This window comes from Phaseolus vulgaris, chromosome 11 (genome assembly GCF_000499845.2).
Source record: "Phaseolus vulgaris cultivar G19833 chromosome 11, P. vulgaris v2.0, whole genome shotgun sequence".
NCBI classification, from domain to species: domain Eukaryota; kingdom Viridiplantae; phylum Streptophyta; class Magnoliopsida; order Fabales; family Fabaceae; genus Phaseolus; species Phaseolus vulgaris.
The window spans coordinates 34,635,877-34,706,977 of record NC_023749.2 but is presented as its reverse complement, the minus strand read 5'-3'; the positions used below and the strand labels follow the sequence as shown (position 1 = coordinate 34,706,977).

The 71,101-nt window shown below is 47.8% G+C and overlaps 3 protein-coding genes across 3 annotated transcripts; 2 read left to right on the top strand and 1 right to left on the bottom strand.

Annotated features, from left to right (window-relative positions):
- Positions 1 to 24,223: 24,223 nt before the first annotated feature.
- LOC137806024 (uncharacterized) lies at positions 24,224 to 25,189 on the top strand. The gene has a single exon (XM_068605904.1). The coding sequence runs from the start codon at positions 24,224 to 24,226 to the stop codon at positions 25,187 to 25,189; it is 966 nt and encodes a 321-aa protein (XP_068462005.1).
- A 3,542-nt stretch (positions 25,190 to 28,731) lies between these two features.
- LOC137806006 (uncharacterized) lies at positions 28,732 to 29,472 on the top strand. The gene has a single exon (XM_068605882.1). The coding sequence runs from the start codon at positions 28,732 to 28,734 to the stop codon at positions 29,470 to 29,472; it is 741 nt and encodes a 246-aa protein (XP_068461983.1).
- Positions 29,473 to 59,331: 29,859 nt separating this feature from the next.
- On the bottom strand, positions 59,332 to 60,897 carry LOC137805994 (uncharacterized). Its single transcript, XM_068605871.1, has 2 exons — positions 60,788 to 60,897; positions 59,332 to 60,460 (listed from the first exon to the last, which is right to left on the bottom strand). The coding sequence occupies exons 1-2, from the start codon at positions 60,895 to 60,897 to the stop codon at positions 59,332 to 59,334; spliced, it is 1,239 nt and encodes a 412-aa protein (XP_068461972.1).
- Between the last annotated feature and the right edge of the window lie 10,204 nt (positions 60,898 to 71,101).

Below are 71,101 nucleotides of genomic sequence, written 5' to 3'. Positions count from 1 at the left end.
ATAAAACGAACAGATTTATTTTCAAAAAGGAGTTAGAGAATCTGTTAAGTGAGGAGACTTAGTCAACCATTCTGGTGCAGAGATAAAACTGAAAACGTTTAAGCTTGTCATGGCACCAGAGAGAAAAAGAATCTATTCATTTACAGATGAACAGATTTATTTTTCAAAACGAAAACAGAGAAGGTTTAACTATTTGAAACTCAGTCGTTTTGAAAAGAAGAAGACTTAGTCAAAATACCTGATGCACAAAATCAAATTTTTACAAGACTTTAGCCAAGGCATCAGTGAAGAAAATGAATCTGTTTATTTAGAAAAGAACAGATTTATTTTTATGCAGTAAACGTGTTTTTGTGTAAAACATGTGAAAACAGTTTAAGAAACCTTATGCTTGTTCTTATCACATGGCCAGTGGTTATGAGGTGAGTTACTCAGCAAAAAGCTACTCTTAGGCAACCTCTAAGCACTAACTAAGACATACTTAAAGCAAAGCACAAATACATGGAAAGTACATAAATGTCTTCATCAAACACAACATACAAGTCTTCATCAAACACAATCTTGAAGGGGCAGCAACCATCTTCAACAGGGGCCACGTACCAGAGGTTGATGGATCGGGTACTTGCACCAATGCTGGGAAGGACCGTGCAAGCCTACGTCGATGACATGGTCGTGACCTCGCAGGAGAAAAGCAAGCACGTTGCGGACTTGGAAGAATTGTTCACGACGATCGCCAAGTTCAAGTTAAAGCTCAACCCGGAGAAATGCATTTTCGGCGTGGAGGCTGGAAAGTTTTTGGGTTTTCTCTTGACTGAAAGGGGGATAGAAGCTAACCCGGACAAGTGTGCCGCCATCTTGGCGATGAGAAGCCCGGCTACGGTGAAAGAGGTCCAGCAGCTAACAGGTCGGATGGCAGCCCTATCTCGCTTCGTGTCAGCTAGCGGAGAAAAGGGGCATCCCTATTTTCAATGTCTGCGACGCAATAATAAGTTCGCTTGGACGAAAGAATGCGAGGAAGCTTTCGTTAAACTGAAGGAGTATCTGGCGAGCCTGCCGGTTCTGTGCAAACCGCTGGTGGGGATCCCTCTCAGGCTGTATTTTGCTGTGACTGAGAGGGCGGTGAGTGCGGTGCTCGCCCAGGATCAAGATCAGGCTCAGAAGCCTATTTATTTTGTGAGCAAGGTGTTGCAGGGCCCAGAAACGAGATATCAGGCCCTGGAGAAGGCTGCGCTGGTTGTGGTGTTTTCGGTGAGGAGGTTGCGCCACTACTTCCACAGTTTCACAATACTGGTGATCACTGACCTGCCCATCCAGAAGGTCTTGAAGAAACCCGACGTTGCGGGAAGGATGGTGAAGTGGGCGGTAGAGTTGTCAGAGTTTGATATTAAGTACGAGCCTCGAGGCCCGATCAAGGGGCAAATCTTTGCAGATTTTGTGGTTGAACTCTCATCAGAGGCGACGCGGCTTGAAGGAGACGATTTCCGTTGGGTACTCTCGGTGGATGGATCGTCGAACCAGCAGGGTAGCGGTGCTGGAGTCATATTGGAAGGACCCAACGGCGTGCTGATTGAACAATCTTTGAGGTTTGCTTTCAAAGCCAGCAACAATCAAGCAGAGTATGAGGCGCTGATCGCCGGGATTTTGCTGGCCAAGGAGATGGGAGCTAGGGTGCTGATGGCTAAGAGTGACTCGCTGCTAGTCACGGGGCAAGTAACAGGCGAGTTCCAGGCTAAAGATCCACAAATGGCGGCTTACTTGGCGTATGTGCAGGAATTGAAGAGTTCCTTTGCCTCCTTTGAAGTAGTACATGTGCCCAGAGAGCAGAATGCCCGAGCTGACTTGCTTGCTAAGCTCGCCAGCTCAGGCAAGGGGGGTAGGCAGAGGACGGTGATTCAAGAAACTCTAAAGACGCCGAGGGCATTTGTAGCAGATCACCTGGTCCTTCAGATAAGCAGGTCGACGGAGAGAGCAGCGAGAAGCCATAAGTCCTTGACGCAAGAAACTCTGAGATCGCCGAGAGTTAGAGCATGCTGAGGAGAGAAGGTGGACGTGATGCAGGTCTGCGCCGCCCATGAGCCAGACACTTGGATAACGCAATACAAACGGTGCCTGGCAGATGGCCTCCTCCCGTTGGATCCGACGGAAGCTAGGAAGGTAAAGAAAAATTCCAGCAAGTATACGTTGATTGATGGCGATCTGTACAGGTTTGGGTTCACTCACCCGCTCCTAGAATGTATACACGGCGAGAAGTGCACGAGAATTATGGCAGAGCTCCACGAAGGTATATGCGGAAGCCACGTCGGGGGTCGAGCTCTGGCCGCGAGGACTCTCCGTGCAGGCTACTACTGGCCATCCATGAGAGAAGATTGCAAGAAATATGCCCGATGCTGTAAACAATGCCAGCAGCACGCCGATTGGCATAAGGCACCTCCCGAGGAGTTGAAGTCGATCTATAGCCCTTGGCCGTTTCATACTTGGGGAATCGACATCCTGGGACCTTTCCCGCTGGCGATCAGGCAAATGAAGTACTTGGTGGTGGCGATTGAGTACTTCACCAAGTGGATTGAAGCAGAACCAGTGGCCCAGATCACCGCACACAAGATCGAGGGTTTTGTATGGAAGAACATCGTGTGCCGGTTTGGAGTGCCTAAGCGCCTGGTGTCAGATAATGGGACGCAGTTTGCAAGCCACCTGTTGAAGAAGCTTTGCGAAGGGGTGGGAATTCAACAAGTGTTTGCATCCGTCGAGCACCCTCAAACAAATGGCCAGGTGGAATCAGCTAATCGGGTGTTGTTGAGAGGTTTGAAGAGAAGGCTCGAGAAAGCCAAGGGAAGTTGGGCTGAGGAGGTGCCCCGTATAATCTGGGCGTACCACACCACCGAGCAGTCAGGAACCCACGAGACCCCGTTCAGCTTGGTCTATGGGTGTGATGCCATGATTCTAGTGGAGATCCAGGAGAGCTCGCCGAGATTCCAGAACTTCGTAGAGGAAGATTCGAATGAAGAGAGAAGGCTGAACCTGGATCTGCTGGATGAGGTCAGGGAAGAGGCGAGGTTGAAGGCTGAGGCCGTGAGAAGGGTTGAACGAAGATACAACTCGAAGGTGATGCCAAGGCAGTTTAGAGAGGGCGACTTGGTGATGAGGAAGGCCCACCAGTACGAGATGGAGAATAAATTGTCACCCAAGTGGACTGGACCGTTTAGAATAACCGAGGCGCTCGGGAACGGGGCCTACCGCTTAGAGACGCTGGAAGGAGGGGCGATCCCTCGCACCTGGAACGCCACACACCTGAAGTTGTACTATAGTTAAGAGCTTTGTAAGTAAAGACAAACACAATGTTATATTACAATGTCTCTGTTAAAACAGTTTGAAGGGGGCACTCTTTTTTCCCTAAGGAGGGTTTTTAATGAGGCCACCCAATAAAAGAAGAGTTTTCGAAGTATAAGGTGTTTTCAGATTGCATGTGTGCTATTTTCAAAAGTTTTGAAGAAAGACCTTGTCATTTGTACATGATTTAAGGCAAGAAAAGATATATCGCGTGCTTTCTAAAAGGTTTTAAGTCCTCATCGTTTTTCGGCGATTGGAGGCACCAGTTAAGTTTTAAGTCCTCATCGTTTTTCGGCGATTGGAGGCACCAGTTAAGTTTTAAAGTCCTCATCGTCTTTCGGCGATCGGAGGCACCAGATGAAAGACCTCAACGCTCTCGCGCGTCCTGAGGCAAGTAAAAGACCTCCTCGCCGTCGAGCGAGTGCAGGCGAGAAAGAGTAAAAAGTCCTCCATGTTTCTGGGGGCGAGAAGATAGAACCCCTGGGGCAATGTAGAGGCAAGTTAAAGACCTCCTCGCCGTCGAGCGAGTGCAGGCGAGAGAAAGAAAAGGTCCTCAGTGCATCCAGGGGGGAGGAGATGTACACCCTGGGCAAGTTGAGGCACCAGATAAAGTCCTTATCGCCGTTGTGCGAGCTAAGGCCAGTTAAAGACCTCCTCGCCGTCGAGCGAGCGCAGGCGAGAGAAAGAAAAGGTCCTCAGTGCATCCAGGGGGGAGGAGATGTACACCCTGGGCAAGTTGAGGCACCAGATAAAGTCCTTCTCGCCGTTGAGCGAGTTCAGGCGAGTTAAAAGACCTTCTCGCTTACGTGCGAGCATAGGCAAGATAAAATCCTTCTCGTCTCGAACGAGTTCAGGTATGGCGAAGAGGGTGGAAGAAGCTTGAAAGGTGGCTAAGGTAGGTTCGAAGAGAACGCCTAGTCAGCCGGTCTTGTGCTCTGAAGTTCAGGGGGGCAAAGGAAGATCCCAAAGGGCGCTTCTACCCCAGATAAAGAAACGATTGCCAAAGCATGAGGCTAGGAAAAGCTGATGTTACCAAGAGGTCTTGGCGATCGGGAAGAGTTTAAACGACGGCGAGAAGGTTGAAAGACTTGTTTGATAAAGCAGGTCGAGTAGGACCTTGTTTGAGCCAATGATTGAGTTACAGTTCGTTGCTTGAAGGGTATTCTTGCAATAAGGTTAGTTGCCTTAAGAGTACAAGTTGTTTAAAGTGATTATTGCTTAAGTTTGAATTGGCTCGAGGCAGTTACGTCAAAAGTCGCGTTTGCAAAATCACTAAGTTAAATCCGACAAAGTTAAACATGCAAAGAAGGCTAAAGCGCTTAAAAGGAGTCAGGGGAGAGAATATCCAAGCTTTGCGATTGAAATGAGTATCTGTTAAGAATGCATAGGCGCGAGTTTATTACAAGATATATACAAGGGAAATCATAAAGTAGCAGATGAGGTGGAGTTGATTAGTCTTCAGCAGGAACGACCTTTCCATCTACTACTTCGTTGTTCAACGACACCATGCTGAGGTCAAGATCGGGGAATAGGCATGCGAATTGTTCCCGAGCGGCTTCGAATCCAGCAGCCAGAATCTGAGCAGAATTTAGCTTAAGTTCTTCAATTTGCCCTTGAAGTTCTTCAACCTGCTTCTTGAGCTCTTTGTTCTGCTGCTCTAGCTCTTCAACCTGCTTTCTGAGTTGTTCGTTGGTCTCTTGAGCATGGAGAAGGTCATCAGTAACCTTCTTGGATTCCGTTTGAGCTTGGGCCAACTCAGCAGCCATCTTTCCTTTCTCCTTGTTTGCCTCGGCGAGATCAGCCATGGCGTCGTCCCTCGCTTTTTCTACTTGCCCAAGTAGCTTCTCGCGGTCGATCGACCTCTGCTCCAGTTTTTGCACCTTGGCGGCGTCAGCTTGAATGTGAGCCTCCAGGTCGATCGCCTTGGCGCGAAGAGGCACGATTTTTCTTTCCAACTCGACCTTCTCTTGGGCAAGATCGTGAACTTTGCGGCGAAGGTCAGCAGCTTCCTTGCGTGCCAGCCTGAGCTCGGTATTCAGGGCATCCTCCACTCGGGAGTGTTCGATTTCTGCGAGCGTCAGGCTGAATAACATTTTCTCCACCTCGACCTTCATAGTGCTATTTTCAGTCTTGAGGTTGAAGAGATCGTCTTGAAGCCTCCTGGTGGAGCTCTCCACAGCCCTCGTTATGATCGCGGGGATATCCTCTGCTATGGTTTTCAACTTGGCAGTTAGAGGTTCCCACATCCTTGTGACTTCAAGGGAAAGGTTTGCGGCTTGGAGAGGCGCCAGGGGGGCTTGTTGAGGGTTCTCGCCGCCACCTTCCTTGGAAATATCTTCAGCGGTTGCTTCCTGGCGTGGCGACGCAATCGGGGATTCGGTAATCAGGATTGGAGAGGTATGAGCCACCTCATCCCCGATTGGAGCATTTTCTGCAGCTGAAGCATTTGAAGGGGGGGCTCCTCCAGCTGACATGTGTGGCGTAGAGGCGCTTGGGGGGTCCTCCAGGAAATTTGGCTCTTGGGCCTCAGCTGCAGGTGGCGCAATGGCCAGTGGAACTGCTTGGACTGGTGAGGGAGGAGCCTGCGGTGTTGGCGATGATGGAGGAGGAGCAGGCGTCGATGGTGGTGTTGAAGTTGGAAGAGGGGGTGGAGCAGGTGGAGAAGAAGGTGCCACCCTCTTCCTTTTCGTAACGAGGCCATCCTCTGTGACCTCGTCATCCTCTTCTTCCTCCTCATGGACGATTTGAGGGGCTTTTCGCTTAGGTCTCTTAAGGACCAGTTTCTTGCGCTGGGTGGGTTCCTTGGGCGGTGATCGCCCATGAACGATGGCCTTCTCGACCGCCGAGTTGGGCACCGTTTGGGAACCGGTCGCCAACCCGTGGTTTCGGGCGAGCGCCTTCAATTCGGCGAGCATGTTTCTGCCCAACATGTTGTCTGCATAAAACGAAAATGCATGGGTTAGCTCAGAGAAGAAAAAGATAAGTGTATAAGGTAATAAGCAGCAGAGCAGATGGTATGTGCAGGAAAGGTAAAACCAAAGTCTTATGCGTATCGCACAAGACGCCCAGAAGCAGTATCAGAAGCAGTATCAAAGCAACAGTTTGGATGTCCTAACCTATTTGGAATTCTAGCTGATCCTCAAAGAATTCGAAGGAGATCAAGGTGGTGGTCAGGAATGTTATGTTGGCGTCCGCCACCCTCTTCCAGAAAAGGCAGAGGTCTCTGTCCAATGCTCCCATGCTATCAGGACTTCTGGGCCTCCTGAAGCAGCTCTTGGACTCCTTTTTCCCCTTGTCCACCCAGTACAAGGGGAAGCCATCAAGAAGGAAGGAGTCCTTGTCGTTTGCATGTACTTGGATGAATTTTCCCTTCCAGTCTTTGTACGATTGCTGGAAGATGGTAAAAATGGATCTCCCAGCAATCGCATTCAAGCTGACCCACAGGCGGTCTCCTGGGTGCTTGGCCTCGAAAAGGAACAAAAACACGTCCACCGACGCGGGCAACCCTAGGTGGTCGCACGTTATTTGAAAGGCTCGAACAAACGCCCAGCTGTTGGGGTGAAGCTGGGCGGCAGCAATGTTGAGCTCGGTCAGAAGTTCCCTCTCGAATCGGGAGAGAGGGAACCTGAGCTTGACCTTCTTGAAGAAAGTTGTATAGACAAAGCAGAAGGGCCCGTCGGCGCTTACTCTGTCATCAGCACACACTGGCAGAGCGGCGGGGCAAGGCAGCACCATCATCTTCTCGTCGTGCTCCTTGTGAAACGATTGATAGGCCTCGTCCCCCTTAGTCAACCGCAAAACTGCTCCCGCAGTGTTCACCGACGAGGTCTCCTTCAGAAGGGTTGAGTTAGCCCAGGGGTATAGAGTTTTGAAGTCTGGCAGAGGGACGGGGGCTCCTCCAGCGTTAGATGGAGTCGCCTGAGCCAGGACAGGTTGGGAAGACGCAGGCCTCACAGCCTGCGAAGACGAAGCGCCACGAACTTGTGTTGGGTCGTGTGCTTGTGAAGGAAGGTTTCGTGCTGAAGGAGGTGGGTTCGGGGTAATCTTGGTGCGAGTCATGATAGCAACTGCAAAGGAAGAAGAAAGGAAAAATGATCAGGGGGTTACAGAGGCTGACTCGATCATAGAAGGAAGGTGAAAAAAACGAACGAATGTATGTTCGTTGCGACGATCGACAAAGCCCTAAGTTACGCAGAAGGAGAAATGGAAAAACAACCCACAGCGTATGCACCAGGCAGTTACAGGATGATGCAAATCGGTGAAAATGCAAGGAAACCCAGCAGATGAAGGAAAGTAGTTACCTTTCGATGATCAGGAAGACGGTGAAGGGAGATGGTGATCTAGAGCGTTGAATAACGTCGAGAGCTTTCGCAGAAGGAAGTGAGAGCGTTTGCAAGCACGAAGAAAGTGATGGAACAGTGGAGCGTAATGGGTTTAAGGGTTTTCGAAATGATTTTAGGAAGCGCTAACGGCAGATGAAGAGAGCCGTTGATGAAGCCACGTGTCGAACGATGAGTGAAGGGTTTGGTGGAGCGTCAGAGCAGCGGAAAGTACAATCGCTTGGAATTCTGCGTCAGTGCCACGTAGATCGGTGTTAACGAAGGCTCTTTCAGTCTTTTCGCTAGACAAGTCTTCGCTTAAGACTGGGGGGCTTGTGTACCGCCCTGGTGGTCGGGTATGATGACGTGGCATCCTGCTACAGTGTAGGCATGTTGACAAGGCGCCAGGTTGGCAGATAGGAAGGAAGTCGGGAGGCACGTGTAGTCGCCAGTTGTTAAGTTGGCGTGTTCCGATTTCCAGCTTACCAGAATCGGCGATCGCCAGGTCAAAGATCAAGTTGCCAGATGTAGATTCAGGCGACCTAGTCATTGGAGATCGCCAGAGCGAGCACATCGTCGAAGATGAAGGGGAAGCAGATTATGAAGGCGGCCGGCGAGATCACAGGGAAGGTGTATGAAGGCCCTAACTCGCCAGTTCCAGTAGAGATCGCACTCCTAAGTTAGCCATGCACTGGGCAGTACCATGCATGAGTAACTTAGCCAAAATGAGAGTAGAAGCAGCGCCAAGTCAGGGAGCCTCCAGATGATGGCACGTGTACAGTTGGATGCGAGCCACGTGTCCAAGTCTGCAACTGCCAGGAGAGAGAAAGCCACCAGGTATATAGAGCTCTTAACAAACTTTCTGAGGTACGCACGTTCAGTTCATACACTTTACGCTTGCGAGTGATAGAGCTGATTGTGAGAGAGGATTTGCACGGTTCTTGTTCTTAGTATTTGGTGATACCGTCACTGACTTGAGCGTCGGAGTGCGATCGGCCGCAGCGGCGCCGTATTGTTTCTTTGCAGGTTCTTGAAGTAGATCCCGGAAAGGAACGGAGGTGAGAAGCGGTGCGCACGTCGATCCTTTGACGAGGCATTCTCCAGTGTTCCGGTCAACAGGCAGGATCATCATAACAGAAAACTGTTTTGTGCTTTGACTGAGCATTAAATGATTTTATAACTTATTACGCTCTAGTTTTAAATGCTTTGACCAGTCTTTGAATGCATTAAATAGTTTGTTCAGTTAATGTAACAAACAAGAACTTAGTTTTAATAAAAGAAAAACATATTTGAGTTTTTCACTGATTTTGCTTTTGAAGAGTTAGAGATTGCTTTGAGATTGCTTGGATCAAAGAGAGTGTGATATAGGATTTTCATCTTGTATTGATTTCACATCTTTTTTTGTAACAAGTGTAATCCTTTGTACTTTGAAGAAACTCTGTGTGTTAAATTGAGAAGTGTTGTGTGTTCTTGCGGTTGTCAAGATCAACATTCTTAGTGGTGTTGTGCTGAGCCAAAGGAAGTGTGTGTCTTGAGGGGATCAAGGTCACTTCTTTGGTGGTGTTGTAAGTAATCTAAAGTTGATTGCTTAGTGGATTCCAAAGTGGTTTCTGGGAAGATTGGATGTAGCTCTTGGTTAAGAGTGAACCAGTATAAACCTGTGTGTTCAATCTCTCTATCCCTTGTACTCTTTAAATTCAGTTTTATATTTTGTGAACTGGTATAAACAACCGATTGTTTCTGCGAAACAACCGATTTTTTTTCTGGTGCTGTGCTTATTTGCTTTGTGTTTTTGGAAAACTGTATTCTTAATCAAGTTTTCTTGAAGTGATTTCATTATAGACTTAAAAGTTTGCAAAAACCCTCTTTAAACCATTCACCCCCCCTCTAGTTTAAATTCATACTTTCTAACAAGGGGAACGCGTGGTGGATGAGTGAGCCCTGCCTACACCACCCAGGGCCTTCCTGATGTCGTTCTCGCAGGCGATCATGGACACCGTGATACCAGCCACTTTTGTGGGTCCTAAAGCCACCTTTACAGGTATAGAGGACCCAAAGGGTCATCTCATGGCCTTCCACACCCAGATGATGTTGTCTGGGGGTCTGATGCAGTGGATTGCAAGCTGTTCATGAGCACGCTGACAGGCACGATGCTAGACTGGTTTGTCAACCTCCCTGACGGACATCTAACTTCGTTTGTGCACTTTTCTACGCTGTTCAGGGAGCAAAACATCTTCAATCGGGCTTCCCCACCAGTCTCTTACAAGGAGAATCCTTGAAGCACTTCCTCAACCGATTTGGGGCACAGGTGGTGAGGCTACACACCAAGGATGAGGATATGATGGTGCTCGCTTTCAGGAAGGGAATCTTCCCAGGACTCTTTAGTGAGTCACTCATCAGGTGTCGCCCCAAAACCTTTTGTGAGATCAGGCGTCAAGCGGTAGCCCATATCGCCACAGAAGGGGAAGTCACCGAGAAGCGCGGAAGAATTGCCCTCTCCGCCCACGAGGGCCAAGTCGACCTCAGCCCATGAGGATAAATGAGGCGACGATAGAGAAGAAGGCCTTAGGGAAGCAGCAACCCTACGAGGCCAGGAAGCCCCAAACCAGGGCGTGCGCGAGGGAGGATGCGCCCCCAGGCACAGCTTCCCGGTAGAATTGAAGGAGTTGATCGCTATTCCCAACATGGCGGAGAGACTGAAGATGCCCCCGAAGACTGACAAGAGATTGGGGCCCAACAAGAACGCTTGGTGTGAGTTCCACGAAGCGTATGGCCACCACATACGTAACTGCTTATCACTCCGACACTAGTTGGAAGAACTGGTGGAAAACAGCTTCCTGAAGCAGTACTTCCATGAGCCGCAAGGGGTTCAGACCTTGGCAGCACCGGGGGGTGATCAAGGGCACGAGATGGCCGTTCATGGTGAAATTCACACCATTTCAAAAGGCTTCTCGAGAGGAGGATGCACCGTCTCTCAGCGGAAGAAATACGCACGAGCGGTGATGACGGTAGACGTGCAAGAGGCTGACCAGGCTCTTGACATCGACCTCATCTTCACCAGGGTCGACCTCTAAGATGTCGTCCCCCATGACAATGACCCAGTGGTGATCTCGGTAGTAACAACAGGAAGGAAGGTGCATCGTCTCCTAGTACACCAGGGAAGCTCGGTAGACGTGATGTTTTGGTCGACCTTCAATAAATTGCAGTTGTCTCCTGACAAGTTGAGGCCTTACACCGACTGCTTGTATGGATTTGTTGGAGACCCGGTAAAAGTGCGTGGACACATAGAGCTGAGGACCACCTTCACGGATGGTGTACCTTCCCGCACAGAGAACATCAGGTACCTTGTTGTGCACACTCTCTCAGCTTACAACATATTGTTGGGCAGACCTGCCCTGAACAGGCTGAGAGCGGTAGCATCGATAAGCCACATGAAGATGAAGCCACCTTCCTTGGTAGGAACAGTGATCACAATTAGATCAGACCAGAAGGAGGCTAAGAGGTGCTACGAGAATAACCTCAAAACAAAGAAAGGAGTGTTCACTGTCACCACCCGGCCCCCAAGTGAAGAAGGGGTTGCCCGCGCAGAGGTCGCCCGGGAAAGGCATCCCCAACCAGCCGAGGACGTCCTGGAGAGGGAGATCGATGGCAGAATGTTTAAGCTTGGCAAGTCTCTAGGCCAAAAGGCTCAGGACCAGATTGCCGAAGTCATAGCACGACACCTGCATACCTTCGCGTGGTCCGCCTCGGACATGCCTGATATAGATTGAAGCTGAACCCTGAGAAGTGTGTGTTCGGGGTGGAAGCAGGAAAGTTCTTAGGCTTCCTACTCACCGAGCGTGGGATAGAGGCGAACCTTGAGAAGTGCGCCGCAATCCTTGCAATAAGGAGCCCGATCTCAGTCAAGGAGGTGCAGCAGTTGACAAGGCAGATGGCCACTCTGTCCAGATTTGTATCAGTTGGAGGGGATAAAGTTCATCCCTATTTCCAGTGCCTGAGGAGGAACAATAGGTTCATATGGACCAGAGAATGTGAAGAGGCGTTCCTCAAGTTGAAGGAGTACCTGACCAGTCCTCTGGTGTTATGCAAACCATAGTTGGGCACACCGCTTCGCCTATACTTTGCGGTCATTGATCGGGCAATCAGTTCGGTCCTTGTGCAGAAACAGAACCAAGTACATAAGCCAATATACTTTGTGAGCAAAGTATTCCAGGGGCCCGAGGTGAGGTACCAGGCCCTAGAGAAGGCAACTCAGACAGTGGTGTTCTCAGCAAGAAGGCTTCGCCACTACTTCCAGAGCTTTACCGTGGTAGTGATGACAGACCTCCCCATTCGCAAGGTCTTACAAAAGCCAAACGTTGCAGGAAGGATGGTGCGTTGGGCGGTAGAGCTATCAAAATTCGACGTACAGTACGAGCCTAGAGGCCCTATCAAAGGCCAGGTTTACGCTTACTTCGTGGTAGAGCTCTACTTGGCAGACACGCACCACGAAGAGTCTGACTTCCGATGAGTGCTCTCTGTAGATGGTTCCTCTAACCAACAAGGTAGCGGAGCTGGTGTCGTCCTGGAAGGGCCAAATGGACTATTGATTGAGCAGGCCCTACGGTATGCTTTCACGGCCCGTAACAACCAGGTGGAGTATGAACCTCTGATCGCTGGAATATTATTAGCCAAAGGAGATGGGTGCGCAGAGTTTGTTGGCGAAGAGTGACTCCCTTCTAGCTACGGGCCAAGTAACAGGAGACTACCAGGCCAAAGACCCTCAGATGGCCGCTTATCTAGAATATGTCAAAGTTTTGAAGAATTCATTTCCGGTGTTCGAGTTGGTACATGTCCCTAGAGAGCAGAATGCCCGACCTGACTTACTAGCAAAGCTCGCTAGTTCGGGGAAGGAGGGCAGACAGAGGGCAATCATCCAGGAAACCTTGAAGACACCCCGAACCTTCACCGCAAATAATTTGGTAGGGGTTCATCAGGTTAGCACGTCGGAAGGGGGGAAAAGGAGGCATCAGTCATTGTCTCAGGAGACATTGAAAACACCAAGGATAAGCACATACCCAATTCTTGGGGAAGAGTCATTGCAGGTCTGCCTGGTTGAAGGAGGAGAAACCTGAATGACGCCCTCCAAGCGTTACCTGGCTGATGGGATACTCCCACTGGAACCCACAGAGGCCATAAAAATTCGACCAAGTACACCCTCATTGACGGAGAGTTGTTCAGACACGGGTTCACCCACCCTATTTTGGTATGTGTAAATAGCTAGAAGTGCACGCGAATAATGGCAGAACTCCAAGAAGGATCATGCGGGAGTCATATTAGTGGCCGATCTCTCGCATCAAAGGCAATTTGTGCGGGATACTAATGGCCAACCATGAGGGAAGACTGCACGAGGTACGCATAGCAGTGCAAGCAATGTCAGTAACATGCTGAATGGCACAAGGCGCCACCAGAAGAGCTCATATCGATTTATAGCCCTTGGCCGTTCCACACCTGGGGAATCAATATTTTGGGGCTTTTCCCTTTGGTGGTGGGACGTTCAGTCTTAGAGGGCCCAACGGCGTGCTGATTGAGAAGGCCCTGCGCTTCGCCTTCAAGGCAAGTAACAATCAGGCAGAATATGAAGCCCTGATAGCAGGAATGCTCCTGGCCAAGGAGATGGGCGCGCAGAACCTCCTGGTGAAAAGCGATTCCCAGCTTATTACGGGGCAGGTGTCGGGTGAGTTCCAGGCGAAGGACCCACAAATGGCGGCGTACTTAAGATACGTCCAACTATTGAAGGGAGCATTTAACCCTCTTGAGCTGATACATGTCCCAAGGGAGCAGAATGCCAGAGCCGACCTGCTTGCCAAGCTGGCCAGCTCAGGCAAGGGGGGTAGGCAGAGGACAGTGATCCAGGAGACGCTCAAAGCTCTGCGTAAGTTCGTGGAAGATAACAGGGTGAATGTCCTCCAGATCTGTACATCAAGAGAAAGTCCCAGGAATCATCGCTCTCTAACCCAAGACACGCTGAAGACCCCCCGCATCAGCACATACGCGGACACGCCTGAAGAAGAAAGGCAAATGCAGGTGTGTGTCCTAACTGAGGGAGACACCTGGATGACGCCATACAAACGGTACCTGGCGGATGGGACTCTCCCAGTAGAGCCGGAAGAGGGCAAGAAGGTCAAAATAAATGCCGCAAGATATACCCAGGTGGATGGGGTGTTGTTCAGACACGGGTTCGCACACCCTATCCTAACGTGCGTAAGTGGCGACGAGTGTACCAGGATAATGGCGGAGCTCCACGAAGGCATTTGCGGGAGCCACATGGGGGGAAGGTCCTTAGCCTCCAAGGTGATACACGCAGGGTTCTTCTGGCCAACAGTAAAAGAGGACTGCGCGCGACACGCCCAGCGCTGCAGGCAATGCCAAAAGCACGCTGACTGGCACAAGGCGCCGCCAGAAGAACTGCGATCCATATATAGCCCGTGGCCTTTTCATACATGGGGAATCGACATCCTGGGCCCGTTCCCACTGGCAATAAGGCAGATGAAGTATTTGATCGTTGCCATCGAGTACTTCACCAAGTGGATAGAGGCAGAGCCTGTGGCAGAGATCACTGCGCACAAGGTACAGCACTTTGTGTGGAAGAACATTGTGTGCCGCTTTGGCGTACCTAGGCGCTTGATATCCGATAACGGGACCCAGTTTGCCAGTCAACAGTTGAGAAATTTGTGCGCTGAGGTAGGTATCAAGCAAGTGTTCGCATCAGTCGAACACCCCCAGACCAACGGGCAAGTGGAGTCAGCAAACAAAGTTTTGCTGAGGGGGTTAAAGAGAAGGTTAGAGAAGGCCAAAGGGGCGTGGGCGGAGGAAGTTCCAAGGATCGTATGGGCATACCACACCACGCCCCAATCTTCTACCATGGAGACGCCTTTCAGTCTGGTGTACGGGTCGGACGCGATGATCCCGATAGAAATACATGAAAGCTCACCACGTTTTCAAAACTTTGAGGCGGAGGAATCCAACGAAGAAAGGCGGGTAAACCTGGATCTACTAGACGAAGCCAGGGAAGAAGCCAGAATAAAAGCTGAAGCAGTGAAGAGAAGGGTAGAGCGGCAATATAGCTCTAAGGTAAAGCCACGACAGTTCCAGATCGGCGACCTAGTGATGAGGAAAGCCCACCCATACGAGTTGGAGAATAAGTTGTCTCCCAAGTAGACCGGACCCTTCAGAGTTACTGAGGCTAAGGGCAACGGTTCGTACAGCCTAGAGAGCTTGGATGGAGGTCCTATCCCGCGCAGTTGGAATGCAGCTAATCTGAAGTTTTATTTTAGTTGACTTATGTAAAGCAGCTATGTAATAGTCTTGTTAAAGGGGACGCTCTTTTTCCCCTTCCGGGGTTTTTTAAAGAGGTCACCCAAATAAAAGAAAAAACAAGTTTGAGAAAAAACCGTGCCTTGGTTTTTAGCCTTTATCTTTCTCCATTTGAAGTAATGTGAGGCGTCGCCAAGAAAGAAGGCGTCATCTAGGTGAAGGCGTCGCCCAGGTGAAGGCGTCACCAAGAGCGAAGGCGTCGCCTAGGTGAAGGCGTCACCAAGAGAGAAGGCGTCGCCAAGAAGAAAGGCATCGTCAAGTGAGAAGGAGTCGCCTGAGTGCAGGCACCGTTGAGGAACATGACCAAGGAAAGCGCACAATATGCGAAACGTATGCAAAGTAAAGCGGCGTTGCAAAAAATCAAGTATGGTATAGAAAAGTTGATGTTACAAGCAATGTTCGATACAATGGGAGTAGCGCGAATGGGGCGAATATTACGAATCATGCAAAAACACGAACGAGCCACTTCTCAGTGGCCATCGGAGTCAGCACTTGAGGAAGACGAAGCCCCGATCCCAGCCCGCAGAGCTCGGGTAAGTCGTGTCCTCCTCTCTTGGTTTATTTTCGAACCTGCACCAAGGGAGATGAATGTGTCAGAGGCACCATGAAGCAAAACAGGCACAGATAGAAAGCAATAAAGGCGGAAGTCGCTAAGGCAGGGACTCATACCTATATACTTTTCGAGAGTTCCAGCGTTGAACTCCAAGCTGATCAAGGTGGCGGAGTCAAAACTTCCCGCCTCAGCAAGAATCTGGCAAGCCACTTGGTCACTCGGAGCCAGCTTCTTGAAGGGTTTGGTTTTGAGGGCCCTCGCCTCTCTCACCCAGTACAGTGGAAAACCATCCAGAGCGGTGGGAACGAGGTCAGTGCAGCAGATCTTGAAGAACCGGCCTTTCCACCCGATGAATGAGTTTTGGAAGGGGTGAGGAGAACTCTCCCAGGAACGTTACTGAGAGTTACCCAGAGGTTGTGCCTTTGCCTCTTCACCTCAAAGAAGTGAAGAAAGAGGTCAACCGAGGGAGCGCAACCCAGAAACCCGAAGAGGATGTCAAAGGCTTTGACAAAGGCCCAGCTGTTGGGGTATAACTGGGCCGGAGCGGCATTGATCTCCGTCAGCAGTTCCTTCTCGAACCGGGTGAAGGGCAGGCGCACGCCGATGATCTTGAAAGCCACCTGGTAGAAGGAAAAGAAGGGGACCCCATCGTTGGCCCGTTCATCCCCGCATACTGGCTCCCCTAGAGTGCAAGGGAGCACAACAATGTCGTCGTCGTGCCTCCTCGCGAAGGCACGGTGATCATAGGAGCATGAATCCCCTTTGTGTTCCCTTATGACCCTGGTGGAGAGTAAGCAGGAGCATTCGTCGAGGAGCTCCCTCGAAGCCCACAGATACAGGTCCTTGGGGTCGACCCTGGGGGGAGTAGCACAAAACGACATTCTTGAATAGACTCGGGGAGTTTCGAAGTTTTGGCAGAAGTAAAACGCCGGCGGGAACAGACACTGGAAGAACTCTTCGTGAGAGGAGAAAGGGTGCAGTTAGGTTACGAAAGGCGCAGAAATGATGAGTGCAGTTTCAAAGTCTTGAAGAATTAAATATAGCGGTTAGAGCGCCAAACGACACACATGGAGGTATAGCGGTTAGAGCGCTAAACGACGCGAATGGATGCACCGCACGATCGAGCCACGTGGCAGAAGATGGAAGGATGGCCCTGGCATCCCTGGTTAAACTCAGAACACGTCGTATCGACAGAATGACCAGTGGTACGATGCGCCGTCGAAAGTGGGTCTGGGGCACAGTAGGAGTCAGGATCAAGTCGAATGACTGGATGTCCCATCAGCCATACAAGAAACGCCACGTGGATCAAGTCGAATGACTGGATGTCTCATCAGCCATACAAGAAACGCCGCGTGGATCAAGTCGAATGACTGAACGTCCCATCAGCCATACAAGAAACGCCGCGTGGATAGCACGGGCAAAACCTTGAGCTCTTCGCTGTCCTCAGGCCTCGACCAAAGCCAAGGTCAAAGTCGATGTCAAGGTAAAGATGACGCCCAAGGCGACGCCAGCATGAGACGCCCGAGACGCCGCCTGAAAGGACGCGAAGGGCGACGCCAGCGTGAGACGTCGCGGGGGTCGCCAACCAAAATATCAGCAGGGTCGCCTCCCCGATACCCACAGGTAGGAAACACTGTGGAGGGAGACAAAATCGAAGGGGGCAAAGTTAGTTACTGGCGTCGCCTCCCCGATACCCACAGGTAGGAAAGACTGTGGAGGGAGACGAGACCGCCAAACGCCAGCGAATCACTGGCAGGGTGTTCCCCGATACCTGTGGGAAGGAAAGACCATGGAGGGAACGACCCCCCCCCCCCCCAGAGTGCTCGGCGTTTTAGACACCCGGGGACGATACGGCGCTGTTGTAGCAGGCCTCTCCTTAGGCGTGGGCGCCGGACGTTAAGGATCATGGAAAGGACCGTTTCGGTGTTAGAAACACCCCGTGGACGATACGGCTCCACTAGGTGAGCCTCCCCATGGGCGTGGGCATTGGCGCGTGACCTTTCCCGGGCATACAAGGCCGCCCAACGAAGTGAAAGAAACGGGTATAATACAACCGAAGCACGCGAAGGCAAAGAATGAGAATAAGATCACACGGGCAGAATTCTGTGTCACGAGGACACGAAAGTAATCATACAAAATCCCAGAGTTGTAGCAAGAGTGCAGACGATTCAAAGAGTTACAAGTTTATCAAAGAAGGTTAAAACAAGTATAAAAGAATGGGCTGGTGATCGAGGGTGGCGGCTCAATCGTCTATCTCCAGAGCCACGACCTTTCCATCAACAACGTGGTGAGTGGAATCGCAGCTGGAAATGTCGATCCCCGGGTTCATGCAGACTGCTTGGGCAAGAGCTTCCTGGAATCCCTCCTCGAAAGTGCCCGCCATGTCCTGGATGAGGGCCTTTTTGTCCTTCTCTAGCTCCTCAATGGCAGCGTCCCCAGAAGCTATCTGCTTCTCCAAAGCCTCCTTTTCCACACGAAGTCGACTGACCTCGACTTGTAGTTTGTCGTAGTCAACCTGGAGAAGGCCCATAGCCTTGGCCGGGGTAGCCATTTCCCCCTCCATCCGCTCCATCTCGTCAGCCTGCTCACAGCAACGGTCCTTCAAGTCCTTTTGAACTTCTGCGTCAGCTTCGACCAAGTCTTGAAGGCCCGTTAACTGAACTTGGAGGGCGACTTCCCGAGTATAAAAGTCAGCCTGGAACCCCATTGGCTCTGCCAGTTGCTTCTCAGCCTTTTCCTGGGCCTCTTGAGCCTGCTTCAGAGTGCTTTGGTAGGCCTTGTTTTTGCATTCCAGGGTTTTCTTTTCCTCCTCCAGGGCAGTTACCCTTGTTTCCAAGGCCTGGAGGGTTTGAGCTTGCAGGACCGCATTTCTGGCCTGGGCGCGCCATTCAAGGGCCACCGCCAAGAAGGCCCCCAAGTAGAAAGGCATGCCCTCCTTCCTGTCGGTGCCCTCTGGCATAGTTCCGCCACTGAAGCCCCTCATCAGATGCATGATTGGAGGAGGGATGGCGAGGAGATCGGGGGCGGCAGCGACGGGAGCAGGGGAAGCAGAGACTTCTGCCGGTGGCGGAGGCGGGGCAGATTCGGCGCCTTCGCCCCCTTCCTCTTGGACTGTTGTGGGGGAAGTGAGGTCGCACTTGGAGGGTTGTCCATGAAGGAGTTCCCTCCCTGGGGCGACGCCTCTGGCAGAAGGGGAACCCACGCAGATTTCCTCCTCTTGAAGGGTGCCACACCTTCCGAGTCCTCATCATCCGATAAAATCTCCAAGACTCGTTTCCCTTTGTCAAGGGGGGTTGGAGCCGGCGACGAGGCCACGGCTAGAGGAACAGCGGCGATGGGCAGAGGAGAGCCGGGAGTCTGAAAAGCCTCGGGGCCATGTGGAGATGACGAAGATGAGCCTAGGGGGGCCTCGGTGGTGATCGGTGGTGGCGGTGGCAGAGTTGGTGGGGGAATCGGATCAGCAACAGGGACGGAGGAGGCGCCCGCCTTGGAAGCACGAGCCTCCTTCATCGCTTTCGCCAGCATCATCCTTTTGGAGGCATCCATCACCGATCCTACGTCCAGATAGACCAAGTAGCAGAAATCAAGACCAAAGCAATTATACAAAATTACAAAGCGCATAGATGCGTAAGATGCAAGTAACATGGCACAATAGAAAACAAGTAGAAGAGGTTGTGGGAACAAACATCCGGTAGCAAGGTGTTCACAACAAAAAGGATGAGGGGAGGGTCTCCATACCAAAATATGTGGTCAGGGGGTGAGCGTTGTATTCGCTCGCGATGAACTTCAATGTATCAAAGACGATCCCCAGGCCAGCCAAGGCCTTGCACACCTCCCTGTCAGCAGGGGATAGCTCATCTAGGGTTTTGGCCCTGAGCAGTTTAGGGTGCTCCGTCCAGTATAAGGGAAAGTCGTCTAAGGCCGTGGGGTCGTGCTTGGCGCTGCACACCCTAAAGAATTTTCCTTTTCAGTTCTTATAAGAGTTCTAGAAGAGGGAGAGGATGATCCTGCCCGCGATGCCGGAAAAGCTTACCCAGAAGAGTTGAGGCGCTGTATTCATGCTTGATCAGTTGAGCAGTGTTAAACACCGCTCCCAAGCTTGAAAGAAGCTGACACAGTTTGCGATCAGAGGGAGCCAGCTCCTCAAGACCCCTGGGTTTCTTAAACTTTAGCTTCCCCACCCAATGGAGTGGGAACCCGTCTAACAGGGTGGGGTCGTGAGCACTGCAGCACACCTTAAAGAACTTCCCTTTGAATCCCTTGTAAGATTGCTGGAAGAGAGTTAGGAGAACTCTCCCCGCCACCCCGTTGAAGCTTATCCAAAGCTTATTCCCTGGGCTCTTTGCCTCAAAGAAGTGGAGGAAGACGTCCACTGAGGGGGTGTGCCCTAGATGGTTACACAGAATCGCGAACGCCCTCACAAAGGCCCAGCTGTTGTGGTGCAGCTGGGCAGGGGCCACATTGATTTCCCTCCCAAACACATGGCCCATAGGGTCAGCCTCTTCCTCTCGATGCTTCCTCACATCCTCACTGGAAGTAAGCTTGGAGGTCTCAGCGAGGAGGTCAGTAGAAGCCCAAGAGTAGAGGGCTTTGTAATCAACCTTGGGAGGAGGGTTGGAGGTGGTTTTGGTTCTTGCCATCTTGAAGAAAGCTAAAAAGGGAGAGGAGAAAGGAAGAAAAACGAGGGCTCAGAAGAAGCGACGGCATGGCTCAATGAACCAGAGAAATAGAAACGCAACAGTCAAAGAACGCAAACAGTGTAAAGTGTAGGAAAACCTAAAGTGCAAAAATCTTAAACAGACCCAGAGCAGTTATAGCATGTTATGAGCAGCGGAATCATGAAACAAGAGCAAGTCATGAAATAAAAATCATACCTTTAAGCAATTAAGGTTTGAAGGTCGATATGGATGAAGGAGAAGCGAAAGCGTTTGAGAGAAAGAGAATGATCGAAGAAAGTTTCAGCGAAGTAATGGAACAATGAAGAAGCGCAGGGTTTTGAAAGAATTTAACGTAAACAAGGGACTGCAAGCGACAAAAAGTCCTAGTCGTTGATCTTGCCACGTGTGTGCAGATTAAAACGAGTACGGAGAGACGTCACTTCGGTGCACTGTTCACGTGCTTTCACCAAGTGCCACGTAGGTCACCAAGGGCGATGACTTAGTCTCTTCGCTGAACGAGTTAACAGATCGAGAATGGGGGGCTTCTGTACCGACCAGTCCTTGGACTTCGACGACCGCTAGTAATGGTGGGTGACGTAAGCTGGGTCCCACAAACGGCATGAGTCAGTGTCCCACAAGCGCCATGAGCTAGGGTGTCGATTAGTTGTCGGATGTCGATCACCAGAATGTGCCGACGTGTCCTCGACAATAGAGTAAGGCCGATGTGACATCGGGCATCAGTGGTTCAAACTAAATTGGGCCACGAAGAGTGGGTCCCAGAAAACACACCAGTTATTAGTAAAACGCCCAGAGGTAGGGGAAAGCCTAAGTCACAGGGTGCCCATGCGTGTGGTGTGGATAGCACAACAGGGCGCAACACAAGTAAAGAGTCTTAGAAGCCACGAATGCCCGTTAGGGTTAGGGTTACCAAGGGAAGTTGCATGCATGTCATGTGAATAGTTAAGGCACCCCCAGAACGAATGGCCCCAGAGATTTGGTGCACAAGTTGGTACCCAGGTGGCCATTCTGTTAAAGTTTGCACTCCAGCAAGGGGAGCCTTACGCGCTAGATTACACTAAGATTGGGTAACAGCGGCGCAAGGGCATTCCTCCAAAAACCCTAAATGTGGGTAACAAAAACAGAAGAAACCCTAGGCTATAATAAGGGTAGTTAGAAAACCCACATGGTACGCAATTTTTGTGATTAGAACTATTACACACACATACTGTTTCTTAGCCCCAGTATTGACTTGAGCGTCGGAGTGCAAACGGCCTCTAGGGCCCTTTGTCTTTGCAGGTACAGAGTATTTCGATCCAGGAAAGCGCAAACCTAGGAGGAGACAAGAAGGCGTGAGATCGTCGTTAGAGTCAACTGGCAAGCGAGTCAACCGGCAAGAACACAAGTAAACACCGAAGAATAATGGTTTACTTCACCGAGCACCCAGGAGTACTCGGGATCCGCAATAGGGGGAAGCCTAAAGAAGAAGAAGAAGAAGAAGAAGAAGAAGAAAATCGAAGAAGAAATAGTAATCTTGAAAAACATGGAAGAAGTGAAACTTTATATACGGAAAGGTTATAAGGTTTAAAATTTTAAAACCTTAAAGTGAAATGTCATAGTTTCCCACTGCCAGACCTACATAGAAAAAGGTATAACTTGAGCGTCGAAGAGTCTTCTATAGGTTGACTTCCACTCAACATTTGGTGATAAAGATCAGCAATCCTCTAAGGAGAAACTTGGTCTACACCAACAAATTGGATTCCACAACTTGGAAGGCCCAACACCAAATTTGGTAAGAACAAAGATCATTAATGCTTTGCTTGGTTTAGAAAAAAAAAAGTACAAACAAAAATGAAAGAAAAGTGAGTTTAAGTCTAACTCACTATGACAAAATCGGTTTGATAGGTAAGGATTGTCTCCACTTATATCACTACAAGAAAATCATTAAAAAGAATTCAATTTTAGAGAAAAAAAATAATTAGTTGCTATATTTACTAAATTAGATATTATTTTATAGCCTAAAAACATTATTTATATCTAAAAGTAGTTTTCATTGTTAATATAATTTATAAACTAGTTTCTAAATTGGTATCTAATTAGCTACCAAGGTTTTATCTACCAATTAATTTAGAATCTAAAGATGGTAGCTAAAACAAATTAGGTAATAGAAACTACTTTAAATACCAATAATATTTTTAGTCTCTAAAATAGTATCTAATTTAGTCAATATAGTAACTAATTATTTTTGTCTTTGAAATAGGTTTTTATTCAATGATTTTGTACCATTGTATATTCTGAATTAGTTTTATCTTTAGTCAATGTGAAATCTCTAAGGCACACCTCTTATGTCGAAACATGTACATCTCGTACAAGATACTATATATTGATGGTGGTTTGATAGTGGTCAGCTAACGAGTGACATGATAAGTCCATCAAAATGAGCAAAAAGGTTGTTATGTTGAACTAATTGAATTCCCACCCGAGTGTGGCATGTATTCCAAGCTAAAGGTGCTACTTTATATTGTAAAATAGGTGTTGTAAAGATTTTGGGCATATTTGGCACAATGGGAACAATGCATTGGTAATATTAATCCCTCCTTAACCAGGTTTAGTCTAGTGGGTAATTTGTCAAGAATCGCCCTCCATGCAAGCACTTGAGCCGATGGGGATTCCTTCACCATCCAAAATGCCTTAAAGAAGTTATTGTTCCCGATAGAGTTATTGTCGTGTATGGCATCACAAGCTAACTTCACAAAAAAAATCTCATCATCTTCATATTTATCCATCTCCATGAGTTAAACTTATCCGTATGTATATGGATGTACCGACCCGTCCCCGGGCGTTGACCAAAGTCAAAGTCAAGGTCAAATTCAAACACATGATGGGACCCACCAAGGGCCCCAAGGGAGAAAGTCAATAGGTGCTGATCCTGCCGGTTGACTTAGCGCAAGAGCGTTGCCTCGTCACGATCTTCCTCACCAGCTTGGCACCACGTGCCCTCCAAGTCCACTCCACAGATAGCCTCTTTGAGAACCTGAAAAACACACAGTGGCGCCTCTACGACCGGTGGCGCTCCGACGCTCAAGTCAGTGACCAGAACACCCAAAAACTAAGAGAGAATATGCTCTGTAGGACCGTACTGTAGGCACACAACCCTAGCAGTATCAGCCGTAATGAAAAACGTACCTCTGCAAATTCTGTTAAGGTTACCTTTATAGTTAGGTTTCTTCTCTCTCCAGGCCGTTATGCTTTTGGACGCGTGGCTCGCATCCAGCCCTGCACGTGTCGCCATCTGGGCTGGGATAGCAGGTAGCGCCCAACCCTACACGTGTCGTCATCTGAGCTAAGGCAACTTGAGCGTCATTTCTCCATTGCTCCCAACCCTACACGTGTCATCATCTAGGTTGGAGTAACTGGTGACATCCAACCCTACACGTGTCGTCATCTGGATTGGGGCAACTTGAACGTCATTCTTGTGTAGTAACCAGCTGCACAGCTAAGTCCTCGACTTAAGGAGCAACCTAGCACATAATGCATTGTGAAACACCACCCGACAAGGCGAGTATCGGATGCAACAAAGTGCATCATCTCTGTGATATCGCTCGTCGCGAATGGCACCCTCCTTATTGCTACGCCATGCATGTTCTAGCTGGGGAAACCTTGCCACCAACGAATGTCCACTCTGGGAATCCTGTCGCTGAGCACGCCCCACCCAAGCACGTGCAGGACACGTCATCACACCTGATGACGTGATCGGTACAGGTGCTGAAACCCAAGGTATATAAGCTTCTCTGAAAGCTTAGTAAGGTACGTTTTCGCTCATTAACACACTTTCTGATCATTTGCTTGCATACTCATTGTGCGCTCAAGTGATTGGAAAGAGAGAGATAGAAGTTAGTTACGATTCTAATCAGTGTTTCACTCAACCAAGGGGGTTTTCTACGCCGTTCTCACAGTCGATCTTGGAGGCGGTGATCCATAACACGTTTGTGGGTCCTAAGGTGACTTTCACTGGAATGGAGGATCCCGAAGCACATCTCACTGTGTTCCACACGCAAATGATGCTGGTAGGCGGATCCGATGCCGTAAGATGCAAGCTCTTCATGAGCACTCTGACTGGGATGGCTATGGACTGGTTCATCAGCCTTCCAGATGGCCATATCACCTCCTTCGCCTACCTTTCACAACTGTTCAGGGAGCAGTACCTAGCCAACAGGGCTCCACCGCCAGTTTTGTACGACTTGTTCGACGTCAAGCAGTACCAGAGCGAAACCTTGAAGGAATACATCAATCGCTTTGGGGCCCAGGTGGTGAAGGTTGGCACCACAGAGGAGCCCATGATCGTCTGCGCGTTCAGAAAGGGGGTGTGTCCAGGGCCTTTCTGTGAGTCAATCATCCGCAACCGCCCCCGAACTTTTGCTGAGATAAGGCGTCGTGCTGTGGAACACATCGCCACTGAGGGCGAAGTTTGCGAGAAGCGCACAAGTGTTGCACCCGCGCGCCCAAGAGCATCTTCGAGAGCACAACCCGCTAGGGTCAACGAGGCCACGACGGGGAGGAAGAATCAGGATAGGAGGCGCCCGTACGAGGCGAGGAGGCCCCGGGCTAGGGGGCGAGCGGAGGGAAACAGGCCGGCGAGGGAAGGAAATAGGCCACTAAGGAACAACTTCGTAGTAGAGTTGAAGGATCTCATCGCTGTGCCTAATATTGAAGATAGGCTGAGACCACCAGTGAAGACTGATAAGGTGTTGGGACCTCACAAAGACTCGTGGTGCGAGTTCCATGAGGCATTCGGGCACCACATCAACAACTACTTGGCGTTGGGTCATCAGTTGGATGAGCTGGTGAAGAATGGTTTTTTGAAGGATTATTTGGCTGGGTCTTCTACGGCCGAAGCTCTGGCGGTACCAGAGGAGGAACAGGCACACGAGATGCTGATCCATGGGGAAGTCCACACCATCTCTTGTGGCTTCTCAGGTTGAGGTCCCACTACCTCTCAGCGTAGGAGGTATGTGAGGTCAGTAAATTCAGTTGCTGAGGAAGGCTTGGATGACCTGTGGGAGTCAGACCTTGTGTTCACAAAGGCTGACCTGCGAGATGTCGTCCCTCATGACAATGACCCTATGGTCATTTCGGTCGTCACCGCTGCAAGAAAGGTACACCAAGTCCTCGTCGACCAGGGGAGTTCTGCAGATGTCATATTCTGGTCGACCTTCAACAAGCTACAGTTGTCCCCTGACTTGTTGAGGCCCTACACTGGATGCTTGTATGGGTTTGCAAGGGACAAGTGGAGGTACGTGGCTATTTAGAGCTAAGGACGACATTTACGGATGGAACGGCGTCCCGTACAGAAAGCATTCGGTACTTGGTAGTGAATGCCAATTCAGCTTACAACATTCTGTTGGGTAGGTCTGCGCTGAATAGGCTAAGAGCAGTGGCCTCCACGCGCCACATGAAGATGAAGCTGCCAGACCTTTGTGGTAGGGTGATCGTGATCAAGTCAGATCAGGAGGAGGCCCGAAAATGCTATGAGAATAACTTAAAAACAAAGAGGGGCGTGGTCATGGTGATGGAAAGCCCGCCCGTTTCAGATACACCAATGGAGGTAGAGCCCTTGGAAGAGGCGACGCCTGCAAAGTCGACGCCTGTCGAGGCCCCACCCGTGGAGGCGACGCCTAGGGAAGACGCGCGCTTAGAAGAAACACGTGGGGAGGCATCGCCCATGGAAGAAGCATACGAGGGAGCATCGCCTATGGAAGAAGTATCAGAGGAGGCCTCGCCTGAAACACCCGATGGGGCGACGCCTATAAGAGAAGGCCGCAGAAGCGAGTCTCGGGCGGAGAGCATGCGAGACAGGCGACCCTAACCAATAGACAACGTGGTTGAGAAGCATATTGGTGGCAAGGTATTTAAGTTGGGACGTTTGCTGAGCCAGGAGGAGCAGGATGAAGTGGCTGCGGTGATCTCGCGCCACCTAGATGCTTTCGCATGGTCCGCCTCGGACATGCCTGGCATCGACCCAGACATCCTATGCCACCATCTCACCATGGATCCAAAGGTCCGCCTATACGACAGAGGAGGAGGAAGTTCAACGAGGAAAGGCGCCTCGTTGTGTAGGAGGAAACAAAGAAATTGTTAAGTTTTGGGCACATCAGGGAGATCCAATACCCTGAGTGGCTGGCCAATGTCGTCTTAGTGAAGAAGGCGAACGAAAAGTGGAGAATGTGTGCCGACTTCACGGATTTGAATAAGGCGTGCCCTAAAGATTCGTACCCCTTAGCTAGCATCGACGCGTTGGTGGACAGCGCTTCAGGGTGCAAGATGTTGAGCTTCTTAAAGGCATCCTCAGGGTACAATAAGATAAAGATGCATCCAGGGGATGAGAGCAAAACGGCGTTCATGACGGAGACGTGTAGTTACTGCTATAAGGTGATGTCGTTTGGGCTGAAGAACGCGGGCGCCACCTACCAGAGACTAATGGATAAGGTCCTTGCACCCATGTTGGGAAGGAACGTGCAGGCCTACGTAGATGACATGGTGGTGACCGCGCAGGAGAGGGGGCGGCACACAACGGATCTGGAAGAACTGTTTGCCACCATATCCAAGTACCGCCTCAAGCTGAACCCCGAGAAGTGTGTCTTCAGAGTTGAGGCGGGTAAGTTCTTTGGCTTTATGCTTACGGAGAGGGGGATAGAGGCGAACCCTGATAAGTGTGCAGCTATCATTGCCATGAGGAGTCCAACCTCAGTGAAAGAAGTGCAGCAACTTACCGGGGAAATGGCGGCTTTGTCAAGGTTCGTGTCTGCTAGAGGTGAGAAGGGCCACCCCTACTTCCAGTGCCTCGAGAGGAATAGCCGCTTTGCGTGGACAGATGAGTGCGAAGCAGCATTCCTCAAGTTGAAGGAGTACTTGGCGACGCCTCCGGTGCTGTGCAAGCCATGGGCTGGCGTTCCCCTTCGTTTGTACTTCGTTGTGACTAAGTGGACTATCAGCTCTGTGCTGGTCCAAGAGCAGGATCAAGTACAGAGGCCCGTCTACTTCGAAAGCAAGGCTTTACAGGGCCCAAAGAAGAGATATCAGTCGTTGGAGAAGGCGGCACTGGCAGTGGTATTCTCAGCCAGGAGGCTCCGTCACTATTTTCACAACTTCACAGTGGTGGTGATGACGGATCTCCCCATTCAGAAGGTACTGCAAAAGCCAGATGTCGCTGGGAGGATCGTTCGCTGGGTAGTGGAGCTGTCAGAGTTTGATATCCAGTATGAGCCCAGGGGATCCATCAAAGGGCAAGTCTACGAAGACTGCGTTGCAGAGCTCTCGCCAGGAGGTGCCCCCCAGGAGGTGGAGTTAGGATCACAGTGAATGCTTTCAGTGGATGGGTCCTCCAATCAGCAGGGAGGTGGTGCGGGGATAGTCTTGGAAGGGCCTAATGGGGTGTTGATCGAGCAAGCCTTACGTTTCGCCTTCAAGGCAAGTAATGATGTGATTCCAATAGCCACATAGAACAAGATTCTTGACACTTTGAGGAATCACCTTGAGCTGGAAAATATAGAGGCACTTTCTTAGAAGTTGGATCATGGTTCTAAGTCAAGAACTCACCAATAACAAGTACCAATTCCCAAACTCATTTGGTTGAACCAAATATTGTCAAATTGAATCAACAAAGGAAACATAAAATGAATTGACCGAACAGAATTATGCAAGAACACATATGAACCGAACATAAAAGGAATTGAAAACAAAAACAGAACAAAGGTGCTGGAAAATTGGAATAGCCGAACCAAAACAAATCAAAAACACAAGGCAACATGAACAATTGAAAAAGAAGAAGGAAGGAGAAGAGAATGCTCATGAAGATGGAAGAATGGTTGGATGATCACGCCACTAGAAGTATGGATGCTCCTAGATGAGTGTGCAAGCCGCCACTTGAGGAAACCATGGTCCTTCAAGATAAGACTAGAGTAGAAGCTCAAAAGCTTTCCAAATGCTCACTCCAATTTTGAGTATAGTTTCTTTAGATGAATTCAAATCTGAAATTTACAAGGAAGGCACCTCTATTTATAGCCTAAGGTGCTGAAAATTGAAAGCTAAAACAAAACAAAATTCCCTCCAAAACAAGCTAGAACCGGCGCTAAAATGCAAGGCAAGGAAGGTGTGATCCTTTCCTTTACTTTGGCACCCCCTATTCTACTCCTACACCTATCTACTAATACACCCCCCTAAAGCTCCTAACTAAAACCTAAAAGATGCTATAACAAAAGAGGTTTCTAAGGTTTCCCTCTAAGCACCTTCAACTAAAGTCACTACAAAAAGAGAAAATAAATGTCCTCTAGCTCCCAAGGCTTTGAACATGCTTCTTGTAATCCTTTGAGGTGGACTTTGACCTCCATGGGCGTCCTTCATTTGTGCCTCCACCTCTTCTTGAGCTTGATGAGTGGCCTCCATGTTCTCTTGGGCTTGATCTCCATCAAGTAATAACCAAGCTGAGTACGAAGCTCTGATCGCTGGAATGCTCTTGGCCAAAGAAATGGGTGCGCAGAGCCTCTTGGCAAAGAGAGATTCGCAATTGGTCACAGGGCAAGTGACCGGGGAGTATCAGGGAAAAGACCCGCAAATGGCGGCGTATCTGAGGTATGTCCAAGTGTTGAAGGGAGCTTTCACTACGTTTGAGCTGGTGCATGTCCCAAGAGAACAAAATGCTAGAGCTGACCTACTTGCCAAGCTGGCCAGCTCAGGCAAGGGGGGAAGGCAGAGGACAGTCATCCAAGAAACGCTCAAAACGCCGCGAAAGTTTGTGGCAGACAATAGAGTGGATGTCCTTCACATCAGCATGTCGAGAGGAAAGCCAAGAAGTCATCGGTCGTTAATTCAAGATACGGCAAGGACACCCCGTGTCAGCGCTTATGCGGCCTCGCCCGAAGAAGAGAAGTGTGTGCAAGTGTGTGTCGTGGAAGAAGGGGATACGTGGATGACGCCTTGCAGGCGATACATAGCAGATGGGATTCTCCCAGCGGAACCTGGGGAGGGCAAGAAGATAAAAAAGAACTCTGTAAGATACACTCTCGTAGATGGAGTGCTATTCAGGCATGGGTTCACGCACCCAATCCTGACATGTGTGAGTGGCGATGAGTGTACGAGGATCATGTCGGAGCTCCACGAGGGGATTTGTGGAAGCCATGTGGGAGGAAGATCATTAACTTCCAAGGTGATTCGCGCAGGGTTTTATTGGTCGTCGGTGAGGGAAGATTGTGTGAAATATGCCAAGTGATGCAAACAGTGTCAGATGCACGCTGACTCGCACAAGGCACCTCCAGAAGAGCTGAGGTCGATTTATAGCCCGTGGCCCTTTCACACATGGGGAATCAACATTTTGGGGCCTTTTCCCTTGGCGATAAGGCAGATGAAGTACTTGATAGTGGCCATCGAGTAATTCACGAAGTGGATAGAGGCAGAACCAGTGGCGCAGATCACTGCATATAAAGTACAACACTTCGTATGGAAAAGCATTGTATGCCGCTTCGGCGTGCCGAGGCGTCTCATCTCAGATAATGGCACTCAGTTTGCCAGCCTACAAATGAGCAAGTTGTGCGCGGAAGTAGGCATCAAGCAGGTATTTGCGTCTGTCGAACACCCCCAGACGAACGGACAGGTGGAGTCCGCAAATAGAATCTTGTTGAGGGGGTTGAAGCGAAGGCTTGAGAAAGCTAAAGGGGCGTGGGCGGAAGAAGTACCAAGGATTGTGTGGGCTTACCACACCACACCTCAATCCTCTACCATGGAGACGCCGTTCAGCCTAGTATATGGGTCAGACGCCATGATCCCAGTAGAGATTCACGAGAGCTCGCCCCGTTTTCAGAGCTTCGTGGCAGAAGAGTCCAATGAGGAAAGAAGGGTAGATCTAGACCTGTTGGACGAGGCCAGAGAAGAGGCGAGGATAAAGGCTTAAGCTGTGAAGAGGAGAGTGGAACATCAGTACAGCTCTAAGGTGAAGCCGCGGCAATTCCAATTGGCTGATCTGGTTATACGAAAGGTCCATCCTTTTGAGTTAGAGAACAAGTTGTCCCCCAAGTGGATCGGACCCTTCAGAGTAACCGAAGCCAAGGGGAATGGTTCGTACAAGCTCGAGACTCTGGAAGGAGGTCCCATCCCACGCAGCTGGAACCCAGCCAAATTAAAGTTTTATTTTAGCTAAAAATATTATGTAGTACAAAGTTTAAAAGGGGACACTCTTTTTCCCTTTCGGAGGTCACCCAAGTAAAAAAGAAGTTCAAGAAAACTTTGTCTCAGTTTTTCCTTCTCTCGCAACATAAAAGTAAAGATTAAGAAACAGAAAACAAAGGCTTGAGGCGTCGCCAGGGTAGGCGTTGCCAGGTGTAGGCGTCGCCAGGCGTAGGCATCGCCAGATAAGGGAGCGGGCGTCGAGTGCGCAAACCAGCTTGAACGAGTCGACACCCCAAAGCGAGTGACGGGAGCACACTCTCAGGCGCGGGCGTCGGGTTGAAAGGTACGCGTAGTATAAGTTAAAATCCAGGTGTCTAGTCCCTGAACAGGGGTTAAGGGTTTCCTTCGGGACACCCCCTCCTCAGGTGAGAACGACTAGCCCCGGTGTCTGATGTTTAGACACCTGGCAAGGAAGTGGCGGGGGGCGTTTCCTTCGAGCGTGGGCATCAGACAGTAAGAAGTTTCAGAGCATTGGATTACCAGGTCACTTGGTGCAGATACACGCAATTAAGGAGAAGCGATATCCTTCGAAAAACCTTCTTCTTAGGCGTAATCACCAAAATCCCTGATCATCTTTGTGTTTAGACACACCAGGGACGATATGGCGATTTTTCCAACACGCCTCTCCCTAGGCGTGGGAACCAAGAACACTGATCGCCTTGGTGTTTTCAGACACCCTGAGGACGAAACGGCACTACCCCCTGGTAGGCCTCTCCTCAGGTGTGGGCACCAAGCACGCAGAGATAAGGGCTAAGTTGCCTTGGTGTTTAGACACCCCATGGACGATACGGTGTTGTTGTATTAGGCCTCTCCACGGGCGTGGGCACCAAAGCGTGGCTTTATCCCAAATGTTTAGACACGCTGAGGACGATACGACCTCGTGTTCAGCGGGTCTCTCCTCGAGCGTGGACACCCAGTGCAGGTGAGATAAGTCCTCCTCGCCCTCGAGCGATGTCGAGGCCACAGAAGAGCTAAGTCCTCCCTCGCCCTCGAGCGACGTCGAGGCCATAGAAGAGATCAGACCTCCTTCGTCTTAAGTGATGACAAGGCCAACAATACCTTTGGCAGCAAGTGCCTCAAGGTTGAAGAAGATTCGGCAAAGAGCAAGTTGAAATTATTACAAGTCAAAGAAGCAGAAGGGATTCGAAGAGTAAAAGGAAAGGAATAGAAGATACAAGTCGTCTAAGGCATTAAGTGCAGAAAAGAATGTACAAAGCCATGAAGAAGAAAGAATTCAAAGCATATCCAAAGCATGAAGAAGAAAGAATTCACCGCAGATAAAGCCAAAGATCAATTATATTAAGAAACATATTGAAGAAGATGTTCATAGCGATTACAAAAGGAGCAATTATGTACAGTAAATACAAAAATGTTACAAAGCGGTAAAGATAAGCTAATCTTCAGGAGCCATCAAAGGCACGATTTTGCCTTCGACCACTTCACTGAAGGGGTTGCACTCTGAGGTATTGATACCAGCCGCCTGGACAAAGGCCTCAGCAAACCCGTCGGCGAACCCCGTCGCAGCTTCCTCGACTAGCTTTTCCTCTTTTGCCTTGAAGTTCTCAGCTTGAGAAGTCATCTCTTGGTCTTTAGCCGCTAAAGCAGCAACCAGCTCCTGAACTTTGGCCTGCAGAGTTGCGCTCTCAGCAGTTAGCATATCGCAGTCGTTGGTTTTAGCCTCGAGTGCAGCCTCAGTTTTCGCCAGCTTCTGCTCCTGGTCGACATAGTGGTCTTCAAGTTTCTTCTGTTGCACCTTAGAAGCCTCCGCTGCGTCTTGAAGCTCCACGACTTTTACTCGAAGGGGCACCAGCTATGCCAAGAGCTCAGTATGGGCTTGCCCCGCCTCATGCAGCCTTTTGCTGGCCTCTTCCTTAGCCTTCTGGGCTATCTTCAGGAAGTCCTTATAGGCCTCCTCTTAACGCAGCCAGTGGCGAGCCAGGCATTCCTTTTCCTCCTTTAAGGAGGCGTTCTCCTTCTCAAGAGTCTGGAGCGCAGAAAGCTCGTCCGCTCTGGCTTTGGCCTGGCCACGTCAGGTGTTGGCGCAAGCAGCAAAGGCACCAAGATAGAAGTTCATGCCTTCTTTCTTGGCCCCCTCAACTGGGCTCCCTGAGCGTTTGTGGAGGTAGCCCCTCAGTGTGTCTTGGACTGGTCGAGGGAGCTCTGGAGCAGATGGTGGAGCAGAGGTGGGCTCAGTTTCAGTACAGCCCTCCAAGGCCATTGGTTGTGGAGGTAAGGTGGCTCTTGGAGGGTGCTCCCTTAGAGAGTCAGCCCCATGGTTCTAAGAGGATGTGGAGGTGACAGCTTGAGGGGCAGCCCGGGTTGTCCTTCTTCTTTTCAAGACTTGCCCTTCAGCAGAGTCTTCCTCGTCCTCTAAGGGAACCACCACCACCCCTTTGCCCTTATCTAGGGGGGCTGGTGCAGCAGTGGATTCAGCCAGCGCAAGAGGCATGGCTGCTATGGGAGGTGGCGAGTGTGGTGGTTGAGTTGGAGATGGAAGAGTTTCGGAGGTTGTTGTTTGAGGTGGATCTTGGGAAGGAAGGTTTGGAGAGGCAGCAGTTTTTCAGAGGGTGGAGGTATGGAGACCCCACCCCCTTTTGATGAAGCTTCGCCTTTGGATCCCGAAGGCATTGACGAAAGCCCTGCTGTTGGGGTGAAGCTGGGCGAGGGCAACATTGATCTCTGTTAGGAGTTCCCTTTCGAACCCAGAGAAAGGCAAGCGCATCCCAATGCGCTTGAATACCGTTTGGTAGAAGTAGAAGAATGGAACTCCATTGTTGGACCTCTCTTCCCCACAGATAGGCTCGCTTGGAGTACAGGGAAGCACAACTATATCCTTGTCGTGCCTCCTAGCAAAGGCGCGATGCTGATAGACGCCTGATCCTTCAATATGATCCCTCCAATCCTTCATGGTGGTCAGGCTAGAGCACCCAGAGAGCAACTCGTTGGGGGCCCAGGAGTAAAGGGCTCTATAGTTGACCTTTGGGGGTGGAGGGTTCGTCGTCGTTTTAGTACGCGCCATTGAGAGAGCTGAAGAATGAATAAGGAAAAGGTTTAGCAAATGGGGGTCAAGGCGGAAAGGGGAAAGAAACCCTAAGAAAACCCCTACCCACGCGAGAAGTTCAGAAAAGGTGAAACAGAGAAATGAGGAAGAAGAACGCGAATGCAAAATAAATAAACAGGCCCAGACAGTTATATCAGTACAGAAAATTAAAAGGAGGAGCCACTGAGAAAGAAAAATCATACCTTTTGATCATCGAGTTGGAGAAGGTTGAGGTTCGAGGAGAGTATGTAGAAAGAGCTTCAGGAAGATGAACAGTGCAGAGGGATATGAAGAGTGATGAAACAGTGATTTGGAGCGCGCGTTTTTGAAAGATATAACGTAAACTTAAGGAGCGCAAGAGGCGTTAAGTTGTGGCCGTGCGATTGGGCCACGTGTCAAAATATCATAACGTGACTTAAAGTGTCACGTCATGATGTGAATGCAACAACAAGAATACATGATTCTTTGACATTCTTAGGAGCAACTTGAGTTGGTCATGAAATGGCACTTTACTTAGAATTGGATCAATGTTCTAATTCAAGAACTCACCAAGACTTTGCACCAAACCAAAGCTCATATGGAAGTCCATATATTGTCAAATGGAATCAACAACAAAGAAAGATGAACAAGAATTGAAAGCTGGACAGAAAAGTAAGACTAAGCTACTGTACCGAACAGAACAATGGAAACAAAGCTGGAAACACAATTTTAATCAGTGCAAATGAAAGGAAACACTAAGAAATGCTAAACTACCAAATGAAAAATTGAAGAAATGAAAGAAGAACACTTATAGAAAGGAGCTTGCTAGATTTTGAGATTTGGAGAAACAATTCACGCCACTTGGAGCCTAGTCCCATGCACGTAACGGGTTAGATGTGAGTTGCATGCCTCCACGTGTCACTATCTGAGAGGGGCGCGACCCAGATAAAGGTGCATTCCGTGTCGTGAAAGGTACAGACAGAAAACCCAGACACCCACGACCCTGACTGTGGTACGTTTTCGTACAAAAGCATAACAGAATTCTGACACACGCAGAGAACAGCGTAGCAGAATTCTGTTGGGCACAGACACAGAGGGAGATAAAAAGGGAATCAGAGAGAAATACACACACACTTTTTTACACAGATTATTTTCGTTAGCGATTCTGTGACCTAACTTGAGCGTTGGAGTGCAAACGGCCGCTAGAGGCGCCGTCTGTGTATTTTGCAGGTTGCATTCGAAGTTCCCAGCGAAGGTCCTAAGAGCACTCTTGCAGATAACGCAGTTGCCAAAGGCGAGGCAAGGAAGCGACAAGGCAATTCCTGCACGCTTGAGTTGTCGGCAGGATCATTTGGCGCCCACCGTGGGGCTCGATATAAAACATCAGTCCCACCACACAAGTTTTTCAGTTCCAGTTGCAGTTTCCAACCTAGTTCCAGCCCTCAAATCACAGATAGTCAAGGGGGGCTTCCAGAAACCACGAACATGAGACCCGCACGCACTAGGAGCAAAGAGATGACCATACGACAAATCGTGGTGAAGCCCTCCAATCAGTGAATGAAGAAGCCAAGGCTGACTAGTTAAGGCCATTCCTTGAGCGTGGAATGTGGCAAACCTTAAGTTGTACTTCAGTAAAGTCAGCCTAGCTCGGTGTCAGTGCAACTACTCGAGCATAGCCGCCCCGTGAGTAAATGGTTACCTAGTGCAAGGTAAGACAGGGGCATGAGTACCATGCAAGAGAGCCCATCAGCTCGACCCAAGGGTTCGGGGGAGGTCACCGGTGATCGGGCACAAGAGGTGAGTCGTGAGCTCAACTCAGATGTTGGTCAGCCCAGAGAAGGGTCAAAGAAGTGTTGGACGACGAAGCCTGTCAGTGAAAGGTCAAGCCATCAGGACAACTCCTCTAAAAGGTACATTACGACTCATGTGCACTGACCCTTGGCTCAGAGACAATCTGGGCATGGGCACCCTAGATCGCAGCTCGCCACCGGTGTGGTTCGAGCCTTTGAATAGACGGAGATAGAAGGGCTAAAGTCTACCGTTAGAGTCAACCAGCAAGAAGAGGCCTCGGCCAGTCAAGATGTGGCTTGAGAAGGAGATCAACGACAAGACGTTTTAAGTTGGGTAAACTTTGGACGGCGAAACACAAGACCAGATCACCAAGGTAATAAGTAGAAATAATTTCAGTTAAAGCAGTTTTTCAAGGGGCACTCGTTAAGAAGTAGTTTCAGTTAAAAAAGTTTTATCAAAGTTTCCAAGTCATTTAAGTTCGCATGCTTATTGTTTTAAGTTTCCAGAAAAAAAGACCCAGTTTAAAGATTATGGCATGCATTCAGTACAAGGTTTTAAAGCATAAGTTTCAAGTCCTCATCGCCACTCAGTGATCGGAGGCACTAGTATAAAGTTTTAAGACCTCATCGCCACCTAGCGATCGGAGGAAAACGAGTAAAATTTTTCAAGTCCTCATCGCTGCTTGGCGATTGGAGGCACAAGTAAAGTTTTCAAGTCCTCATCACCACCTGGCGATCGCAGGCGTGAGCATAAAGTTTCGAAGTCCTCATCTCCACCTGGCGATTGGAGGCACAAGCACAAAAGTTTTAAACCCTCATTGCCACATGGCAATCGGAGGTGGAAGTTAAAGTTTTAAAGTCCCCATCGTTTTTCGGCGGTCGGTGGCAATAGTTAAAGTTTTAAAGTCCCCATAGTTATAGTTTTAAAGTCCCCATAGTTAAAGTTTCAAAGTCCCCATCGTTTTTCGGCAATCGGTGGCAATAGTTAAAGTTTTAAAGTCCCTGTCGTTTTACGGCGATCGGTGGCAGTAGTTAAAAGTTTTAGAGACCTCATCGTCTTTTGGCGATCGAAGGTATCAGTAGTGCAAAAAGCCCTCAGCGCTCTCGTGCATTTTGAGGCCAGAGAAGAAGTCCTCCTCGCCCTTGAGCGAGTGCAGGCGAGAAAGAGAAGAAGTCCTCCTCGCCTATAGCGAGCGTAGGCGAGAATAGATTAAAAGTCCTCATCGCCTATAGCGAGCGTAGGTGAGAACAAATTAAAAGTCCTCCTCGCCTATAGCGAGCGTAGGCGAGAACAGATTAAGAAGTCCTACTCGCCTAAAGAGAGTATAGGTGAGAGTTCAGAACAAGATGACAGTTAAAATCCGGGCGCCTAGTCCTTGAGCAGGGGTTAAGGGATTCCTTCGGGACGCCCCCTCCTCAAGCATGAATAGCTAGCCCCGGTACCAGATAACAGTTAAAACCCGGGCGCCTAGTCTTTGAGCAGGGGTTAAGGGATTCCTTCGGGACGCCCCCTCCTCAAGTATGAACAGCTAGCCCCAGTACCAGATAGCAGTTAAAACCCGGGCACCTAGTCCTTGAGCAGGGGTTAAGGGATTCCTTCGGGACGCCCCCTCCTCAAGTATGAATAGCTAGCCCCGGTACGAGATGAGATTAAAAGTCCTCAGTGCATCCAGGGGTAGAGGAGATGTAACCCCTGGGCAAGTTGAGGCACCAGAGAAAGTCCTTCTCACCCTCGAGTGAGTTCAGGCCAGAATAATTTGCAAGTCCTCGGTGCATCCAGGGGAAGAGGAGATGTAACCCCTGGGCAAGTTGAGGCACCAGATAAAGTCCTTCTCACCTTAGAGTGAGTTCAGGCAAGATAAAGTCCTTCTCACCGAGTGAGTTCAGGCAAGATGAGCTGAAAAGTCAGGGGTGTTTGTGACCTTAAGTGGTGGGAAGGGAAGGAAAATGCCTTTCCCCCTTTAAGTGAAACATCAATATTGACCCAGTAAGACCAGATCATTGTTCTGAAACTCAGGGAGGTAGAGAAGGATCCGAAAGGCGCCTCTACCCCCAGATGAGGGAACAATGATCAGGTCATGAAAAGAAGAAAGGTAACATCGCCAGAACCTTATGGCATGAAAGTTGAGACAGTGAAGGGGTTGTGCGGCGAGTACCAGATCAGAAGAGTTCCGGGCGATGACAGAAGTAGGGGGGATTTCACTTGGCAGATCAGGTAAACTGTATTTTAATACTAGTTTGAGTCAGAACCTGCTGCCTAGTAAGTGATTTTATGTTAAGATTTGTTGCCTTAAGTTCACAAGTTTTATTGAACGTCATCGCCGAAGAGTTGATAGTTGCTCAAGTTTACTTTGAGTTAACAGTTTGCCAAGTTTGTTATAAGGTTAAACAATTTGCTCGAGTTAAAAGCGGTACATGGAGGGTCAAGTTCAAGTATTGCTGAGTTCACGCAGTTGAGCAAGTTTCGCCAAACAAGGTATCACCTCTGACGATCGATGTCCTCTATGCACTTAGCGCTAGAGCGACAGAGAAGCAAAGTGAAGTACGAAGAACGATGACTGATGAGTTGTCGGTGGGTACGCTGCCCGAAGAACGATGACTGATGAGTTGTTGGTGGGTACGCTGCTTGAAGAACGATGACTGATCAGTCTTGCCTTGTCGGAGGAAACTTTTCCAAACAAATTCTTACACAACAAGCTGAGGCAGACAGACTACGCCTAGTCAGTCATCCAGTACAAAGCTATGCATAAGAACTGTTAAATACAAAGCTAAAGGAGTAGCTAGTCGTGATCAAGTAGAGGCCAAGATCAAAGAGTACAAGATCGCGCTAAACCTAAGCTAGCTAACAGTTAGTCGTATGCATAAAGAAAGATGAAGCTCAAGAAAGTACAAGAGAAGAAGCTTATAGCTTAAACGAGTATGTATTCACACCAAGTTTTATACAAATTCCAAGTACAAAAGTTGTGCAAAAGTATAAAATTACAAAAAAAGAAAAAGAGCTCAAGGAGGAGGAATGAGCTTTCCATCCACCACTTCATGATAAATGCTGAACTGTGAGAGGTCCAAATCCGGGAGAACGCATTGGATCTGCTCGAGCGCCAGCTCGAATCCGTCAGCAAGGGCTTCAGCACCCACACTCATAAGGTCGGCGTTCTCAGCTTCTAATTTTTGCTTTGAGGCCTCCGCAGCATTTTTCTCGGTGGTAAGGGCAGCAATGGAAGAGGCAGCTTCTTCCAATTGGCCATTTGCCTCAGACAGCTTGCTCACCACCTCTTCAAGTTTCTTCTCCCCAGTAGCGGCCGTTTCCCTGGTAGACTCGAGCTCCCCCACTAGTTGTGAGTTCAGTTGGCGTAGGGAGGAGGTCTCGGCCTCCAGGTGGATCACCTTGCTCCGCAGTCGCACCACCTCGCAGTCCAGGGAGTTGACGGCTTGCCCTATCAAGATCTCAGTCTTGATGGTCTCTTGAACCTGCGCTAGGTACTCTCCCCTGGCTTTTTCCACCATACCCCTCATCAGATCTACGGACCCTTGGGCAGCCTCAAAGTCACTTTGCAGTGACTCCTTGTCATGCTCAAGCTCCTTGATCCTCTTCTCCAGGATTAGTTGCTTGCGGTGCTTAGCCAAGTGCATGTCCACCTCCTCTCCGTTCCATTCGATAAGCTCCCGGCAGCGAATGAGCTGTCGGACCAAAGCAACGACTCGGCTGAAATTCTCATTGCTAGCACCAGAGCCGCTTGGTCGCGAGCTGCCCCCACCACCTTCAGCAGTAGCAGTGGAGGTTGGTGCTGGTGGTGGCGATGCGAGAAGTCTCGGGGGATCCCCCGAGTGAGCAGAATCGCCCCCAACAGGTGGAGTGGATTGACCAAGAGCTTGGCCTGCTGGGGGAGGAGATGGAAGTGGAGCTGGAGATGGTGGTCGAGGAGCTGGAGATGGTAGTTGTTGGGGAGAGGGGAAGGATGTTGGCGCTGGGGCAGGTTGAGCAGAAAGAGGCGAGGCTGAACCTTCCTCTATCTCCACCACTTCAATCTCCCCAGGCTGAAGGGATGATGCCCCCCCGACCTCTGGAAGTTTCCTCTTGCGGTGTAGAAGAGGAGAGCCAGAACTCTCCTCTTCGGTTGAGGGGGTAGGGGCAGCAGCAGCTGCGGCAGATGAAGGAAAGGCCTTCGCTAGCCTTCTTCTTTTCCTCACTGGCTCGGGGCCTTCAGCTGGCGCGACCGAGAGAGGAGGAGCTGCGATGGGTTCGGTGGTGGAAGAAGAAGAGCCAATCATCTTGGCGCCCTGGATTCGGGCAAGCTCCAGCAATGCCTTCCTCCTTTCCTTCCTTTAAGTCATGTCTACATCGAAGAAAAAAAAAAAAAAAAGTTAGATGGCATAATTATGCAAGTGGGTCAAAATGTATGCAAGTATGCATGAGTATGTGCAAGTATCCTAAGAGGTGAAAGAAGAAGAGCCTACCTATGTACTTCTTCAGAGCCAACACATCAAACTCGTGTTTGATGAGAAAAGCTGAGTTGTACTTTGCCCCTAGGAACAACCCACATAGTTCGCGCTCGTAAGGGGCCATGACTTCGAGGCCACGGGGTTTCTTGAATTCAACTCTAGGAACCCAATAAAGGGGAAACCCCTCGAGCAATGTTGGACTTTGCGGGGTAGCAGATATCATATAGAACCTGCCCTTCCAATCCTTGAAGGATTGCTGATACAGGCCCAAGAGCACCCGTCCAGCAACCCCGTTCAGGCTGACCCAGGACCTGTCCCCGGGTTTCTTCGCCTCGAAAAAGTATAGGAATACATCTACGGAGGCGTTATGCCCGAAGTAGTTGCAGAGGATCTCGAATGCCCGTATGAAAGCCCAGGCATTCGGATGGAGCTGGCAGGGGGCGACATTTAGCTCCATCATCAGCTCCTTCTCAAAGAAAGTGAAGGGCAGGCGCAACTTCGACCTCTTGAAGATGGCGGAGTAGACGAAGGTGAAGGGCACCCCATTGGTGGCCCTGTCATCCGCACAGATGGGCATCCCTCGAGGAGGAATGCGTATACGGATATTAAAATCATTTTCCCTGTCGACGGCGCACGAAGGCTTATCTGGGTCGTTGCTCAAAAGGGATTTGAGGTGACCCTGCGGTAGTAGGGTGGAGGTTTCGGCCAGCAACGCCAAGGGAGCCCAGTCGTAGACCCTGGCGTTGTCATGGTAGGAGGTTGCATCGGGTGGTGGCGGCACCGGTGCACTTGCTGAAGGCTGTGCACCAGAAGACCAGGCGACGATTCGAGCGGTTTGTTTTAAGCGAGCCATTGCGAGATAACTGCAATGGAGAAAAATGAAGGGTCAGAGGAACGGAAGAAGAAGAAATGATGAATGGTTCGGTGAAAAACAGAGGAAGGGAAGAAGAAAGAAATGTCCAGGCGAAAAAGAGGAAGAGGGAGAAGCAGAAAGCAGAGTGAGGGGCACGAAAACCCTAACGCGGGTCGAGAAGAGGAAAAACAGAGAAGATGAATGCATGATAATGAAAGGGACGAATGCAATCCGTGAAAAGAGCCTAAATAGACCAAGGAAGAAGAAAAACCATACCTTTGAGTGATCGCGAAAGGTTTGGAGGTAGAAAGCTTGAAGGAAGATGGGCGCACAGAGAGGGAATTTGAAGTGAGCCTGAGAGTGTTGAAGAAGATGATGAAACAGTGAAAACGCGCGCCTATTTGAATAAGGGAAGCACTAGCGACACTCCACGCTGGCCGTTGATGTACCACGTGTCGCAAGATTAAGAAAGGAAGTTGTAACGTTAAAGGGCAACACGTGAGGTGGCACGCGATGCGGCCCCACTTGCCACGTGGACCGAGAGCGCGACCACTTAGTCTCTTCGCCGAGAACGAGTTCACAGCTCGAGACTAGGGGGCTTGTGATCCGATCGGTCATCGGTAGTCGATGACGTCAGCAGCAGATAACCACATGGACCACTCGCTGGGGGACACGTGGATCAGGTGGCAGAGTAATCATGGAGGAGATTCCCCGGTATGGAGATCGGTGGTCAGTAACCGAGTGGCCACCGACAGATCAGTTCCAAGATAAACGGGGGACACGTGGATCAGGTGGCAGAGTAATCATGGAGGAGATCCCCCGGTATGGAGATCGGTGGTCAGTAACCGAGTGGCCACCGACAGATCAATTCCAAGATAAACACCCGGGGGAGAACGCGAGAAGCAATAGAGCACCGATCAGTCATCGGGTGCATGGTCATCGGGGTTTCGTGTTACACGCAGTTAAACTGGGACTGAGATTCCCAACGAGAGCGTTACGCATGGACCTCGCATGATCATACCTCAGAGAAAGAAGAGCTCCTCGTCGGTATAGTCGTGCACGAGAGTGGCCTGAGGGAGTCAGTAAACCGGTCAGTGATTGGTTACTCTCTCAACCCATTACGTGCATGGCATCGTGAAGGGGAAATCGTGTATGCAGAGAGCAATGCTTGGTGAGTGTGCCTAGTCCAGCCACACCTGGCGTTCTCCTGGGAATGTGCGATTTCACCCAGATGGAAGAAACGCGCTAAGTTACTCCGCAAGGGAATAACTCAGGCGCACAAAGAGATGCGCTAGAGCCCTTCAGGTGGTGGCACGTGCACGGTTAGATGTGAGTTGCATGCCTCCACGTGTCACTGTCTGAGAGGGGCGCAACCCAAATAAAGGTGCACTCCGTGTCGTGAAAGGTACAGACAGAAAACCCAGACACCCACGACCCTGATTGTGGTACGTTTTCGTACAAAAGCATAACAGAATTCTGACACACGCGGAGAACAGCGTAGCAGAATTCTGTTGGGCACAGACACAGAGGGAGATAAAAAGGGAATCAGAGAGAAATACACACACACTTTTTTACACAGATTATTTTCGTTAGCGATTCTGTGACCTAACTTGAGCGTTGGAGTGCAAACGGCCGCTAGAGACCCCGTCTGTGTATTTTGCAGGTTGCATTCGAAGTTCCCAGCGAAGGTCCTAAGAGCACTCTTGCAGATAACACAGTTGCCAAAGGCGGGGCAAGAAAGCGACAAGGCAATTCCTCCACGCTTGAGTTGTCGGCAGAATCATATAGTTTTTGAACATATTGAAATGTATTTTTTAGGATGTAACACCCATGTGAAGATAGTCCATACTGGACTATAAATATTAATTGATTGAATAATTTGTTTTTATAACCACAATTTACATTGAATTTTCTTAGTCCCTTCCCCATCCCATTTGCCCATGATTTCCCATGATTGAAGATGATTTTAATAAATAATTTAATTTAATATTTTTTTGACTTTTTTATTCTTTTGAAATAATAATAAATGATCTATTTAAACTGTTGTATTGAAATTGAGAATGGTTAATTTTTAATTGTGAAATGATTTTTGAAAAAACAATAATGTTTTAATAAATTTCAATTACATTAATATTTATTTTTATTTTTATTTTTTATTTTTACTTTATAATAATATATCTTTCAGCCATAGCTTATCGATGCATTATATCATATTAGATTCAACACAAATGTTTATCTTATAAATTGTACAACATCTAATCACTTAAATTTTATTCTTAAATTATATTGTTTAATTCCCTTAATTTTATTTTTAGTTTATTGGATATAATATGAAATGACGAAGTCCAAACAATAATTTTAATAAAATAATTTGTGAGCATTTATGGGTAAAATAGTTTTTTTTATTTTCTTTAAGAGTCATTAAATTAAAAATAAAAATAAATTTAGATTAAGTAAATACGAAAGAGGAAATTTAGAGCAACTTAATGGCTAACTTAATCCTAATTCTTATATTAAGTAAAATAAATAATAGAAATAGAAAATAATTGTTTAAAACTTATTTTGGTAATTCCTTCTTCATATATGGTTTATTTATTTTATCTTTTGTACTATTTTTGTTTACCTGTTGGCATGTACAAGATTTCATAGATTAATATTAATACCTTTGAATTTGTTTTAAAGAAATATACGGTCAATTCAGCATATGAATGTCTAGCCAAACAAACTAGGGTACCCATCACATTGTTTTCGAAATCTTCTGGAAAGCTAAAGCATTTCCTAATGTGTTGACAACAGCTTGGAGAGTTTTTATAGATAGAATTTCAACAAGGGTGGGGCTAAGTAGAAGAGGAGTGTTGTTGATGTCAACTGCTTGTGGTTTGTGTCAAAGTAAGGAGGAATCTTGTCAGCACCTGTCCATAGAATGCAAGTATGCACAGATTGTTTGGTTTGTATGTCTCAAATGGCTGGGTATCATGCTCGATCAACACAATATCCAAAGATTCATTTTCTGATTTTTCATTGTCTACAAGCTAGTAGCAAGAAAAATTTGGTTTGGAAAGGTATATGGGCAGCTGTAATAAGGTGTATTTGGGTCCAGAGAAACTCTATCCTATTCAAACAAGGATTACTAGATGCCGATGAGATCTTCCAGCTGGCCCAACTTTAAATCATGGTCATGGTTGAAACATATGTCAAAATCCTTTAATTACTCTTTTGCAGGCTGGACTCTTAATTCGGTGATATGTATAAAGAGCTTTAAATAATAGGATGTGAGTGGCTGAGGGGAAGGATGTTTAACTGCTGGATAAGCTCTAGATAGAGCTGGAATGTCACGGTTCTGTCCAAGTTTGGAAGGTAATAAGATGGTGTCGGATGCCTAGCCGTTTGAAGGTTTTCTGGAAGCAAAATAGTCGTAGATGTATACATAGCAGAATGTACGGGAGAAGTTGAGAAGGAGCCAAAAACGTAGGTTGGATTCAAATGTTGTTAGTGTATGTTGTTATGGAGGTGACACTACACTATCTTTTAGCACCACGTTAATGTTTTACTGTTGTCCACAATGCCAACACGTGGATGTGCATTAATTCTTCATTCACTTGAATTAGTGTCATGTATGCATTGTTGGTTTGTGGCTGATTGTATGAGAACAGGAAGTGCAAATAGAAAATTCTAGACCAAGGTCTAACTCGCAACCGTTTCCTATTTGAGTTAGAGGCTTGCGGACCAAATTTTGTGCCAAAAGAAGCTGCTGTTATTTAGAGTTGGTTAAATCTGTGGCATAAGGGCAGAGTAGCTGGGATGCAGGGGTGGTTTATTTGCACAAAGGTTATTGGCCCTCAGTTTGGAACTTTATAAAGGCCTTCTATGAACAAGGGTTGATTTTTTGTAAGTATAAGCCTAATCAGTTCAATCTAAGAGTAGGGAGCAATATGGAGTTGGAACGGATTTAGGAGTAGTAGGGATGGGGATATTTCGGTGCAGATTTCTTTATAGCATTTTGTTGGTTTCCATGTCTGCAGTTATTGTCGTGCGGGTTTTATGCCATTGAAACCACAACCATTTGTTAGCACATAAGGAAATCATAACCAAGTTGTATGAAGGAAGATGTTGGAAGATTTAGGGGTAGCAGAAGAAGCACAGGGAGTGGTTTTTGCTGTGTCTAAAGAGCTTTGAGGATTGGTCCATCTAGACCATCAAATGTTCTTTTTAAGCAAGGCATCATGAAAGGTGTATCGGTATGGCCGGCCGACACCATGATGTGTCTTCGTCTTCCTGCCCGAGATGACAGAGACACGCTGGCACGAATCTGTCAACCTGGCCGACCGACACACGGCCAGGCCGACCGACACGTATAACCATTAACGCTCAAACCAAGGTTAGTGAAGCTAAACCATCATTAAGGATTGTTCCCGCCGGTTGACCGGGTGCATCTTCGTGCGTGGCTTGTCCTTGCGAGCTAGGGCACCTTCGCTCTGCACCGCCTGTGTGTACCTGAAAAGATGTGAACAAAGGGGCGCCCTCGCGGCCGTTTGCACTCCGACGATCAAGTCAGGTGGCGAGAAACATCAAATATGACGCACCTCCGTATCGGAGCACCGTGACTGGATGCTCTGAAGGTGGTCTGTAACTGAGTAACTAAATGCTGCCCTAATTGTTTGTGCGTACAGTGGTGTTAAGCAGCTAGAGTGTGTGTGGACTGTGAAAACTTGGATCCCTGTCTCGAACGCCCAAAACTCCTTTTAAACGCCTCCAGCGTTTAAAGCGTCTTAAAGTGCATTTAAAGCATCTTAAAGCGCATTTAAGGCGCTTAAATACGTTCAACACATTTAAAACGTTCAAAGCATTTAAAGCGTTTGAAGTGCTTTAAAGCGTTCGAAACGTAAGCTAAATAAACGCGTACCTTAGCATACTATCAGGGCAACGTGTACCCCTTGATGATTCGGTACTTTCTGCCCTGTGTTCTCTGACTTGATTGCTATTCTCTATAGAGGGCCTTACAGCATCGTAAGCCAACTTAGGGATGATCCATCGTGTAAGTCGTTCTTCCTCGAAGTGCATCTGGCGCAAGGGGTGACTTTTTGGGTGCCAACTCATGCGCCCCGACCTCTAGTCACTTGCCCTGGGAGTGTATCTATCTTTCTCTCGTACCATGCACATGGTTTGCCCTAGGCGTGGCCCTCTCATGGGTCGTATCTATCCCAGGGGTCTCACAGAGGTGGCGTAGGTACTTCACAAGTCAGGTTACTCCTCACTAGTACTAGAATTATGGCCTTGAAGCCACTTGTCTCCTTTCTTTATTACTGTTCTAAGGTACTGAGGCCTCTCGTGGTGTCGCCCCCTCCACGGTCTTTCCTACCCGTGGGTATCGGGGGGTGACACCGTCGATGCCTTATCCTAGCGACGCCTTAACCCGGCGACGCCTAAACTTTGCAACGCCTCTCCTTGGCGATGCCTCACCTTGGTGACGCCTACTCCTGGCGACGCCTATGCCTGGCGACGCCCATGCCTGGCGACGCCTCAAGCGGTCAACCTGTTGACGCCACCATATGTTGACTTTCGACTTAGCGTTGACTTTGACGTTGGTCAACGCCTGGGAACGGGACGGTACACAAGCCCCCCAGTCGTGAGCTGATACTTGTTCTCAGCGAAAAGACTAAGGCCTTGCCCTATCGTCCACGTGGCACTCTGATGACGTGGCATTTTCTGAGCGGCTGACGAGACATTCTCTGTGTTGTTGACGTGCCATTCTCTGTGCCAGAGATGTGACGCCTTAAGTTGCGCTTTAATCTTTCGACACATAGCACGATCCTACGGCGGAGGATGCGTGTCGTTAGCGCTTCTTGAGTTAACGTTATAACTTTCAAAAACGCGCGCTCGAGGCACTGTTTCATCCACTCTTTCGCATTCCTCACTGTTCATCTTCTCTCTGAACCCCTCGCAATTTTCTGCGACTCTTGCATTCTTCTTCTTCACGAAAGCTCATACCTTTGCTACTCCCAACCACAAAAGGTATGTTTTTTCTACTCCGATGACCCTTTTTCTTTATTGTATTGCTCGTATACTTGCCTGGGTTTGTTTAAATTTCAGCACTTTTATGTTCTCCCTCCTCATTTCTCTGTTTTCCCCTTTCTGAATTTTTCGCGTGGGTAGAGGTTCTCTTACGGTTTTTTCTTCCCCTTTCTTCCCTTACCCTGCTTGCTAAACCCTTTTCCTTTCTTCCTTCTTCAGCTTCTTCATCAAATTATGGCACGTACAAAACGACGTCCAATCCACCACCCCCAAGAACCAACTACAAAGCCCTTTACACCTGGGCCCCCGATGAGCTGCTCGAAGAGAGCTCGAGCCTGATCTCCACGAAGGCCTGGAGAGATCACATCGGAGAGGCGAGCGTCTACGATCACCGTGCCTTCGCTAAGAGGCATGACAATGACATAGCAGTGCTCCCTTGTACCCCAGGGGAGCCTATCTGCAGGGACGAGCAGGCCAACAAGGGATTCCCCTTCTTCTATTTCTACCTGACTGTGTTCAAGCGTATCGGGGTGCGCTTGCCCTTTTCCAGGTTCGAACGAGAACTGCTCACAGAGATCAACGTCGCCCCAGCCCAACTTCACCGCAACAGTTGGGCCTTCATCAAGGCATTCGCCATCTTGTGGGGGTACTTTGGTAAGTCACCCTCAGTCGACATCTTTCTTCATTTCTTTGAAGCGAAGAAATAGGGGAAGAGCCTGTGGGTGAGCCTAAGCGGTATTGCAGGGAGGGTCATCCTCTCCCTGTTCCAACAATCGTACAAGGGCTGGAAAGGGAAGTTCTTCAAGGTATGCTGCTCAGAGTATGACCAAGCAGCCTTGGACAACTTTCCCCTCTACTGGGTGGGGGAAGTCAAAACTGTTGGGTCTATTAGTGTCTAAGTTCAAGAGGGGAGGGGTGAATTGAGCTTATAAAATTTTCGCAAGAACACACAACTTTTCAGTATTCCAGAGGCAAAAAGAACAGATTGTTTTTACATGAAACAGATTGATTCTTCAGAGCAGTCTTGGCACAATTTGAATTTTGTTCAATGTAAAATTGTGTTCAACAAGAAATATAACAGAACCAGATCAGCTTAATATTGTGAGGATGAAGGATACAGCTATGCTTAGAAATCAATCAAAAGTTACACAACACAAGATTTCAAGAAGTATGATCCTTTCTCAGGTTTTAATGAATGATCAGTTTGTTCACAATTCACTTAAACCATTATGTGCAGCAACCTTGTTTATGATCAGAAAACTTCGACAAATCAGGAAGAACAGTTTTCCCTTAACCCAGAATTAACAGATTCAATTTAAAAAGAACAGATTTAGTTCTTGACAGAATTAAGCAAAAACCAGAAAAGAGTGCAGGGATGAGAATACAAGATACACACGTTTTTATACTGGTTCACTCATACAGAGCTACATCCAGTCTCACCTTACCCCAAGGTGGAATTCACTAAAAACAGTATCAATCACTTACAAAACCAGCAGTTCTTGAACACTACAAGAACAACACACACAATGCTGAAAAACCCTATTTCAGCACACCTTGCACTCCAAGAAACCCTATCAAGGAGTGACTAACACTTACACCTTTACAAAACAGAATAAAGGAAAGATTACACCTGAGAAGAAGATGCAAGAACTCAAAACCAGTAGTTCAATTTGCTGCAGAATTGCACCAGCACCTTCACCAAGATCAAAGGTTTCCTAGAACAAGCACACTTGAAAATCTCTTTGGAAAACCTTTCAATAACTCTTTTTAATCCTTCTTCTCACATGGAAATTGTTTTATCTCTGTCAAAAGCGTAATTCCTCAACACTTCTTCATGTGAGAGAGACTTTTCTTTATATAGAAAACAGTTTCTAACTTCTTTTCAAAAACAGTTGAAAAGCAGTTAAGAAAACAACAGATTCAGTTTTGAACTTAACAGATTTATTTTGTGAAAACTGCCAACTCAGCTTAACAGAAATAATTGTCTGAGTGGTACCTTTGGTGCCCTAACTAACTTGTGAAAAACCTTTCAGCAGACCAAAGAATAAACCTGTTCTTTCACAGTAAAACAGATTAAAGTATAACACACAGGCCAGCTCAGCTTAACTGAAATAACGAACTGAGCTTTCCCTTGGTGCCTTAACAGAAATTTAGAAAAGCCTTTTAACAGAGAAGAAATAAACAGATTCTTTCTCCATAAAACAGATTTATTTGTGTACTGTTTTAAAACTGTTAAAACCATTTTAAAAAGCTTTTCAAAAACCATTTAATGAAAGCCTTTTTAACAGAGAAGAAATAAACAGATTTTTTCTCCATAAAACAGATTTATTTGTGTACTGTTTTAAAACTGTTAAAAACATTTTAAAAGGCTTTTCAAAAACCATTTAACCACATCATGTGCTTGATCTAGACTTGGTTAGGCATCTAGGATAGGTTACACAGCAAAAGGCAATCATACACACTTACAAGCCTAATTACAAATGAATCTAAAAACCTATTACAATCTTCAAAGCTCTCAAGCCATTTTCTTCATCAAACACACATCAAGCCTTGGTAGGGAAGAAGCTTCCTCCAGCTTCAACAATCTCCCCCTGTTTGATGGAGACAAATTCCCTTTGCTTTGCACAGCTTTGAAGAAAGATCATGACCAAATCTGTACAGAACTATATACAAAGAAAACAGGTATTAAAGCAGAACAAGAGATTTAGAAATGATATACCTGCAGATTTAACATCTGAATCATATCAGCAGCCACTGTGAATATCATCTGCAGAACCTGTACCAGGCTATTCTTAGGCTGTTCTGTACTAGGCTATTCTTCTCCCCCTTTGGATTCATCAAACAGAATGGGAGCATAAAATACCACAGAAAAAATAATAGCCATACATAACAGTTCAAATAAAACCAATAAGCCATAGAGGTTCATTACAAACCACAAAACAACTAAAAACCAGTGCAGAAAAAAAAAAAATACAGATTAATTCCAAATTGTTCAACAACATATAAAAGATAAAGACTTAGAAATAGGATCACTTGTTGTTGTAATAGAGCTCAACTAGCTGCACTTGAATTCCTTCAAGTTGATCATCCAAGTGTCGAAACCTGGCGTAAGTCATCTCATAGTGTGCCTTCTGCTCATTTGTGAGTGTGTCCAGCCTGCTTAGCACCTGTCTTTCAAACATAGACAGAGGTTCACCTTTGTACTCAGGTGCCTCATATGCAACTATTGCATTCTGACTAGTGGCAGCAACATTTCATGTTCAGCAGAATGTACTGGTGATTCGTCCATGTGTTGCACACCATCAACATTTTATTCTTCTTCATTTCCTTGTGGAGCAGCTTCTTGCTCAGCCCTTTGTCCAGCATTCCTTCTAAAAACCCAGCCATCTTCATCCCAATTTACCTTAAGCTGGTTCATGATGCAATACAGCAGTATCAAGTCTTCCTCATGAAGTACAGCATGATTACTTCCTCTAGGGGTAAGCTGCCAAGCAATTATATGAGCTAAGAGTCTAGGAATTAGAGTTAGGCTACCTGCATGATACCTAACTACTGGTTCAGTAGGATTCCTCACACAGCTTCTATAAAATTGCAATTTGTTGAATCCTTGAATTCCAGCAGTGTTTCCTTTGCTCACTTTCAGTCCTGAATATTTGATTCCACCCACACTACTCCAGATTTCTCTAGTGATCTTCAACTTCACTCCTTTTACATGGGAAACCAGATTTTTACCCTCTTGTTCAAGGTTGCAGTAAAACACCTTCACGAGGTCTGGATAAACATTTCCATTCATCTCCCGAAACCCTTTCAGCTTTTGATGCTTGAGCAAGTCTTTGGCTTCTATCAGATTCTGCTCTCTCAGCCATGAGAACTCAAGCAGCTTGGGTACATTGATTTGCTTCCTGCCAGTCTCATGTATGAACCTTGTCATTGCCTCTGAATCTCCAGCAAACCAGTTTTCCAGGATACCTGGGCTGCTTTGAGATTGCTCCTTGGATTTCTTCTTTCTATGTGAGGAGGATGCCATGCTTAATCTGTTCTTCCCTGCATCAATATATTACCATACAATTCTAGAAGAAAGACATTACAGATTATTATTCAAAAGCAGGAACAGAACCTGTGGTGAAGCAATGTGCACCTGGACAGCTTATAGTGCAAGTGAGATGGTGTGAGAGACGAGCTAAATTGTGCTAGGTTTATATAGAATTATTTAACCAAAATTGAAATGCACAAATTTTAATTCAGGGCAATGTAATCAGATTTTGGAAATAATGAATTTTGAAGAAAAATAAAATCCCACAGATATGCTACAGATTTTATTCCAATGGTGCAGCAGGTTCAGGTGTGGATTCACGTAAGAATATCTTGGAACCTGATTTTGGTACATCAAATCTGTTGCATCTACACAAAATCCAATTATTTAGGATACCCACACATTAATTTGCATGGATCTGCTGGTCAATAACCGTAAAAGCAGTCAATAATAAAGTGAGAGAGAGAAAAATAAATCTTTCTCTTTCCTAGTCACAGTTGTGATTTCTGAAACAGAGAACGAAACATGTTAAAACATAAAACAACAGATTGAAATTTTCACTGCAGAGGACGATTCAAGCTAATTATACCCAATTCATTTAAAAGAAAGTGAAACCTGTCTTTAGCAAGTGGTTTAGTGAATAGATCAGCTAATTGAAATTCAGTACCAATGAATTGTATATCACATGTTCCATTAGCTATATGTTCTCTTAGAAAGTGATGTCTAATTTCAATGTGCTTAGTCCTTGAGTGCATGACAGGATTCTTAGACAGATTTATGGCACTTGTATTATCACAATTTATAGGTATGTTATTTAACAGAATACCAAAATCACTTAGCTGCTGCCTTAGCCATAAGGTTTGAGCACAACAACTTCCAGCAGCTATGTATTCTGCTTCTACTGTGGAGAGAGCAACACAAGCTTGCTTCTTGCAATGCCAAGAGATTAGACTTGATCCAAGCATGTGACAAGTCCCACTTGTGCTCTTCCTATCAACTTTGCAGCCTGCAAAATCAGAATCTGAAAAACCAATCAAATTCAAAGATACCTTGTTAGGATACCACAATCCAACATCCTTAGATCCTTGCAAATATTTCAGAATTCTCTTTGCTGCATTGTAGTGTGATTCCCTTGGATCAGATTGATATCTAGCACATAGACATACAGCAAACATAATGTCAGGCCTGCTGGCAGTTAGATATAATAAGGAACCAATTAAACCCCTATATTTCGTTTGATCCACTAATTTTCCTGCAGAATCTTGATCCAGCTGACAACTTGTTGAAATAGGAGTGCTGATTGCTTTGCATTGATTCATATCAAACTTCTTGAGCAGTTCCTTGCAGTATTTTTCTTGACTTATGAAAATCCCATCCTTGAGTTGCTTAACTTGTAGACCAAGGAAGAAATTCATTTCTCCTAACATTGACATCTCAAACTCACTTTTCATGGTTTTCACAAAGTCTTCACACATCTCTTCATTTGTGGATCCAAAGATAATATCATCTACATAGACTTGCACAAGTATGATATCTTCACTTTTCTTCTTTAGAAAGAGAGTTTTATCTGAATTGCCACGGCTATAACCTTGAGACAGCAGAAATTCACTTAGCCTTTCATACCATTGCCTAGGTGCTTGCTTTAATCCATATAAGGCTTTCTTAAACATGAACACATGTTCTGGATTCTTGTGATCTTCAAACCCTGGAGGCTAAGATACAAACACCTCTTCATTGATGTAGCCATTTAGAAATGCACTCTTGACATCCATTTGAAATAGCTTGAAGCCTTGTATGCTGGAAAATGCTAGAAGAAGTCTGACAGCTTCAAGACGTGCTACTGGTGCATAGGTTTCACCAAAATCAATACCTTCTTCTTGGTTATACCCTTTAGCAACCAGTCTTGCTTTATTTCTAGTGATAGCTCCATGTTCATCCATCTTGTTCCTGTACACCCACTTGGTTCCTATGATGTTCATCTCATGCTTCCTTGGAACCAAAGTCCACACTTCATTGTATTCAAACTGGTTCAGCTCTTCCTGCATTGTTGTTATCCAATTGCTGTCTTGCAGTGCTTCTTCCAAGCTTTTAGGCTCAATCTGTGACACAAAAGCTACTGTTCTGCAGAAGTTGTTGAGTGAATTCCTTGTTGAGATTCCTTTCTCAATTTTACCAATTACATTGTCAAGAGTGAGATCCCTTGGAGTCTTCCATTCTTTAGGCAGTCCTGCATTCACAGTAGATTCTTTGACAGAATTTGGATTAGTAGCATCAAGCTCACTAGACTGATTTTGTTGCATAATTGTTCTTAAATCATCCATACCAGGTTCATCCACAACAGATTTGGGCACAGAAAAATCTGTTTCATCAAACACAACATGTATAGATTCTTCAACAGCAAGCAATCTTTTGTTATATACTCTATAAGCATGACCATTTATAGCATAACCAATATGTATTCCTTCATCTGATTTAGGATCAAACTTCCCCAGATTATCTTTACCATTATTTAAAACAAAGCATTTGCAGCCAAACACCCTAAGATGACTAATGCTAGGCTTTCTACCTTTATACAATTCATAGGGAGTTTTCTTAAGAATTGGTCTAATCAATGTTCTGTTAAGCACATAAGAAGCAGTATATACAGCATCAGCCCAAAAATATTTAGGTAAACCAGATTCATTTAGCATAGTCCTAGCTAACTCTTCTAGTGATCTATTCTTTCTTTCAACAACACCATTTTGTTGGGGTGTCCTAGGAGCAGAATAACTATGTATGATCCCATGTTTTTCACAATATTTATCAAACTTTGCATTTTGAAATTCTCCCCCATGATCACTACGAATCTGTTTTATCCTATTTTCATTCTCATTATGCAGAACCTTTGCAAGTTTCTTAAAGGCTTTATATGCATCATTTTTAGAAGCAAGAAACAAAGTCCATGTATATCTTGAAAAGTCATCAACAATCACCAAAGCATAGTAATTTCCAGCTAAGCTAGCAGTCCTAGATGGTCCAAACAAGTCCATATGCAAAACATCCAAAGCTTTATTTGAAGAAACCATATCTTTTGATTTAAAAGAAATTCTAATCTGTTTTCCCTTTACACAGGCATCACACAATCTGTTATTTTGAAACTTTATGTTTGGTAAACCAGAAACAAGTTCCTTAGATTTTAGCTTATTCAAGTGATTTGTGTGAATGTGAGCTAGTCTCCTATGCCACAGCCAAGACTCATCATTTTTAGATAGCAAACACTCATTTTCAGAACAACTCTTTATAATGTCTAGGAGATAAATGTTGTTTACCCTTTTTCCAGTGAACAGCACCTTACCAGAATTTTCATTTGAAATTGTACAAGTATTGGTTTCGAAATTGACCTTGTATCCCTTGTCACACAGCTGGCTAATACTTAGAAGACTATGTTTTAGCCCTTCAACATATAGGACATTCTCAATTGTAGTTGAGTCTTTAGTACCAACATCTCCTCTTCCAAGAATTTTTCCTCTATTGTTATCTCCATATGTGACATGCCCTTCAGCTTTGAGTTTCAGATTTATGAACTGAGTCACATCACCAGTCATGTGCTTTGAGCAGCCACTGTCTAGATACCACTGGTTTCTCCTGCTGTTTTTCTGCAACAAAACAGATTTAGCACATATGGTACCCCTTTAGTCTAGGGTCCAGCATGATTAACACCTTTCCTTAGGAAGCCATTTGGCTAATCCTTTAGGAACAAGATATCTCCTAGTCTTACATGTTCTAGATACATGACCAGATTTCATACAATAAAAACATGTTGCAGTATGCATTGTTTTTGAATTACTAAAAGAGGAAAAACCTGTTTTGGAAGGAACAAAGAAACTTGACAGCTTTTTCACATTACCTTTCATTCCAGAATTATATCCCAAACCATTTTTATTGAAAACAGCATTCTGTGAACCTAATAAGGTTTCAAGATTTTCTCTTCCCTTAGTGAAATTTGAAAGCGTTTTCAACAAATACTCAACCTGTTTTTCCAGCTTTTTGCAATTATCACAAGTTTTAATTGATGCATGTAAACATGTCAATTCAAGACTAATTAATTCAGTTTTAGCTTTGTGCAGTTCTTCTTCAAGAGCTTTAACCTTTGGTTCAAGTACCCTATTTACTCTATTCAATCTGTTGCACATTATAGCCAACCTGTTTGCTTCATCATGTGTTTCCCTAAAGGCTAATAGCAGTTGATCATAGTTTTCAGAATCAGTGGAGAAATTACTTACTGAGTCAGAGTTGGATCCCTCATCATTCACCATGAAGCAAAGATTTGCTTCTTCACTTTCAGTTGAAGAATTGCTAGATGAGGATGCATCATTTTCTTCCCATGAGATATATGCTCTTCTACCTTTCCCTTTGTCACTCCTCTTGCTTGCTGATTTTTCTTTACTTTGATTGTTTGGACAGTCAGCTTTTATATGACCTGGTTTACCACATCCAAAGCACGTGTAATTGGAAGAATTTGAATCAATAGGTTGTTTGGAATACCTCTTTCTCTGCTGAGTTCTGTCACGGTTTTTCTTTCTAAGAAATCTGCTGAATTTCCTGGTGAGCAGACTCACAGTCTCATCATGTTCTGGATCACCTTCTTCCTCACTTGTATCATGTTCTATGGTAGTTTTCAGAGCAATTCCTTTGGCCTTCTTTTCCACTGTTTCTTGTTCTTTCAATCTTTTCACCTCAATTTCATGTTCTATCAGCTTTCCAAAAAGTGTTGCAGTGGACATCTTGGATAAATCTCTGGATTCTGAGATTGCTGTTACCTTAGGCTGCCAGTTCTTATCAAGACATTTTAATACCTTAATGTTAAGCTCTTCCTTGTCAAAGACTTTACCAAGGCCAGTGAGGTGATTTACAATGTGTGTAAATCGTTTCTGCACATCTGCAATACTTTCTTCAGATTGCATTCTGAACAGCTCATACTCCTGAATTAGTGAGTGCTTCCTTGCCCGTTTCACATCATCAGTTCCTTCATGAGTCACCTCTAGTACCTCCCACATCTCCTTTGCTGAGTTACATTGAGAGACTCTAAAGAACTCATCCATATTCAGTGCAGATGTAATGATATTCTTGGCTAAAGAGTCATATTGGGCCTTTTTCTTCTCAGTTTCACTCCATTCAGACCAAGGCTTCTTTATTGTTTCATCTTTGACAACCTGCATAGGTATAAAAGGTCCACTGACCACTGCATCCCAGATTCCCATGTCAATAGATTCCATAAAGATCTTCATCCTGATTTTCCAGAAAGCATAGTTAACACCACCAAACATAGGAGGTCTATTAATAGATGCACCTTCAGCAAAAGGCATTTTAAACTCAGACATCATACACACACTTGAGCAAAATACAAGCCCTAGCTCTTGATACCAATTGTTGGGTCTATTAGTGTCTAAGTTCAAGAGGGGAGGGGTGAATTGAGCTTATAAAATTTTCGCAAGAACACACAATTTTTCAGTATTCCAGAGGCAAAAAGAACAGATTGTTTTTACATGAAACAGATTGATTCTTCAGAGCAGTCTTGGCACAATTTGAATTTTGTTCAATGTAAAATTGTGTTCAACAAGAAATATAACAGAACCAGATCAGCTTAATATTGTGAGGATGAAGGATACAGCTATGCTTAGAAATCAATCAAAAGTTACACAACACAAGATTTCAAGAAGTATGATCCTTTCTCAGGTTTTAATGAATGATCAGTTTGTTCACAATTCACTTAAACCATTATGTGCAGCAACCTTGTTTATGATCAGAAAACTTCAACAAATCAGGAAGAACAGTTTTCCCTTAACCCAGAATTAACAGATTCAATTTAAAAAGAACAGATTTAGTTCTTGACAGAATTAAGCAAAAACCAGAAAAGAGTGCAGGGATGAGAATACAAGATACACACGTTTTTATACTGGTTCACTCATACAGAGCTACATCCAGTCTCACCTTACCCCAAGGTGGAATTCACTAAAAACAGTATCAATCACTTACAAAACCAGCAGTTCTTGAACACTACAAGAACAACACACACAATGCTGAAAAACCCTATTTCAGCACACCTTGCACTCCAAGAAACCCTATCAAGGAGTGACTAACACTTACACCTTTACAAAACAGAATAAAGGAAAGATTACACCTGAGAAGAAGATGCAAGAACTCAAAACCAGTAGTTCAATTTGCTGCAGAACTGCACCAGCACCTTCACCAAGATCAAAGGTTTCCTAGAACAAGCACACTTGAAAATCTCTTTGGAAAACCTTTCAATAACTCTTTTTAATCCTTCTTCTCACATGGAAATTGTTTTATCTCTGTCAAAAGCGTAATTCCTCAACACTTCTTCATGTGAGAGAGACTTTTCTTTATATAGAAAACAGTTTCTAACTTCTTTTCAAAAACAGTTGAAAAGCAGTTAAGAAAACAACAGATTCAGTTATGAACTTAACAGATTTATTTTGTGAAAACTGCCAACTCAGCTTAACAGAAATAATTGTCTGAGTGGTACCTTTGGTGCCCTAACTAACTTGTGAAAAACCTTTCAGCAGACCAAAGAATAAACCTGTTCTTTCACAGTAAAACAGATTAAAGTATAACACACAGGCCAGCTCAGCTTAACTGAAATAACGAACTGAGCTTTCCCTTGGTGCCTTAACAGAAATTTAGAAAAGCCTTTTAACAGAGAAGAAATAAACAGATTCTTTCTCCATAAAACAGATTTATTTGTGTACTGTTTTAAAACTGTTAAAACCATTTTAAAAAGCTTTTCAAAAACCATTTAACGAAAGCCTTTTTAACAGAGAAGAAATAAACAGATTTTTTCTCCATAAAACAGATTTATTTATGTACTGTTTTAAAACTGTTAAAAACATTTTAAAAGGCTTTTCAAAAACCATTTAACCACATCATGTGCTTGATCTAGACTTGGTTAGGCATCTAGGATAGGTTACACAGCAAAAGGCAATCATACACACTTACAAGCCTAATTACAAATGAATCTAAAAACCTATTACAATCTTCAAAGCTCTCAAGCCATTTTCTTCATCAAACACACATCAAGCCTTGGTAGGGAAGAAGCTTCCTCCAGCTTCAACAAAAACGACCAAACCCAAATCTCTGGACGAGCTTCCTTTGGCAGATCGAGAGGTGTGCCAAGTCCTGGGCAGCGTGGGCGGCTTCGATACTTCCATCCTAATTAGTCGCGAGCACGACGCTGAAGGACTCACTCGATACATAAGTATAGAAAACACCCCCTCTCCAATTCGTTTTTGCTTTCCCTGTTTCTGCTTATTCTTTGCTGTGTACATTATCTGTCTGTTCCCTTACCCTTACTGTATTAATTTTACTGATGTAGATTCGAGGAAGGACAAGCAACGTAAGCAGAAACTTGCCCAAATCCTGAAGTCCAAAGGTGGGGCTTCGGCGAAGGGAGTTGGGGAATCCCTACCTCCAGCCTCTGAGTCAACCCCCACCTCTCCCAACCCTTGCTCTCAACCTTTAACTACACCATCATCTCCACCAACCCCTCCTTCTCCTAACCACCCGCCAAGCTCACATCTCCCATCACGGCCATGCCACTCGCACTGGCCGAGGCTGCTACTCTACCAGCCCCCCTTGACAAAGGAAAAAAGGGTGGTAGTGGTGCCTTCTGATGATGATGATGAGGACTCTGCTGAGGGGCAGGTCTTCAAACGACAAAGGACGACCCAGCCTGCCCCTCAGGCTGCCATCTCCGCCACTTCCTCCTCCCATGGGGCAGAATCTCTGAGGGAAGACCCTCCAAGCGCCTCCTCACCTCCTCAATCTAAGGCTTTGGAGGGTGGGGCCAAAGCTGAGGTTGCATCTACTCCCTCGACCGCTCCAGAGTTCCCTTTGCCCATTCGAGACTCACTGAGTGGCTATCTAGAGAGGGTGTCTCCTCGCGACCAACCTGAAGGGCCCAAACAAGAGGGCATATACTATTACATGGGCGCCTTCATGGATTGCGCCCAAACATGGCGGGAGCAGGCCAAGGCCAAAGTTGTTGAAGTCTCCACTCTTCAAGCGCTGGAGAAAAAGGTCGCCTCCCTGACAGAGGAGAAAGAGAAACTGGCACGCCATTGGGAGCGTCAAGAGGATGCATATAAGACTTCTCTGAGGGTGGCACAAAAGGCAAAAGAGGAGGCTAATAAGCGATTGCACGAGGTGGCGCAAGCTAACGCTGAACTCCTTGATCAAGTGGTGCTTCTTCGTGCCAAGGTTGCATATCTGGAAGACGCGGCGAAGGCTTCTGAAGCGCAACAGAAAAAACTGGAAGCCCAATGCGGTGACCGAGAGCAGAAACTCAAAGGGAAAAAGAGTGTCCCCATTACAATTATATGTTTCGTAATAACCTTTAACTAGAGGGAACTCTAAATTGCATGCACTTCCCCAGGCGTCGCCTCCGCGCTGGAGGGGCGCTCACACACCCTAAACACCCCCCTCTTCGTCTTTAAACTATTTTCATAGCATTTTCGGGCTTCTTCTTGATCGGACTTGATCACGATCACCCTGCCACTAAGGTCAGGCAACTTCATCTTCATGTGGCTAGTGGAGGACAGTGCCCTTAGCCTATTCAGTGCGGGTCTGCCCAACAAGATGTTGTAGGCTGAATTGGCGTTTACCACTAAGTACCGAATGCTCTCGGTACGAGACGCCGCTCCATCGGTGAACGTTGTCCTTAGTTCTAGATAGCCACGTACCTCAATCGGGTTGTCTGCGAATCAATACAGGCATCCTGTGTAGGGTCTCAATAAGTCAGGGGACAACTGTAGCTTGTTGTAGGTCGACCAAAACATGACATCGGCGAAACTGCCTTGGTCGACGAGAACCCTATGAACTTTCCTTCCAGCAGTGACGACCGAAATGGCCACGAGGTCATTGTCATGCGGGACAACATCCCGTAGGTCAGCCCTTGTGAAAATGAGGTCTGACTCCCATGGGTCGTCCGAAAATTCCTCAGCGCCCAAACTCACTGACCTCACATATCTCTTACGCTGAGAGGCAGTGGGTCCTCCTCCAGAAAAGCCACTAGAAATGGTGTGCATTTCTCCGCAAATCGGCATCTCGTGTGCTTGACCCTCCTCAGGCACTGTCAAGGCTGTGATCGCAGCGGACCCAGCAAGGTAATCCTTCAAGAACCCACTCTTCACGAGCTCGTCCAACTGATAGCCCAGCGCCAAGCAGTTGTTGATATGGTGCCCGAACGCCTCATGGAATTCGCACCACGTCTCTTTGTGAGGTCCCAGCACCTTATCAGACTTCGCTGGTGGCTTCAACCTGTCAGCTATGTTGGGCACGACGATGAGGTCTTTTAGCTCCACGACGAAATCGTGCCTCAACGGTCTTTTTCCTTCCCTCGCTAGCCTACTTCCCTCCGCTCGACCGTTGGACTGGGGCCTCCTTGCCTTGTAGGGGCGCTTCCTCTCCTGGTCTTTTCTCCCCGTCGTGGCCTCGTTGACTCTGACGGGTTGCGCGCGCATATGTGCTCTTGGGCGCGTGGGTGCAACAATTGTGCGCTTCTCGTATACCTCACCCTCAGAGGCAATGTGTTCTACCGCGCGACGCCTTGTTTCGGAAAAAGTCTTGGGGCGGTTGTGGATGATTGACTCGTAGAAAGGCCCTGGGCACACCCCCTTTCTGAACGCATATACGATAATGGGCTCTTCTGTGGTACCAACCTTCACCACTTGCGCCCCAAAGCGGTTTATGTATTCCTTCAAGGTCTCGCCTTGATACTGCTTTACGTCAAACAAGTCATATGAAAATGGTGGCGAGGCCCTGTTGGCTAGATACTGCTCCCTGAATAACTTTGAGAGCTGCGCGAAAGACGTGATATGACCCTCTGGGAGGCTGATGAACTAGTCCATGGCCATCCCAGTCAAGGTGCTCATGAAGAGCTTGCACCTTACGACGTCGGAGCCGCATACCAGCATCATCTGCGTGTGGAACGCGGTGAGATGTGCTTCAGGGTCCTCCATCCTTGTGAAGGTTGTCTTGGGCCCCGTGAATGTGTTGGGGATCACCGTCTCCAGAATCGGTTGAGAGAACGGTGTGGAGAATTCTCTCGGTGGTGCGAAAGGCTCGGGCTCGTCCATATCGCGCCATCCCCAACGCAGCTCCTCGTTTGTGCGATGGAGCTCTTCGTTTCTCACCTGAGATGCAACGAGATCCGCTTACATGCACTCTTGCTCTGCCCTTGATGCTGCCATTGCTTCTTGCAATCCCTGCATCATTCCCGTGAGCTGTTGCATGGTCATCTCTTCACTCCTAGTGCGTGTGGGTCTCATTTTTGCATTTTATGGAAACCTTTCCGTCTGTCATGCAACTTGAGAACTGGAACTGGTGAACTATACTTGTGATGGGACTGATGTTTTAGATCGGCCCCACAATGGGCGCCAAATGTTCCCACCGGTTGACCGGGTGCATCTTCGTGCGTGGCTTGTCCTCGCGAGCTAGGGCACCTTCGCTCTGCACCGCCTGTGTGTACCTTAAAAGAAGTGAACAAAAAGGCGCCCTCGCGGACGTTTGCACTCCGACGATCAAGTTAGCTGGCGAGAAACATCAAATGTGACGAACCTCCGTATCGGAGCACCGTGACTGGATGCTCTGAAGGTGGTCTGTAACTGAGTAACTGAGTAACTAAATGCTACCCTAATTGGTTGTGCGTATAGCGGTGTTAAGCAACTAGAGTGTGTGTGGACTGTGAAAACTTGGATCTCTGTCTCGAACGCCCAAAACTCCTTTTAAACGCCTAATCAGTTCAATCTAAGAGTAGGGAGCAATATGGAGTTGGAACGGATTTAGGAGTAGTAGGGATGGGGATATTGTTCGGTGCAAATTTCTTTATAGCATTCTGTTGGTTTCCATGTCTGCAGTTATTGTCGTGGGGGTTTTATGCCATTGAAACCACAACCATTTGTTAGCACATGAGGAAATCATAACGAAGTTGTATGAAGGAAGATGTTGGAAGATTTAGGGGTAGCAGAAGAAGCACAGGGAGTGGTTTTTCCTGTGTCTAAAGAGCTTTGAGGATTGGTCCATCTAGACCATCAAATGTTATTTTTAAGCAAGGCATCATGAAAGGTGTACCGGTATGGCCGGCCGACAACATGACGTGTCTCCGTCTCCCTGCCCGAGATGACAGAGACACGCTGGCACGAATCTGTCAACCTGGCCGACCGACCGACACACGGTCAGGTCGACCGACACGTATAACCATTAACGCTCAAACCAAGGTTAGTGAAGCTAAACCATCATTAAGGATTGTTCCCGCCGGTTGACCGGGTGCGTCTTCGTGCGTGGCTTGTCCTCGCGAGCTAGGGCACCTTCGCTTTGCACCGCCTGTGTGTACCTGAAAAGATGTGAACAAAGGGGCGCCCTCGCGGCCGTTTGCACTCCGACGATCAAGTCAGGTGGCGAGAAACATCAAATGTGACGCACCTCCGTATCGGAGCACCGTGACTGGATGCTCTGAAGGTGGTCTGTAACTGACTAACTGTGAAAACTTGGATCCCTGTCTCGAACGCCCAAAACTCCTTTTAAACGCCTCCAGCGTTTAAAGCGTCTTAAAGTGTAATTAAAGCGGCTTTGTTCCGTCCGGTTGACCGGGAAGTCTTCGTGCGCGACCTCAACCGTCAGCTAGGGACTCCTTCCCACTGGTTACCTGTGGATTCCTGCAAAAAAGAGGACAAAGAGGCGCCCTAGCGGCCGTGTGCACTCCGACGCTCAAGTCAGCCAGCAAGAAACACCAAAACTGTCGACCTACGTCTCCGAGCACCGCGTATGGCACTCTGAAGGTGGTAAAAAGAACTGTGTATATGTGTGTGTGTTGTCTCTTTCAGGCAAAAATATTTCCTAGTCACTTGTACGTAACCTTGATGCACGAGCAAGCAACTAGGGAGATTTCTCGTAGATTTGCCAAAAGTTCCAACCCTTTTTCCAACATTCTCCGTGCTATTTAAACTACCCAAGCATTTAAAGCGCCTTAAAGCGCTTTTAATCACAAACGTAACGCACTCATTAAAGCGTTTAATTAGAAAACGTAGCGCATTTAAGACGTTGAAACGCTTGGGAGCCATTATAGTACCTGAATGCTCGAAAGGGAAACTGTATTGAATGACTTTTAATTACCTGGCACCTGACTAAAGGGTGTTTCCATTCTGACAAGGCTGTTATACACGTGGAGGGCCTCACGACGCCGTGACCCCATCTGGGGGCGTTTCTGCCCATCTGGGGACGTTTCTACATGTGAGTCCTCCTACTTGGGAGTGCTACTGCGCTAGGGGTGACTTTTTGGGTGCCAACTCATGCCCCCAAGTATCTAGCCACTTACTTTGAGAGCGTATCTGCCTTCCTTTTGTACTCTGCACCCGGTTGCCCTGGGCGTGACTTTCCTCTTGAGTCGTATCTGCCCACAGGCGTCTCTTGGGGCGGGAGGAGCACTTCACGAGTCAGGCTGCCCTACACTGGTATTGTTACTATGGCCTTGAAGCCACCTTTTCCTTCTCTTTATCGCTCCCCCGAGCTATCGAATCCTGAGGCCTTCCCACGGCGTCGCTCCCTCCATGGTCTTTCCTACCCATGGGTATCGGGGAACCACACGGTGACTGCCTTGCTTTAGCACTGTTTGATCTGGCGACGCCTTCACCTAGGCGACGCCTTGTCTTGGCGACGCTTCCTCTGGGCGTCTCTCCACCTAGGCGACGCCTTGCGTTGACCTTGACTCTCCAGCCGTTGACTTTGACTTTGACTTAGTCAACGCCCGGATACGGGACGGTACACAAGCCCCCCAGTCTTAAGCTGAAGACTTGTCTTCAGCGTAAAGACTAAAGCCTCGCCCACGCCGTCCACGTGCCATCCTGATGACATGTCATTCCCTGCTGACTCAACAATTCTCGAATCGTTGACGTGACGCTCTCTGAACCCTAGGAGCGTTCTTACTGATTGATTTGACCTCCTCTGAAACGATGATGATAACACCTTTTGGGCTACCCTTGATCGCGCGCCACGTGGCCCATCGCGCGGCCATCCTCCAGAGACCTTTGCGTTTCCCTTGGGCAATTGACCCTCCGACGCGTGGCACGATCCTACGGCCCTCAGTTAGCGCCTCTTGAGTTGCGAAATGTAACGTTTAAGTTACTCCAAACCCCGCACTCACCCTACTGTTACATTCATTCGCTCTGCAACTCCGCACTGTTCATCGCCTTCAAAACCCTTTTTCTCTGCAATTGCGATTCTCTCCTTCCTGCGCTCTTCTACTGCCTCCATTCCAATAGCAAAGGTACGATTTCGAGTACTCACGACTCTTCCCTTTCGTCGCATTATAGGATTTATTGAACTGCTTGGGACTGTTGTTATTCATGTACTACTTCATCTCTCCACTTCTTCTTCCTCCTCTGATTTTTCTCGCGTGAGTGACGCTTCTTGGGGCTCTTTCCCCTTCTTGCCATGGCTACACTTGCTAAACCCTTTTTCCTCTCTTCTTTCTCCAGCTATCTATTTTCACCATGACGCGCACGAACGCGGAGCCTGATTCTTCCCCTACGACCCCCAAGTCCAACTACAAAGCCTTTTACCCCTGGCCCCCCGACGAGCTCCTGAGTGAATGCACCAGCCTGACTTCCTTCCAGGACCTGGAAGCTCACCGGGGGGATCCCCATTTGTACAATTTTAACGCCTTCTACCGCACACACGACGCCCACATATCCGCCCGTCCCGGCAGGCCTGGGGAACCTGTTTGTTTGGACGATAGACCTAGAAAGGGGAAACCCTTCTTCTTCATGTACCAGACCGTGTTCAAGCGCGTAGGAGTGCGCCTCCCGTTCACTCCCTTCGAACGGGAGCTTCTTACTGAAATCAACACTGCCCCCGCCCAGCTTCATCCCAACAGCTGGGCATTCGTGAGGGGTTTTCAAATTCTTTGCGGACACATGGGCATTCCCCCTTTTGTACATGTCTTCCTGCATTTCTTTGAGGTGAAAAAGCAGGGGAAGAGCTTCTGGGTAAGCTTTTCCGGGATCGCAGGCAGGATCCTCCTCTCCCTCTTCCAAAATTCGTACAAGAATTGGAAAGGGAAGTTCTTTAGGGTGTGCAGCGCCAAGCACGATCCCACGGCTTTGGATGGCTTCCCCCTTTACTGGACGGAGCGCCCTAAACTGCTCAGGGCCAAAACCCTGGAAGAGCTATCTCTCGCCGATAGGGAGGTAAGCAAAGCCTTGGCGGGGTTGGGGATCGTCTTTGATACCTTGAAGTTGGTCGCTAGCGAGTACAATGCCCACGCCCTGACCACCTATTTTGGTAAGGGGCTCTCCCCTCATCTTTCTTGCTGTGAACAGCCTGCTATCGAGTGTTTGTTCCCCCCATACTATTATGCTCGTTTTACACTGTGCCATGTTACATGCATTTCACGTCTCTTCATGTATTGTGAATTCGCATAGCTGCTTTAGTACTAATTCTTGCTGCTTGGCCTGTCTTGATGTAGGATCGGTGATGGGCGCTTCCAAGAGAATGATGCTGGCGAAGGCAATGAAGGAGGCACGCGCCGCCAAGGCGGGCGCCTCCTCCACCCCTGCTGCCGATCCGGTTCCCCCACCGACTCTGTCACCGCCACCTCCAGTCACTGCTGAAGCTCCCTCTAACCCACCTCCGTCATCTCCACCTGGCCCCGAAGCGCTTCCAACTCCCAACTCCCAACTCTCCTCCGCCTATCGCCGCCGTTCCCCTAGCCGCGGCCTCGTCACCGGCTCCAACCCCCCTTGACAAAGGGAAACGGGTTTTGGAAATTTTATCAGATGATGAGGACTCAGAAGGCGTGGCCCCCTTCAGAAGAAGAAAATCCGCGCGGGTTCCTCTTTCGGTAGAGGTGTCGCCCCAGGGAGGGAACCCCTTCATGGACAACCCCCCAAGTGCGACCTCACTCCCTCCCGTGACACTCCAAGAGGAAAGGGGCGAAGGCGCCGAATCTGCCCCGCCTCCGCCGCCGACAGAAGCCATTGCTTCCCCTGCTTCCGTCGCTGCCGCCCCTGATTTCATCGCCATCCCTCCTCCGATTATGCATCTAATGAGGGGCTTCAGTGGCGGGACTCTGCCAGAGGGCACCGACAGGAAGGAAGGCATGCCCTTCTACTTGGGAGCCTTCTTGGCGGTGGCTCTTGAATGGCGCGCCCAGGCCAGAAACGCGGTCATGCAGGCTCAAACTCTCCAGGCCTTAGAAACAAAGGCTACCACCCTGGAGGAGGAAATGAGGACCCTGGGCGCCAGAACGAAGCTCATCAAACCTCTCTGAAACAAATGCAAGAGTCCAAGGCAGAAACTGAGAGGCAACTGGCAGAGGCATTGGAGCTCCAGGCTGGCCTTTATACTCGTGAAGTCGCCCTCCAAGTCCAGGTGATGGGCCTTCAGGAATTGCTTAAAGCTGATGCAGAAATTCAGAAGGACCTGAAGGACCGTAACCGTGAGCAGGCTGACAAGACGGAGCGGTTGGAGGGGGAAATGGCCACCCAGGCCAGAGCGATGGACCTTCTTCGGGCTGACTACGACAAACTACAGGTCGAAGTCAGTCGGCTTCGCGTGGAGAAAGAGGCTCTGGAGAAGCAGGTGACCTCTGGGGATGCCGCCATTGAGGAGCTAGAGAAGGAGAAAAAGTCTCTTATCCAGGAGATGGCGGGCACTTTCGAGGAGGGGTTCCAAGAGGCCCTGACCCAGGCGTCCTGCGAGAACCCTGGCATCAATATTTCGAACTGCGACCCCATGAACCATGTCGTCGACGGGAAGGTCGTGCCCATGGACGTGGATGACTGAACCGCTGTCTCTCAACCGCCACCTTCACTTTCAAGCTTAATTCCTTTATTCTTTACGCTTGCTTTTGACTTTCTTTGTTCAAACTTGTAATTCTTTGAACTATCCGTACTCTTGCTACAAATTTAGGTGTTCGTATGATTGCTTTTGTGTCTTTGCCATATACGATTCTGCTTGTGCGATCTCATTCTCATATTTCGCCTTCTTACGCTTCGGTTGTTTCGTTTGCGTTATACTTGCTTCTTTCGCTTCGTTGGGCGGCTTTGTATGACCGGGAAAAGTCGCGTGCCAACCCCCACGCCCATGGAGAGGCTCACTTAGTGACGCCGTATCGTCCACGGGGTGTTTCTAATACCAAAAGGTCCTTTCATTGATCCTTAACGCCCGGCGCCCACGCCTAGGGAGAGGCCTGCTACAGCAGCACCGTATCGTCCCCGGGTGTCTAAAACGCCGAATGCTCCGGGGGGGGTCTGTTCCCTCCATGGTCTTTCCTTCCCATAGGAATCGGGGAACGCCCTGCCAGCGATTCGCTGGCGTTTGGCGGTCTTATCTCCCTCCACAGTCTTTCCTACCTGTGGGTATCGGGGAACGCCTTGCCAGCGATTCGCTGGCGTTTGGCGGTCTTATCTCCCTCCACAGTCTTTCCTACCTGTGGGTATCGGGGAACGCCCTGCCAGCGATTCGCTGGCGTTTGGCGGTCTTATCTCCCTCCACAGTCTTTCCTACCTGTGGGTATCGGGGAGGCGACGCCAGTGACTAACTTTGCCTTCTTTGATTTCGTCTCCCTCCACAGTCTTTCCTACCTGTGGGTATCGGGGAGGCGACGCCAGTTGGTATTTGGGTTGGCGTCGCCCTTCACGTCCTTCCGGGCGACGCCTCGGGTGTTACCTTTACTTCGTCATTGACTTTGATTCTTGCCTTGGTCGACGCCTGATGACAGTGAAGAGCTCAAGGTTTTGTCTGTGCCATCCACGTGGCGCTTCTTGTATAGCTGATGGGACGTTTCGTCATTCGACTTGATCCACGTGGCGCTATTTGTATGGTTGATGGGGCATTCAGTCATCCCATTAAGTTCTAACTCCTGCTGTACCCCTGACTCACTTTCGACGGCGCATCGTACCACTGGATATTCTGCTGATGCGACGTTTTCTGATTTAAACCAGTGGTGCCAGCTTCATCCTTTCATCTTCTGCCACGTGTATCAATCGTGCGGTGCACCCATTCGCGTCGTTTGGCGCTCTAACCGCTTTATTTAACTCTTCAAACTCTGGGACTATCTTCATCATTTTCTCACTCTTCATAACCTACTTGCATTCTTTCTTCTTGCACCCTTCCTTCTTGCACCCTTTCTTCTCTGACGAAGGGTTGTTCCAGCCTTCGCTCCCCTCGCTCAACTCTTGCATTTCTGGCAGTCCTGATCTTGTTAAAGAATGTCGTCTCACGCTGCTCCCTCCAGGGTCCGTCCCAAAGACTTGTATCCTTGGGCTTCGAGTGAACTTCTTGACGAGTGTTCATGCTTACTCTCTACCAGGGCCATAAGGGAGCACAAAGGGGATTCGTGTTCCTATGACCACCGGGCCTTCGCGAGGAGGCATGACGACGACATCGCTGTGCTCCCTTGCACTCTAGGGGAGCCAGTATGTGGAGACGAACGAGCCAACGAAGGGGTCCCTTTCTTTTACTTTTACCAGGTGGTGTTCAAGACCATCGGAGTGCGCTTACCCTTTTCTTGGTTCGAGAAGGAACTGCTGACGGAGATCAACGTGGCTCCGGCCCAGTTGTATCCAAACAGCTGGGCCTTTGTCAAAGCCTTCGACATTCTCTTCGGGTTTCTGGGTTGTGCACCCTCGGTTGACCTCTTTCTTCACTTCTTTGAGGTGAAGAGGCAGAGACACAACCTCTGGGTAACTCTCAGCAATGTACCCGGGAGAGTTCTCATCACACCCTTCCAGAGCTCGTTCACCGGGTGGAAAGGCCGGTTCTTCAAGATCTGCCGTACTGATCTTGTTCCCGGCGCTCTGGATGGGTTTCCGCTGTACTGGGTGAGAGAGGAGAAGGTCCTCAAAGCCAAATCCCTCAAGAATCTGGCTCCAAGTGATCAAATAGCTTGCCAGATTCTTGCTGAGGCGGGAGGTTTTGACTCTGCTACGGTGATCAACCTGGAGTCCAACGCTGGAACTCTGGAGAAGTACACATGTAAGAACTACTGCCTTAGGACACTCGGCCTTCGTTACTTTCTAACTGTGCCTGTCTTTCTTCATGGTGCCTCTAACACGTCTTTTCCCCTGGTGCAGGTTCGAAAATAAACCACGAAAAGAGGACACGACTTACTCGAGTGCTGCGGGCTGGAAAAGGGGCTTCGCCTTCCTCCAGTGATGACTCTGATGAGCGGTGAGAAATGGCTTGTTCGTGTTTTTGCATGATTTGTAGCATTTGCTCCGTTTGTACTGCTCCCATTGTATTGAACATTGCTTGTAACAACAACTTTTCAATGTCATACTTGATTTTTTGTAACGCCACTTCACTTTGCATATGCTTCATGTACTGCGCGCTTTCCTTTCGTCCTGTTCTTCCAGCGGTGTACGCCTTCACTTGGGCGACGCCTGCTCAGGAGCGACGCCCTTATCTAGGTGGCGCCTTCTTTCTGGGCGACGCCATGACCTAGGCGACGCCTTCTTTCTTGGCGACGCCATGGCCTAGGCGGCGTATCACATTACTTCAAACAAGGAAAGATAAAGGCTGAAAACCAAAGCACTTCTTTTTCTCAAACTGGTTTTTCCTTTTATTAGGGTGACCTCATTAAAAAACCCCCGAGAGGGAAAAAGAGCGTCCCCTTCAACTAAATTGTTACATACTGCTTACATAAGTCAACTGAAATAAAATTTTAAGTTGACTGCATTCCAACTGCGCGGGATGGGGCCTCCATCTAAAGTCTCCAGGTTGTACGAACCGTTGCCCTTAGCCTCAATAACTCTGAAGGGCCCGGTCCACTTGGCAGACAGCTTATTCTCCAACTCGTATGGGTGAGCTTTCCTCATCACTAGGTCGCCAACCTGAAACTGTTGCGACTTTACCTTAGAGCTATATTGCCGCTCTACTCTTCTCTTCATCGCTTCAGCTTTTATTCTAGCTTCTTCCCTGGCTTCTTCTAGCAGATCCAGGTTTACCCGCCTCTCTTCATTGGACTCCTCCACCACAAAGTTTTGAAAACGTGGTGAGCTTTCATGTATTTCTACTGGAATCATCGCGTCCGACCCGTACACCAAACTGAAGGGCGTCTCCATAGTAGAGGATTAGGGCGTGGTGTGATATGCCCATACAATCCTTGGCACCTCTTCCGCCCACGCCCCTTTGGCTTTCTCTAACCTTCTTTTTAACCCCCTCAGCAGAACTCTGTTTGCCGACTCTACTTGTCCATTGGTCTGGGGGTGTTCGACCGACGCGAACACTTGTTTGATTCCTACTTCAGCACACAGATTTCTCAACTGCTGACTGGCAAACTGGGTCCCGTTGTCAGATATCAGGCGCCTAGGTACGCCAAAGCGACACACAATGTTTTTTCCACACGAAATGCTGTACCTTATGCGCAGTGATCTGTGCCACAGGCTCCGCCTCTATCCACTTAGTAAAGTATTCGATGGCGACGATCAGATACTTCATCTGCCTGATTGCCAGTGGGAAAGGGCCCAGGATGTCAATTCCCCATGTATGGAAAGGCCACGGACTGTATATAGACCGCAACTCTTCTGGCGGCGCCTTGTGCCAGTCGGCGTGCTTTTGGCATTGCCTACACCGCTGGGCGTGCCGTGCGTAGTCCTCTTTCACTGTTGGCCAGAAGAAGCCTGCGCGTATTACCTTGGAGGCTAAGGATCTTCCCCTTACGTGGCTTCCGCAGATGCCTTCGTGTAGCTCCGCCATTATCCTGGTGCACTCATCGCCACTGACGCATGTTAGGATAGGGTGAGTGAAACCGTGCCTGAACAGCACCCCATCCACCAAAGTATATCTTGCGGCATTTCTTTTGACTTTTTTACCCTCTTCAGGGTCCACTGGAAGAGCCCCATCCGCCAGGTATCGCTTATAGGGCATCATCCAGGTGTCTCCCTTGGACAAAACACATACCTGCATCTGCTCTTCCTCAGGTACACCCGCGTACATGCTGATGCGGGGCGCCCTCTGCGTATCTTGGGTCAAAGAGGAATGACTTCTCGGCCTTCCCCTTGATGTATAAATCTGGAGGACATCCACCCTGTTGTCTTCCACGAATCGACGCGGAGCTTTGAGGGTCTCCTGGATCACTGTCCTCTGTCTACCCCCCTTGCCTGAGCTGGCCAGCTTTGCGAGCAGGTCAGCTCTGGCATTCTGCTCCCTCGGGACATGTATCAGCTCAAGAGCGTTGAACGCCCCCCTCAACAACTGGACGTATTTTAGGTACGCCGCCATCTGTGGGTCCTTCGCCTGGAACTCACCCGACACCTGCCCCTTGATGGATCCTCTAGGCTCATACTGGATGTCGAATTCTGACAGTTCCACCGCCCAGCATACCATTCTTGCTGCCACATCAGGTTTCTGCAGCACTTTCTGTATAGGGAGGTTGGTCATCACCACCACTGTAAAGCTGTGGAAGTAATGACGGAGCCTCCTAGCAGAGAACACTACCGCCAGCGCCGCCTTCTCTAGTGCTTGGTACCTCGT

Excerpts from the sequence above, each read along its gene's own strand:
- LOC137806024 (XM_068605904.1), top strand. The coding sequence starts at position 24,224 with ATGGAGGATCCCGAAGCACATCTCACTGTGTTCCACACGCAAATGATG.
- LOC137806006 (XM_068605882.1), top strand. The coding sequence starts at position 28,732 with ATGGGTGCGCAGAGCCTCTTGGCAAAGAGAGATTCGCAATTGGTCACA.
- LOC137805994 (XM_068605871.1), bottom strand. The coding sequence starts at position 60,897 with ATGAGACCCACACGCACTAGGAGTGAAGAGATGACCATGCAACAGCTC. Across the intron at positions 60,461-60,787 it reads AGGGCAGAGCAAGAGTGCAT|CCTCCCAGAGGGTCATATCA; the intron begins GTAAGCGGATCT and ends CTAGTTCATCAG.